The sequence below is a fragment of the Elgaria multicarinata genome, chromosome 19, assembly GCF_023053635.1.
Source record: "Elgaria multicarinata webbii isolate HBS135686 ecotype San Diego chromosome 19, rElgMul1.1.pri, whole genome shotgun sequence".
Taxonomy (NCBI): Eukaryota; Metazoa; Chordata; class Lepidosauria; order Squamata; family Anguidae; genus Elgaria; species Elgaria multicarinata.
The window spans coordinates 19,295,610-19,358,703 of NC_086189.1; the positions used below are offsets into that span (position 1 = coordinate 19,295,610).

The 63,094-nt window shown below is 50.6% G+C and overlaps 1 protein-coding gene across 4 annotated transcripts; it reads left to right on the forward strand.

Moving 5' to 3' along the window:
• Positions 1-2,354: 2,354 nt before the first annotated feature.
• Positions 2,355-60,001, forward strand: GPSM1 (G protein signaling modulator 1). 4 transcript variants are annotated; one of them, XM_063144665.1, is made up of 14 exons: positions 2,355-2,421; positions 15,044-15,265; positions 15,999-16,134; positions 17,417-17,559; positions 18,856-18,979; positions 19,911-20,026; positions 21,173-21,328; positions 23,369-23,477; positions 25,947-26,061; positions 38,453-38,523; positions 39,945-40,124; positions 57,145-57,304; positions 58,604-58,812; positions 59,396-60,001. In XM_063144665.1, the coding sequence occupies exons 2-14, from the start codon at positions 15,045-15,047 to the stop codon at positions 59,627-59,629; spliced, it is 1,974 nt and encodes a 657-aa protein (XP_063000735.1). In that variant the 5' UTR covers positions 2,355-2,421; position 15,044; the 3' UTR covers positions 59,630-60,001. The 4 variants fall into 4 exon arrangements, with proteins under 4 accessions (XP_063000735.1, XP_063000736.1, XP_063000737.1 ...); XM_063144666.1 differs by lacking the exons at positions 2,355-2,421; positions 15,044-15,265; positions 15,999-16,134; ... (4 more) ...; positions 23,369-23,477; positions 25,947-26,061 and adding an exon at positions 29,025-29,130; XM_063144667.1 differs by lacking the exons at positions 2,355-2,421; positions 15,044-15,265; positions 15,999-16,134; ... (6 more) ...; positions 38,453-38,523; positions 39,945-40,124 and adding an exon at positions 48,857-48,923.
• The last annotated feature ends 3,093 nt before the right edge of the window (positions 60,002-63,094 follow it).

The following is a 63,094-nucleotide window of genomic DNA, read 5'->3' on the forward strand; positions in this document are numbered from 1 at the left end:
CCATAAAAGCAAAGCTTGAAGATTAATCCTCCGTGGCCAAAGGTGGATTTGGTGTCTCAACGCAGGAATCCACGTTAAAGCATCCCTGACAGATGGTTGTCCAGCTGCTTCTTGAAGGCCTCTAGTGTGGGAGAGCCCACCACCTCCCTAGGTCACTGATTCCATTGTCATACTGCTCTAACAGTCAGGAAATTTTTCCTGATGTCCAGCCGGAATCTGACTTCCTGTAACTTCAGCCCATTATTCCGTGTCCTGCACTCTGGGAGAATCGAGAAGAGATCCTGGCCCTCCTCTGTGTAACAACCTTTCAACGACTGAGTGCTCTCATGTCTCCCCTCCATCTTCTCTTCCCCAGGCTAAACATGCCCAGTTCTTTCAGTCTCTCTTCACAGGGCTTTGTTTCCAGACCCCTGATCATCCTGGTTGCCCTCCTCTGAACACGCTCCAGCTTGTCTGCGTCCTTCTTGAATTGTGGAGCCCAGAAGTGGACACAATACTCTAGATGAGGCCTAACCAGGGCCAAATAAAGAGGAACAACTTCTTCTTCTTCTTCTTCTTCTTCTTCTTCTCTCTCTCTCTCTGCTTGCCTCTTTGCTTTTACCATTGGCTAATTAGGGAAGATGCCCAGAGCTTCATAAGGAACTGGCATCTCTTCTTCTTCTTCTGGCTCAAGTGAGGCAGCTGAACTGGCCGGCAGCCACACATGGTTCTCCGGCTACAGTTTGGAAACCCCGGCGCACATCATGTGTTGAATGGTTTCCCCAGTTTCAAGGGTCTCCCTCGGTTTAAGGCAGCTTCCTATGAACTACTTTAAGCAGTTAAAGCAGTTACTAGAACCATGAGGACTAGTAACTTCACTTTGTGGTTTTTTGGCGGAATGGCTATTGCTCAGTGGTAGAGTCCCTGTTTTGCAGGCAGGAGGTCCTGGGTTCAAACCCTGGCAGCATCTCCAGGTAGAGCTGGGAAAACTCCAGCCTGAAACCTTGGAGAGCTGTTGCTGCCAGCCTGTGTTGACAATACTGGGCTAGGTGGACTGAGGCTAACTCAGGAGATGACTCTTTCCAATATGCCTAAATCCCATCAGCCCCAGGAGTTCTGGGAGATGTAATTCAAAACATCTGGAAGGCCCCGTGTGTGTGTGTGTGTGTGTGTGTGTGTGTGTGTGTGTGCGCGCGCGCTACAGGGCTGGTCTTCTCTTCATCCATGGAAAACTCCCGAAAGGCTGGGCCCATCCCCCCCCCCAATATGCCGGGGTGGGGATAGGAAAAGTTTTCCCGGCTGAACTTTCTTTTCTCGTGTGTATCTGCTCTGCGGTTGGGGGTGATGCCTGCCATTCCAGCACACACACATCAACCTGGAGCCCTCCAGATGGGTTTGGGCTACAACTCCCTGGCACTCTAGGGGAGGCTGTCCTCTTCCACGGAAACAGAGAAGCAGGGGGATGAATCACTGCTCTGAGGTTAAAAGCAAACACACACACACAGGGCACCCCCTCCACATCCTGCCCCACCAGCCCGGATAAGGCTGGGATTTCTTCCTGGCAAAGGGGGCGGCCTTTCCACCCCACCCCACCCCACCCTGGTCTTCTTTTTCCTTTCCTTAAAGCCAAAGCTGGAAGATCTCTGGAGGGAGAAATCCATCTGTACCCACTTACCCGGGAGTAAATACCACTGGACTCCTCGAGATTTACTTCTGAGCAGACAACTTATAGGATCGCCCTCTGAAAAACCATAATTCTTTTTCTCTTCTACCCATTTTTTTTAAAAAAATTAAGATATGCTTCTAGTCCTCATGGGGGAAGTTTTTATTTATTTCTTTTTTGCAGGGAGGGGGGTGGAGGGGGAGGATGAAGCGGAGTCCAGGACCCAAAGGAGTCGCTTGATTACAGTTCTCTCTCTCTCTCTCTGTCTGTCTCTCTCTCTCTCTCTCTTCTTTCAGAGATCTTTCTGCTGACTTTTTAGATTGAAGGAAATGGGGGCGGTGAGCGGGGTGGCGGAGAGTGGAAAGAAATGAAGAAAGAAAACCTCCAGCCCGATCCTTTCTGCGCGCTTGCCTGCCTCGCGAGGAAACCCTCCTGCGCCCAAAGTGAGTGTGTGTGTGTGTGTGTCGGGCGGGGGGGGGGCGGGAGTCTGCAGCCATCCAGCCTGCCCGTCGCTCCTCGCGGGGGGGGGGGGTGAGCGGGAGGGGCCGCTGACGTCAGCGCCGAGGGCGGGGCCGGAGTCGGCTCCGCATCCCCGTCCTCGCAGATGCCGCCGCCCCCGGCTGGAGGAGGAGGAGGAGGAGGAGGAGGAGGAGAGACGATCCCCCCCCCCGCACTCCCAAGTCCCGGGCTGCAGGCAAGGAGGGGGCGGCGATGTCTTTCCTGGGCCCCCAGGACCCTTTCCACTTCCAGGACTCGTCCAGCAAGAGGCTGCATTCCAGGTGCCCGGGGGGGGGGGGACGCCGGCGCGTTGTGTGTGTGGGGGGGGAAGCACAGCCCAGAAAGGGCAAAGTTTCTCCCGGAGGGGGCGGCCAGCCGCGATTGCAAACACACCGGGAGTGGGGAGGTGGGCGGAGGCGGCCGGGAAACGCGGGGGCACATGCCCCCCCCCGCCACATGGCACTCCTGCAGGTGTCCCTCCCTCTCGCAGACCCTTCCCTGGCGCCCACGACATCCTAAGACTACAACGCCCATCGTCCCCAACCCAGCGCCATCCAGATGGGCTGGACAGGTCCCCAGGCTCCCTCGGCATTCCTTTACCCAACCTAGCACCCGTGGGACATATTGGACTACAACTCCCATCATTCATCAGCATGCCTTTCCCCAATATTGTGCCCTCCAATGGCTCGGACTAGAAGCCCCATCATCCCTTGGCATGCCTCCCCCAACCTGGCACCCCGATACATCTTGTGTTACAACTCCCATCATCCTTCAGCATGCTTTCCCCAGCCTGGTGCCCTCCCAGGTGGCTTGGACTACAACTCACATCATTCCCCAGGCAGCATGGGCTTCGCAGCCTACCCCCAGCCTGGCACTGTCCGGATGGGTTGGGCTGCAACTCCCATTACCCCCTGGGGATGATGGAAGTTGTTATGCTACACACCTGCCAAGTGGGGGGGAGGTGGTGTCTTGGGGGGGGGGGCGTTGTGAGCAAGGCATGCCTGCCCAGCATGGGAAGACCGAGGCAGCCCATTCATTTCCTCTGCCCTTTGCATTCTCTTCCTTTAACATGCCGCTCCTCCCCAGGGACAGTTTTTGCAAGGAAGCCGTTCCGGGGTCAAGCTAGCCGAAGGATCCGGCGGGCCTCTCTCTTCTCCTCCCGGCCTGGTGATTCTCCGGAGGCAGACAGGACGGGAGGGAAGGTGACAACAGCAGGGACAGTTTAGCTTGGGGGGGGGGGAGGTGGCTGAAGGGAGACAGGACAGAGGTGGATAGAATGATGCCTGGTGTGGAGAAAGTGGAGGGGGGGGTCCCTCCCTCTCCCATAACACTAGAACCCAAAGGGGTCACATCCCATGAAACTGGTTGGTGGGAGATTCAGGACAGATCAAAAGAAGGACCTTTTCACACAGGATATCGTAAAACGATGGAATTTGTGACCACAAGATGTGGTGATGGCCACCAATGTGGACGGCTTTAAAAGGGGGTTGGATAAAACCCTGGAGGAGGGGAAGGCCAGCCGTGGCTACTAGCCCTGATGGCTCTGGGCTTCCTCCAGTAGCAGAGGCAGTAAGCCTGTGTGCACCACTTGCTGAGGAACATGGGTGGGAGGGTGCCGTTGGCCACTGTGGGAGTCGAGTGCTGGTCTAGATGGACCCTTGGTCGGATCCAGCATCAGGGCTCTTCTTCAGTCCTTCTGTCCTTTGCTGAGTGCCTTTGCCCAGCCTCCTCATGCCTGGAGTGAACATTTCTCTCATGTGACAGACCCACAAATACACTGAGGCGCTGCCGACTCCAAAAGGGGGAATCTAGCTGTCTACCCCAGGAGTAGAGCATCTCTGGCGCTCCAGTCTACACCGGCTTGGTGCTCCCCAGGCCTTTTGGACTACAACATCCATCATTCCTGACCGTTCACTGGCTAGGGCTGTTGGAGGCTGAAGCCCCAAAATTGTGTTAAATTGTGTCTGGAGGTTGCAGAGACCTGGTCTACGCTTGTTGACTCTTTAGTTTGGGGATGCTGGGGATTGAATCTCTGAGCATGATGCGCTCTCTGAACATGATGCTCCCGACAGCAGCAAGCGGCCGGACAAATGTGACTTGTGGTGGCAGGACGGCATGAGTCCTTCAGGTTGGAGAACAATTCTGTGTTGTCCTCCCGTTCACATTCTTGCCGATCAAGAGTCTACCGCCACAAAATCGGAAACACGTGCGCGCGCGTGTCTTTGCAAAAATGCTCGGGCTCAGACTCTGGCATGTCTCCAGGGCCAGAGATTTCTTTTGCGATGGCCCCGGGGCAAGGAACGCACGTAGTTTGGGTCTGATGAATTCTTCACCAATTTAGTGTGCGGAATGCATCACGGTCCTTGGAAATGCTCAGTGGCTCAACTGGACGCCATGACCATCCCCTGGCCTATGGGTCTTATTGTCCATCTGGCTATTCCTGCTGTGTTGCTTCCGGCAATCTGTCGCCCCTTCCAGGGCCCAGAGACCACGCTTGCAGCTGTCAAAACAGACGCTGGGGCGGTCTGTCCGAGTCCCCGGTATTTTGGATCTTTGGAAAGAAAGAAAAAAGTAGCGTCGAAGCTAAAATTAATGACCGCTCGGGGGCATTGCGGGCTACTGACGGGGGCCACTGTTGTCTACCGCCGGGCAAAGGGAATGGGTGAGAGCATTCTTGAATTGCAACCCACTACTTAGAGAGCGCCAAATTATAGGGTTTTGTTCGAGGTTTTGCTGCAACTGGAGTGACCTTGTGCTGACGCAGTTCCCAGCTTTGTCCTCGCTTGGTTTCATGTGATATTTGCTGGGGGAAGGGTTGGTTGGTTACATATCGCTGGTGTCCCTGGATGGGGCTTACCTGATTCTGGGCTTTTTCTGCTCTTAATTCGCCCCCTGCTCCCTTTGCAACTCCCTTTTTTAACAGAAAAATCAGCCCTTAGGACTTAGTGTTTTGCACGTCCCTGCGTTGGATTCCAGGGGGTGCCTTTGACGCCGTCGATTTCCATCCATTTCCATCGATTCCCGTGTGAGGACGGAAATGACGATTGTGTACATTTTTGTATATCTGCAAGCATTGTGGATATTGCAGGCGGAGCGTGGCGAAATTCATTTAAAAAACACACAAACCGTCTTAACCTTTACAAGAGGAGATGCCGAAACTCTTTCAGACCAAGGACTGAATCCAATTTCGATTCCAAAAATGTTCCAATGAATACCAAACTATTCATTTTTGAAAAACGGTCGCTTCTCGATGTTTTTTAGAAAGGCCGTACTCTGATTTTGTGCAATTCCCACATCCAGCCTTCTCCGTGAACAGGGAGGGTCCTTTTCCCATGGCGCTCCGTCCCTTCTACATCGCCTGCATATATAGCAGTTTGGGGAAGGGAGCGTGCGTGAGGCGGTGCGCAAATCTTACACGACGTAAAAGGAGAAGAGCGGAAGGAGACGACAAAGGCCCCCCACATAAGCCAAGGACAGAGAGAGCATTATGGCAAAGGGGGGATACGTGCGTCCTGTGAGTGTGGGAGCGTTCCTGGAAGCAGGCGTGACGAGGACAGCAGGGCAAGAAAGATGGCGTTTGTCTACTGTGGAAAGCCGGAATTCTGGGGAATTCTGGCTTATTGTGAAATGGACACAGCCGGGTTGCACCCACTGGAATCCTCCGACTAGCAGGGGAACCTCAGGTCCGAGGGGCCAGATCCGGCGCACCTGAGTTTCTATCGTGACTCTATACGAGTTTCCAGGATAGCCACGCACCCTCTTTTCCGCACCGGTCAATCATTGGCTGGTTTCCTTCCCCTAAAGCTTCATGACTGGCCGTAAGAAGAGCCGTAAGCTAAAATCTGCAGGTATTTTTTTTGGCTTTTGCAGCCTTTTGCCTTTGACCCCTGGCAGCTTTGAAATGGAATTGGGCCCTTCCGCCTGAAAGGGGCAAAACAACACCCTGCACCAGAGCGACTAACTCAACGAACCAGGAATCGAAAGCTGACCGTGTCGTCCCCCAGATTCTTGGCTGCTCCCAAACAAGTCTGGATATCTAAGCCAGGAACAAACCCTGGTTTGTGATCCTGCCTTGCAAAGAGAGCCAGTTTCGGCTGAACACGGTAACCATCCAGTTTCTGTTTAGTTTCACTCATGGATGTAGAATCCCGAGCAGGTGGGCCACGTTTGGCCTGCAGAGGCTCCACCCCCTCAGTTCTACAAGCCCCGCCCCTCCACATGCCCCCCTACTGGAGTAGGGGAGGAAGTGCAGGGGAGGAACTCCCGCTGTTATCTCCGACCCTAGATTGTAAATAACAGCAGGGATTCTCCTACGCATTGCTGCCCTTTCCATCATCATACAGCCCACTGAGGGCTTTGTGTTGGGGGTGGGGGTGTCTGGCCTGCCACCCAGTCTTGGTTCTGTAGCCTTGGTGGAGCAGTTCATGCTAGCAGGAGAAGCCTGGCTTCTTGTTGCGTGTGAATGCAGCCATGGCATCTATCAGAAGTAAGGAAAAGTTACAAGCTCTCATAGGAATTGCTTGCCTGGATCAGAGAAAAGGCCTGTCTAGTTCTGCCTTTCCTCGCCTGGTGCCCACCAGCTGTGCTGGGCCACAACCCCCATAATTTCCAACAGCCAGGCAGGCTGAACAGGAGCCGCTGCCGCCCAACGCATCTGGAAGGCCCTGGATCAGGGAAAGCTGATTTTGCATCTGATTGCCATTACAGTCCCAAATCCAAGCCAAGCGCTTCATGAGGAACAGGAGAGGCTCCCTCTATAATTACGCTGTGCAAAGTCCGACCACACGATATGTGGATGGATGTGAGCAGCCCGGACGCTGAGTTCCCAGCTAGATGAAAGGAGCCATTTCCTGGCAACCGGTTCCTGGCGTGGCCTGCGAGCGAGTCGGGATTGATGAAGCACCCGCCGGCCGGCCAAATCAAGCGCCGTCTCTCGCCTCCCGGCTTTTCTCTGACTGACGTTGCTGCGAGCGAAACGTGTCGGGTAAATACAGTTGCTGATTCTCCTCCGCACAGAGAAAACCGTGAGCAGATGGGTGCTACTGGGAGTTGCTGCCGCAGCCAGGCTTCACACGCACGCACAAACATCGGCTCGCCAAGAAGAAATATCTGGTTTCAGCACGGCAGGAAGAACATCAAAAATTGTACTCCTGGATCAGACCAAGGAGCAGCCCCGGGTCTCCAACGCAAACAACAAAGAGTCATGTGGCACACCTCCGAGACGAGTTTATGTATCATGGCATGCGCTTCTGTGGTCTGCACGGCGCTTCCCCAGATGCGTGAAGTGTTGATATCCTCAACTGGCAGCCATAGTTGACCTGGAATGTCGAACTTCTTTCAGGCTGATGTCCGAATTCCAGTTTGGAGAAGCTCTTAGAAGCCACATTCCAGTGGGAATGGGGGAGGAGAGAACTGGCAGGAATACCAAAATATACCCGCTTATTTCAGCTTAAAACTCTTAGTGCTAGTAACTCTAGCCTGCTTGCATTGGCTGCCTGTATGTTTCCGAGCCCAATTCAAAGTGCTGGTTCTAAGCTAAAAAACTGTACTCAGCTTGGGACCACCATACCTGCTGGAACGCCTCTCCTGACCTGATCGTGCCCGTACACTACACTCTGGGTGCCTACTCCGAGGGAGGCTCAGAAGGCAACAGCAAGGGAGAGGGCCTTTTCAGTGGTGGCCCCCCAATTTTGAAATGATCTCCCCAATGAGGCCTGCCTGATGGCTGCACTGCTATCTTTTCAGCACCAGGTCAAGACTTTTCTCTTTTCCCAGGCATTTAGCGGCATGCGATGAGTTTGGAATTGACCCTGGATTTGTTTTTACCGTTCGGTTAATTGCTCCAAGTTGTTTTTAGATGTATGTTGCCTCTGCGTGTAACTGTCTGTTGTGTGTTTTTATGGTTTTAATTTTTGTATAATGTTTTTAATGTTTGGCAAACTGCTCAGAGAGCTCCAGCTATGGGGTGGTATAGAAATATAATAAATAACAACAGACAATTATGCCTTAGGAGAGGCATTTCAACCTTTTAAGGTATGGGGAAGACCTGTGCGGAAGCCCTGGGTTAATTTCCGAGGTGCTCCCAATGGCAGGTTTGCTGAAGGGGGCAGGGCGAACCAGGCTCTTTTAGATGAAAGGTCTTCCTACCAGAAACTAACCCTTTCAGTGTTTTGGAAAGAAGGCAAAAATGGCTTAAAAGCCAGAAACCACCGAATGATCAGCAAATGGGAGAAAGGGAGGGAGGTTCAACCCCCCTGAACTATGAGGGTATTGGAGTTTGTACTTTTCTAAATGTAGTCATCTTCCCAACACCACAAGACTCTTAGCCAGTTGCGGCAGCACCAACAGACTCGGCTCCCCCATAGTCTCCAAGCGCAGCCACGGAAATTCCTCCGAGATGCTCACAAGCAGGCTTTTGTGTGGGCCGGGGTGTGTGTGTAGGAGACCTTCCCCTCCCTCCTGCCCTCCAGTTATTTTGGACTTCAACACCCATCATCCCCTGCCAGCACGGCCGATACTCAGGATTGCTGGGCGTTGCCGTCCAAAGCGCCTCTGCTCCCTCACACTCCCTCAAGCGCCTTTGCCTGTTGGGTAGAGGAGACGGCTGCACTTTCCGAGAGCGGTTTGGTGCCTGCATTCCTTCCAGCGGCCCGGCTTCTCTCCCTCCTGCCGTGGGGTGAGAGGCCAGGCGCTCTCCTTCCGGTTTGGGAGCAGCTTGGCAGCGTTCCTGAGTGAGGAAAAGGCTCCTTGTGTTCCGGAGAGCTGCTTCTTTTGTTGTCCCGCACAGTTCCCAAGGGAGCTGTTCATCTCTTGGAGAGGGACATAAGTCAGCGAGAGGCCTCACCACGGATGCCTTCTGCATCGCTTCCAGCTTTTTCTTCAAGGGCCGTATTGTCTCCTGCGACCTCAGGCCATCTTGCAAAGCGAGCACGCGCTCTGGCTGTAGTCCGTTGGAGAGCTGCAAAAAGACCTTTCCGCTTTCTTCAAATCTCTATGAGAAATTCAGCTCCTGGCCAGAGGGTTTTTTGTGTGTGTGTGTGTTTTCTTCCCACAACCCCTCCCGTTCCGGATAGTTTTTGAACAAAGTTTATTCAGATCACACCTCCTGGATCTGAGCGTAGCCTCGGACGTAGTCTGCCGTCCTCCACCCCATATTGCAGTTTGCGGAACGAAATATATCGCATTCGGGAAATGCGTGTTTGAGAAATCGACGTGGGGAAAAATGTCTTTTTGAAAAAATGCACACAGTGAGTGGGAGAACAATGCATTGGAGAAATGAACACGAAAAGACAAAAGCACAAAGCAAGCTTGCATTTTGATATCTCAGTGCCCTGATGTGATGAGCAGGTGCCACCAAGGAACAGCGTTTGGAAGAGAAAAGCCCCAAATTGCAAATGTGGAGACCAAATGGAGGCAAACGCAGCATTGGGCAGCTCAGGGCCAGATCCAGATTCTTTCAAAAAGCCCATCACAGGTGTGATGAGTCATCATTTGGCTCTGAGCTTTGGCGCATTAATTTTACATGTGTGCATTTTGTCTCTCGAGCCATGCGATGGCTTTGCAAACGGGCTCATTTACTCCTGAACAGCAATTCTTTAACTCCCCAGAAATTAACTTGGAGGCTTTGTTGTGCTGGTTCTGAAAACGCTGATTTGGGGCTGTGGTTGGATGGAGAATGTCTGTGGCTGTTTTCTAAACTACCTGACGTATCAGCCTGCAACTTCCAACATCCCCATTGACCACTGGCTGGGAGGAATGGGATTCCCCATGGCCACCATGCTGGCTGGCTGGGAATAATGGGTGAAGAATCTTTCTACTGCCATCAAACAACGTTTGTTTAAGTCAAAGGTGGAGAACCTCATCCTGGATTCCAAATCCCAGCCATCTGCACAATCTCCAACAGCCTTCCTCAACCTGGGGCGCTCCAGATGTGTTGGACTGCATCTCCCAGAATGCCCCAGCCAGCTGGCTGGGGCATTCTGGGAGTTGTAGTCCAACACATCTGGAGCGCCCCAGGTTGAGGAAGGCTGCTTTAAGACGATTCATTGACACTCTCGATGGGTCAGTCGATATCCAGGATCCCGTGATTTTGCTCAATATGTAATAAAATACAAACGCTTGTTTCAAACGCTGCACCAAAGGTACTTACAGTAACACCTTGTAAGAGGTTGTCGCTGCAGTTCTGCGTTCTGTTTTATGCTGCTGTTGGCCGTTTTTCGGAAGGTTTGCTGCCGTTGCTGTTTTCGTTCGTTTTATTGTTTTTACTGTTTTTATTACTGCATTGGTTTGTTATTCTGTGAGTTTTACTGTCGGGAGGGTACTTGCCCTGAAAGGCGGCCAAGAAATATTTTTAAATAAATAAAATCTAATAAGATCGAAAGGCTAACTGTAGATAAGAGTATAACGTGAGAAATGCAGGAGGCGCAGAGAATTTGGAGAGCGTTATTTATGTATCTTTTGGTCTTGAGAAGAAACGTAAATCGAAAGGGCGAATTCATCCCCTCGCTGTGAAGGGCAGGGGAGGAGGGGTTGCAGGGTTTTAAAGCTCTTTGGTATAGAATGATGGGAGTGGTTGTCCAACAAATACGGAGGTCACCAGGGTAGGGTGATGTGCTCAAGTTTGCCTCCTGGGTCACATATATGCCAGATGGTGTTCAAAGCAACTGTTTCCTTTCCAGGCGACCTTGACAAACCTCCCTCCCCCCCAAAAAAAAACCACACCCCCACCCCGATCCCCACTGCCTTCCCTGTAGCGGTTGCGTAATTGATTAATTGCTTGTCATGCGCCTCTTTTGTTACTCGCCGGCAATTGTGTGCTTGCTCGAAGCGTCAGCTTGTTGAGGTTAATTGATTTGCAGGCGTGAACACGATACCCAGTGAACTGCAACCACTTTTCCCTGCCGTTGGTTTGAGTTGGATTCTTTACTTTTACTCAACGGAGTATCCTCCCCCCACCCCGCTGCTCAAACATGAGCTTTCGGGGCAGCCCGCGATAAAAAAAACAATGAAGCGATAACATTCCTTTGCGACTGAACGCTATAAAAAGTGGCGAAAACAGCAGCAATTTTTCAGCAAAAGCGCAGAAAAGACGAAAAGGCCACAGTGAATAAGAAGTGGTTGTTCCCAGTATGGGCAGGATAAAAGAGAGAGGGTTGGACACTTGAGGTGCCACTACAGAAAAGGCCCTTTTCCCTTCAGGATATTGGGGACAACACTCAGAAGAGGACCACAGAAGAAATGGTCTTAGAATTCGGGCAGGTACGTGCAGGAGTAGGGAGTGCGTCAGCTATCCATGACCCAGTGGTGGTCAGGGATGGAGGCAAATGGAGCAGGCGACAAAAAACATAGAATCATAAAGTTGGAAGGGGCCTCTAAGGCCATTTAGTCCAACTCCCTGCTCAATGCAGGAATCCACCCTAAAGCATCCCTGACAGATGGTTGTCCAGCTGCCTCTTGAAGGCCTCTAGGGTGGGAGAGCCCACAACCTCCCTAGGAAACAGCATAGTTTACCATACTGCCAGCAACTCAGCTTTAGGAATGGCGTTTTGATTTTTTAGAATGGGACAGGGGGAACAGCGCAATACCTGGGAAACAGCAAATGATCAACCATCAGTGCATTGCAGTAGACTTATCTGGAGGTGACCAGAATAGACGAGGTCAGTGAAGAGATAGATAATGAGCACGATTTGTGTGCAAAGGATTAAACTGGCAATAGAGGGTGTGCGTGAGGGTATAGATATGTATATACAGGAGCTTTTAAAGTAGTGATTTACTGTTTAACATCTTAACTCTGTAAATAATACATATTTCTGTGTTTTATAAACACAGCTCATGGCTACAAAGGGATAAACTAATAGAGGGAATAATATAGGTCAGAATAAAAGCCAGTGTGTCCTCACATCACATGAAGTAAAGGTGTTGGATGTAAGGTCAACTGCCCTGGGGGCAGTTACAGTGGGTGGTGGAAGGCGTTGTCTGCTATAGGAAAGGCTTTATTGAAAAAGTATACTCGCTGAGAATGCCTTGGACTGCAAGAAGATCAAACCAGTCCATACTCCAGGAAATAAAGCCAGACTGCTCACTTGAAGGAATGGTATTAAAGGCAAAACTGAAGTACTTTGGCCACATAATGAGAAGACAGGACACCCTGGAGAAGAGGCTGATGCTAGGGAAAGTGGGAGGCAAAAGGAAGAGGGGCCGACCAAGGGCAAGATGGAGGGAGGATATTCTGGAGGTGACGGACTCGACTTTGGGGGAGCTAGGGGTGGCGACGGCCGACAGAAAGCTCTGGCGTGGGCTGGTCCAGGAAGTCACGAAGAGTCGGAAGCGACTGAACGAATAAACAACAAAAACTCACTAGTAATTAGGCAGGAACACCACCGGGGGAAGCAGGACCCCTTCCAACATCGATGTAGATTTTTTTCTGCTATCATTATTTTTATATACATAAAAAGAAGAGCATGAATGCCCTCTTCAAGTAGCAAACGAGCACTGATGGTAATTTTGTGCATCGGAGATTCAGAGAAACAGATTTTTAATTAAAGACTGCACGCATCGAGGAAACTGTAGCGTTGTGCCAGGCTCAGTGGTAACCGTGGCAACGTCGGCCAAGCGCTCGCAACGACAGCGTGCAAACCTGCGTATGCGCGGATGTGAAGTTCGCTTCTTCGGTCAGCCTTGCCCATCGTGGAGGCCTCCAGATGTTTGGGGCTGCAAACTCTCGTTATTCTCAGCCGGTATGGCCAATGGCTCCTGGTCATGATGGCAATACATTACATCCGGTATCGGTAACCACTGTATACCAGTTGCCGGGGAACATGGGCAGGATAGTGCTGTTGTGCTGATGTTCCACTTGTAGCATTTCCAGAGGCCGTGATGTGACTGGAATGCTGGACTGGACGGGCCTTTGATCCACACAAGAACATCAGAAGAGCCATGCTGGCTCCGACCGAAGGTCCAACCAGCTGTCCCAAAGGAGAACCCACAAGCAGAACATGAGCACATCAGCACACTCTTGCTCCTTTTCCACAGCAGCTGGTGGACAAAGGCATCGTTCCTCTGATATGGGAGGCAGCCCATGGCCATCAGGACTAGCAGCCATTGATAGCCTCACCCTCCATGACTGTGTCAGCTTCATGGGATAATGGCCCCTTTGGGTTCCAGTATTATAGGAGAGGGAGAAAAATGTCTCTTTATCCACGTTCTCCACACCATGCATGGTGGTATCTGAACCAGTTAACAACTGATCCAGCCCGTCTCCTCTTATGTCAGGGTTGGGTAACTTGTGATGTCCAGATGTTTTGGCCTAGAACTCCCCAACACCCCACACCACTGGCTATGCCAGCTAGGGCTGACGGGTGTTGCAAGGGAAACATCTGGAAGGCTAGAAGTTGCCCAAGCACTGACTTAAGTTCTTAACCTTCTGTATTCTTTGGCACATATTCTTATGCCCCACATCTGTGTCTAGTGGCTGTGTTTTTTGTTCATTTTTACTGTAGAGTAGCTGCAGGGGCCCCAATCCAGCTCTTAAAAGTCCACCTACCCTCACTACTCCATCTGAATCACACACCCTGCTCCTCCTCTAGAGTAAAAATGGAGAGAAAAGATAAGGCTGCTAGACACAGATGGAATATAATTTCTGTTCAGGGCCTTATTCCTCATCTCTTCTGAGTTGCCTGTTATGGCATGATTGTGTTTTATTGAACTTTAATGCAATAATGGGGCAATCCTGTGCATGTTTAAATGGGGGGGGAAGTCCTGCAACTGACTCCCAACATTACCCAGCCAGCCAGTAAATTAGTGATTTAAATGTTACGATTTTAACAGCGTTTATAGTAATTTATTGCAATCAATTAGTAATTTTAGTGTTATGGTTTGAACGGGGTTCGTGCTGTATGACTTTTGCATGAGTTGTTGGCTGCCTTAAGGTCCCTTGAGAGGAAGGGCGGGATAGAAACAGAAATAAATAAATATTCTATTCAGTGTGTGTATGAGAGAGAGAGAGAGAGAGAGATGGGAGTAGACAGAGAGCTCAAGGCTCTCAAATATAAAGAATGCCCATGAGAGGAAAATGGGCGGCAGAAGCGTTGAAACTGCAAGTCCGCTTGGGAGCATGTTTGCAGGCCTCGCCTGGACGGTGTGGTTGCTCGGCAACCATGTTCGCCAGAGACGGCGGCCTGCGGCACTTGCTTGAATCCAAAGTGTCCGAGGCTCTCAATTTGTGCCAGATGGATGAATTTTCTCTGGCTGACCTTCAAGGATAACATTGGCTGCTTCTCTCATGGGCAAGATGGAGCAGTAGGCCTGAGAGATGGCAGGACTGATGGGTTCACCCCACCCCACCCCAGCAAGGAGTACTCCGGAGTTTATGCTCATGCAGTAATGTTTCATGCGCAGGAACTTTGGGGAACTCTATTTCAACATTCATTTGGTGGTCCCATGTGCAGGGCTGTGGTTCCTTTGGCCTGTAGACCAAATCCTGGCCTCCTGTGGTCTCACTCTGGCCCTCTAGGGTTCTTCAGACAGCCACGTTCCATCCTGGAGTTCTTTAGTGTGAAAGGAATCCTGGGTTGTTGTGGGAGAGACAACCTAGAGTTAGAACCTATGGTTTAGCCCAGTTTGCAGGAACGAGCACTCACGCTTGGTCCTGTTTCATTCATAACAACCCAAGTTTTTTATAGTAAAAGAACAACAATCCTGGTTTGTTGTGATGTGCGCACCTGGTCCATGGCTTAGCGTTACGTGCAAGCCAGGCCATTGAAACCTACTCCCATGCTAATTTTAGCATGCCCGAAGAGCTGTATGCATAAATGTTCCACCCCATCCCACTGATCTCACCTCTGCCATGGGATTTTTAGGTGACAAACAATAAAGAAGATCTTTTTTATCCATTTTCCCATGTAGGATGGAGGCATCTTGCTTGGAATTAGCCCTGGAAGGAGAGCGTTCGTGCAAAGCCGGAGACTTCACCGCTGGAGTTTCTTTCTTCGAAGCCGCCGTACAGGTGGGGACGGAAGATCTGAAGACGCTGAGTGCCATCTATAGCCAACTGGGCAATGCCTACTTCTACTTGAAAGAGTATTCCAAAGCTCTGGAATACCACAAGCATGATCTCACTTTAGCCAGGTGAGTTCCGTAGGTTCAGTGCTATGTTTCTCATAGGAGGGGTGAGTTTGCTATCTCGTCTTCTACAGCCTGATGCCAAGCCCTGGCTGTAGCAACTGTAGTCCACCTCCAGGTTTTGGAGGGGCCTTGGCCCCCTCCATGGGCCCCTCCCTCAGTGAGCCTACCTTCTTATCACCATTGTCACCACCAGTTGCAATTGCTCCTCTTCCTTGCAGTGGGGAAGAGGAGAAGCAACTCCTGAGGGCTCTTGTCAATTGGCCCTTGGGCCAACGACAGGTACCCAACCATGCCTACCTTTTACGCTGGCCCTGACCGGTTTCATTGTGCACCCTCAAGGGGCCCCTCCCTCAGTGACTCTACCTTTTCATTGCCATGGTCACCACCTGCAATTGCACCTCAACCTCGTTCCCATCCTTGCTTCCACTTGCTTGCTTGAGAGCCAGGGAGCATGGTGGCCATTGACATCTGCTCCTCCTCCTCCTTCTCACCAACCCCATTGCCTGGACAGAGCGAGAGGCAAGTGGACAAGCAGGCTTCAATGGGGAAGAGGAGGAGCAGATATGGGCCCCCGCGAAGTGCCAGTCCTTGACGTGGTCCCTGGACAAGGGGGATATTTGTCAAATGTGTTGCCTGGATGGCTGGTCATAACGATCAGTGTTGTTACATCGGTGAGGGGAACCTTGTGGCTGCGCTCCTGGGAGAAAACTGCTGTGTCATCCAATTCTCTCCACAGAACCATCGGGGACCGCATCGGAGAAGCCAAAGCCAGCGGTAATCTCGGCAACACGCTGAAAATCCTTGGCCAGTTTGACGAAGCCGTTGTCTGTTGCCAGAGGCACTTGGACATTTCACAGGAGCAAGGAGACAAGGTACAGGAAAGCCAGCCTCTTCTTTCGGAAATGCCCTGGTACCTAAGCGAGGAAAACGTGGTGGGGTACAGTGAACTGAAAACTTGCCCTTCTTGTAGAGAAGACTGGGTGGGCGCCTCAATATTGTGCTTGGAGCAGAGTATTTAGGCAAGGGAAGCTTCAGATGAATTGGTTGGTTGGATGGGATATATGTAGATATATTGTCTCTCATCTGACAGGATTGGTCTTAGTCCTAAGATCCCAATTGCATTCATTAAATCCACTCTTATTTTACTCCTGGCCACCAAAAGGTCAGCAGAACAAATTAGAATGGACTATTTAAAGTAGAAAACAGTTGCAGAACGTCTTTCAGCCCGAGGTCTTGGGGGTGGAGCTGAAGATAAAAGGGGTGTGTCTAAAGGCAAAATGGGTGGGGCTAAATTAAGAATGCCAGCCTATTTTAGCTTAAAGCTCTTACCGCCCATAACTAAACCTTAGGAGAGGCATCGCAAAAGTAAGAAGAGGTATAGCAAAAACGAACGAATTTGATGAAATTTGGAAACAGTTCCTAATATTTGTGTTCTCTAAGGGAAGTGGGAAACCACCAGCAGAAGAGGCATTAAGATTTTGGAAACAGGAATGATCCCGAATGGAAGGGGGAGCACTTGTTGGATTATGATGGATTATGTTGGATTATGTTATGGATAAAGTATTATATGTTAACATTTATATATTCAAGTAATCTGTTATGTATCTGATTTTTTTTTCTATGTATGGTATGTTAAACTGTTATATTTGTTTTTATTTAGTAGTCTAATAAAAAAAAATTAAAAAGGAGAGGCATCGCAACCTTTTGGAATGGGGGGAAATGCACAGAAGTCAGGAAAGTACCACGCGATCAGTGGATGGGGGAAAGCGGTCAGGGCCCGGGAAACGGGGGCGTAGCTGCCTGGGAAACGTGACCCTCCAAATAGGGAAAAGTTGGGGGAAAGTACTCCTGTATGGAAAGAAAGACTGAACGTTACACTCCTGGATGTATGAGGCCTCCCCAGATTGGTCTTCTTCTGCTTCCAGAAGGTGTGTAGGCTCAGGCTTTGGAGGGTCCCCATAGGAAGGAAATTCCACATTTAAGAAGCCGCCACGAGGAGCTATCTGCTTATGGGAGTTGTAGTCCAACAGAGCTGGAGTGCACCAGGTTGGGGAAGGCTGGGATCAATAGAAAGATAGGAATATGGTGTCTGGCCCTTACAACGAGTGCAGAAATGAAATGGAACTAAATGGAAAATCCCTTTTCCCCACCAAGGTAGGGGAGGCGAGGGCACTGTACAACATCGGCAATGTTTATCATGCAAAAGGCAAGCAGCTGTCTTGGAGTTTACCACAGGAGCGAGGGCAGCTGCCTCCGGAGGTTCGGGAGACATTGGAAAAAGCATCGGAATTTTATGAGTGAGTACCGATCCCTTTTCACGGATGTGAGCAACTGGAAATCCTATTGGGAATCCCTGTGAGCCGGCTCACTAGCCACGTGTCCGCGATCCATCTCAGGATGTCTGAAAATTTAGTTTTTGATCACAAAACATACAGACATGCCCCATTCGAAGCCCCGAATGCGAGCCGCAATTGCTTGCAAAATTATTTTATTTATTTTTTATTTGTGGGATTTAAATACGGGTGGGTATCGTAAAATCTCTCAGTGGTTCACAATATTAAATTGCCTGACGTGGGATCACTTTCGATCTGTGCAACTTTCCCAGTTCTTTTTGACGCAAATTTCTGAATTTTAGCAAATTTCTCCTGTAGACTGAATCAGCGCCACTTTAGTCTATGGAGATGGTGCAAGCTGGGGAATCTGGGCAAATTCCACATTCGATCGCTGCTCGGTTTGCGCAGTTTTCCCGTTCCCACAGAGCGAGCAGCGATCTGACGTTCAGAGGATCCTAGTGATTTCAAGCATTGCTTGTTTCCACTATGCAATCCTTTTAGGGATGGACTCTGGGGAATGTGTCCGGATGGCACATCTTCTACCGGTCTTGCCGCTCACTCAGTTTAAAAGTCGGCCAGAGGTACAGCACTTCCTGGGTAGGCAGGAAGTCCCCCGTTGGAGCTGGGAAAGAATCCAGCCTGCAATCCAGGAGAGCCGTTGCTGCCGGCCAGTGTCAACAACACTGGGCGAGATGGACCAAAGGTCCGACTCAGTAGAAGGCAGCTTCTATCGTCCACTTTAAAGCAGCGCCTTTATCAGAACCATGAGCCTTAGAATTTACCAGCAGAAGGTCGCAGGTTCGATCCCTGGCAGCAGCTCCAGGTAGGGCTGGAAAAACTCCTGCCTGGAATACTGCAGAGCGGCTGCTGCCTGTCAGTGTTGAAAATCCCGGGATCGATGGACCCAGGGTTGGACTCAGCCTAAGGCAGCTTGTGATGTTCCTGTGATTCAGTCCTCTTCTTCTAGCTCTCCGTGGGGAGTACGTGCACCTTGATTCTAGGCAAGCCACGTGTGCCCCCATTCCTGCGGTGTTATTTGTGGGGTGGGGGCAGATGTTTGCAGAGGTTGCTCACAGGGGCTCCCTGCGCAGTTCCCTGCTTCTGGCCTGGAGGCTATGTTGGGCTTTGGGTGGAGGCAGGAAAGGGAGAGGGATCCACATCTCACCTCCTATCTCATAGCCTCAGCTTAGGGAAGGTTCCGTTCCCTGGCCTAGAAGCCGCCAGTGCTGCAATCCTGCCTCCCTCTCTGGTGTCTTCCAGGAGAAATCTGTCCCTCGTCAAGGAGCTGGGAGACCGGGCTGCCCAGGGCCGGGCGTACGGGAACCTGGGCAACACCCACTATTTGCTGGGCAACTTCAGCAAAGCCATCGTCTTCCATAAGCAGGTGAGGCGTGTCAGTGTTTCTAGCCCGCCTCCTAATCTCGGCCTCCTAATCTCCCCTGGTTTCAAACTGTATGGACTGCAAAGCTGTGCCCTGCTTAGGGAAGCCTGCCAGCTAGTGGCTAAAGAGGTTACTGCACGTTTCAACTGCACGGGCACATTTAATTAATCAAAATTAATTAATGCGATTTAAAAACAAAATAACCCAGAGGTACATGCCCCTAGGGTCCCCTTAGTATGCACCCCACGTTTCGGGTGTCTAGCTTTCACGGACGTGGCTGATGGACGGACACCTTCTCTTTTATTACTTCTGGATTCGCTGCATTTATACGTTACCCTTCTGCCAAGGCATTCCAGGCAGTTTGTAATTGGAAATGCTTCAGAGAGCAAGAGACAAAACGTCAAAATACTCCCAGGACGATGTTGGACTCTCTGGAAGTCTTTGGCTTGGGTGTCCGTAATTTGCCACAAGGTGGGCTACTGCTGTGCCATTTCAGGGGAAAGCACCGTATTGTCTGTAGAGTTAATATTATGGAGAGAACTTCTTTCTTTCTTTTCTGTCCATTATGACTACTGTGAAGGTGATGGGCTTGAAAATATATTATTTATTTATTTAAAGCGATTATATCTCATTCCTCAGCCAAAAGAACTCTGCAAATGACTTACATGCTATCAGTAAGACAGTCCCTGGCTGTAAGCTTACAATCTAAAAAAGACACAAGGAAAAAGCGAAGGGGAGGGAAGAGGAAAATAACACCCTAACTAGTCTTTTAGCAAGCCTGCTGGGATGGCCTCGCTTCCCTCTCTCATCTCTGGATTTGCTCTCTGAGTTGCTATGTGTGTGTCGGGACCGCCGGCGGTGGAGCACGTGTGCCGTTGCCGAATGATGATGTTGTCCAAGCAGCTAAAGAGCTCTCTGCCTGCCTCCATTTCAGCGACTCGCCATTGCCAAGGAGTTTGGGGACAAGTCCGCCGAGAGGAGAGCGCACAGCAATTTAGGCAACGCCCACATCTTCCTCGGGAGGTTCGACATCTCCGCGGAGTACTACAAGTAAGCAGATTGCTGGGTTTGGGAGACGTACGCGTCCTGCTAATATTGTCAGTTGCTAACAGGGAAGTGCCTGTGTGCTCTCAGCCCTCCACGTGAATTTTTTTTTTTGTCTACGCAGCAGGTGGGCAAAAATAGCTCACGATCTTCCGGGGGGATTTGCAGTAGCTCAGCCAGGGTTTCTGCATCCCAGTTGTTTACAACGGCAGCCACAGACCCATCCATCCTAACTAGCCTGTCCAAGGGCCAAGTGTACATCTCTGAGCCTCAGTGCTCCCCAGCTGTAAAACGGGATGACATATTATTTATTTATTTTATTTATTTACAATATTTATATACCACTCCCCATTCAAAATTTCGGAGCGGTGTACAAGATAAAATAAAATAAAAACAGAATAAACATGTTAAAATAGATTTTAAAAGAAGCCAAATGTACAGTGAACTGTGGCTGTTTATTAAGGAAAGGCTTCCTGGAACAATGCCGTTTTCAGGAGGCGACGGAAGGAATACAAAGTTGGCACCTGGCTGACCTCCAGAGGCAGGGAGTTCCATAGGAGGGGAGCCACCACGTTGAAGGCTCTTCCCCTGGTGGACTCCAATTGAAGGATGGGCCTATGTGGAACCACCAGGAGCAGGCCCTCGGATGACCCCAGTGACCGGGCAGGTTGGTAGGGGAGAAGGCGCTCTCTCTCTCAGGTCTCCTGGTCCCAAGTTGCTTAGGGCTTTGTACACAAGTACAAGAACCTTCATCCTGGCCCAGTAGTGAATAGGCAGCCAGTGCAGTTCCCTCAGCAGAGGAGTTGCATGCTGGAACGGGGCAGCTCTGCACTGTTCTGCACTGGCTCCGGCTTCCGGAGCAGCTTCAAGGGCAGCCCCACATAGAGCGCGTTGCAGTAATCCAATCCTGAGGTTACCAATGCCTGTACCACCGTGGCCAAGCTATCCCTGTCCAGGGGAGGCCATAGTTGGTGAACCAGTCGAAGCTGGTAAAAGGCACTCTGAGTCACCGTGGCCACTTGAGCCTCCAGCGACAGAGATGGGTCTAAGAGTACCCCCAAACTACGAAATACAGCAGTATGAGTGCTGACAGAGCTTACTGTTCACTCAAACTCATTTAGCTCATGAGCTCGTCCATCTGTTTCAATACAGGAAAACGCTACATCTCTCCAGGCAGCTGAAAGACCAAGCCGTAGAAGCCCAGTCCTGCTACAGCCTCGGAAACACGTACACCCTCCTCCAGGACTATGAGAAAGCCATTGAGTACCACCTCAAGCACCTAGCCATCGCCCAGGAGCTGGGCGATAGGTAAGCAGAGGCCTGGGATTGCGTTCGGAAACTCCGGTTTTGTTCTTCGGTCTAGCCGGTGGAGGCTGGTGGCTTCGACATCAGTGGGGCAGTGAATCCGCACGGGGTGTCAGTCAGAACTCTAAAGGAGCTTCAGTCCAGGAGCACTATGGCCATCAGTTGAAAGGGGGAAGGCGCCCTGTCCTCCCGTGGTGGGAGTGGGTGACGCTTGAAGGAGCGCCTACCACGTTCTCTACCATGAGTGGTCTCCAGCCACGGGGAGTGTAGTGACGATGCTGGCGTTGGCCATGGCGACCATGGGAAAGACGCACTGCCTGACCAAAAGAGCTCCCTAGAATAGGGGAAGATCTCCTGGCATTGCTAGAGGTGCAGCCCAGAGGAGTTACGAACTAGGAGGCCTCCCCTCCAGGAATCGTGACCTGGATTTCTTCCAGAGACAGTCAATGCCTTTCCCCACTGGGAAGTCCCTGCATTGGACACAACCTCATCCAAGAAGGAGGCCAGCCTTGCATTCACAGGAGCACAGGCAGCGGCACTGAAGGCAGAAGAATTTGGGGCCTAGTTCAGGGTGAGGCTTGAAGGAGCTGCCCCACACGCCATACCGTGAGTGGTCTCCAGCCATGGGGCTGGAGTGACACTGATGGCTTTTGCTGTGGGTAGACCTGGCCTCCAAAGGAGTGAAACATGCCTAATTGAGAGGGAAAGAGCTCCTTCAGCATTGGGGGAAGGGGGGGGTCAAACATTTTAAAATTAAAACATTGACAAGCAGAAGGAAACGTTTTAACTTGGCACCGAAATGAAAACAAAGTTGGTGCCCATCATACCTCTTTTGGGGGGGCAGAAGGTTGCTGATGCATCCATGTCCTGCTTGAGGGTCGGCCACTGTGTGAACAGAACGCTGGACTAGGTGGACCCTTGGTCTGATCCAGCATCAGGGCTCTTCTGATGTTCTTATGTTGTGTTTTTATTCCAAATCTTGGGGGACCACCACAGAGAAGGCAATGCATAATGTATTTCTCCCATTGAGTCTCTCTCTCTCTCTCTTTGAGCTTTTTTCTTTTTATATACATACATTTCTCCCACTAATGGTATTCAAAGAAGGACCTCCTTTGGAGACCTTTGTGGATTCCTCCAAGTATTTGGGATTCCTCCAGGTATTTGGGTCCCAAGCCATTTTGGGCTTTGAAGGCGAATGGCCACTTTTAAAGGCGAATGGCCGTCTTAAGCCCAGGAACTTAGCACGCAACTTTGACCAGGCTTCCCACAACATCTTGTGCTTCTCTCTATGAAAGCTGTTGAGAAAGGAAAAGCGATTCTAAATCTGTTCAGTCAGTTGGAGCCACTAGGAGGCGACAAAGATTTCGTCTTGAATATGGAGATAAACATATTCAAGACTTCATCTTTGTGTGAGATGACTTCATGGAACCGTTTTTTTTTTTTTCTAATAGATGAGCCAAAAGTTGAAGCTTCGTAAATCTCGCTGGGAATCTGGAATTGCATCTCGTTCTGTACATTGAGATGAGGTGTTGGAACACTTTGGATTTGTGTTGTTTGAATATCACAAACCGACATAGCATGACAAAAAAAACCCGAGGGGTTTCAAAAGCTGCAGGAACCCTACCTTCTTTTGTGTAGAGTGACTAGTTACAAAAGAGGGCAGGGCTCCTGCAGCTTTAACTGTTGTGATGAAGAGGGAATTTCACCAGGTGCTGCATGCATACAAATCACACCTGCTGAAATTCCCTTTTCTATACAACTGTTAAAAGAGATGGGAGCCCCGTCCCCCTTTTCAAATGGCCACCCTACCGTATAACCTTGAGGACTAGAAAATCTTTTTTAAAAAAAGAAATGAAAGGAATTATCAGACAGTGCTATGTGGGAGCGACAGAACTATTAGAACATGTGCACTGGTGAAGGTACACAGATCTCCTGAACCAGTGTGTGCCTTTCTGCTGCACCAGAAAATACGGACTTTGATTTCTGTGGTCGGATGTGGCTACATCTCATGGGGTATGTAATGATTCTTCCCTGGTTTTGCAGAGTGGGAGAAGGAAGAGCCAGCTGGAGTTTGGAGAACGCCTACATCTCCCTCGGGAACCATGAACAAGCCCTGCACTTTGCGGAGAAACACCTTGAAATCTCCCAAGAGGTAGCAAAAAAATAATAATACATTGTTGTGTTCTTTATTCTTTCATTTCATTATTATATTGCACAACACTTTGGGAGAAGCTGACAGTTGCCAGTTGGACGAGCCAGAAAGACTTTGAGCTCCAGGTGCAGTCATTACCAGTGGGAACAAAGTCTACGGACCCCCAAATGGCCCCTATCAGGATTAAGGCCAAGCTCTACCCGGGCTGATACTGGTAGAGTCCTTTTCTCTGTTGCTTCTTCCCAAGTCAGTGTATTGGGAGCATCAGGAGCGAACTCCCTTTTATTCTTGTGCAGACATGGTGGTGCTATATGGCTTATGTGAGTGTAAAAGGCAAAACCACACAGGATTTAAGGGAGTTTAAAATGCAAAGCTGCTCTTCTTTCTTTCTTTCTTTCCTTCCTCATACGTGTCAGGAATATTGCAGAGGGGATTGGAAAAATTCCTGAAGGAGAAGGCCATCAATGCCTACTAGCCCTGATGGCTTCATGCTACCTCCAGAAGCAGAGGCAGTAAGCCTGTGTGCCCCAGTTGCTGGGGAACATGGGCGGGAGGGGGCTGTTGCACCTTGTCCTGCTTTGCGGGTCCCTGGTTGATAGCCGGTTGGCCACTGTGTGAACAGAGTGCTGGACTAGATGGACCCTCAGTTTGATCCAGCCTCAGGGCTCTTCTGATGTTCTTATGCCTCATCCCTGATTCCCAGTTTGATCTGTGCAAATTTCGTAATTTGTGCAAATTTCATAATTTGTGCAAATTTCGTAATTTGCACGAATTTCCTTGATAGACTGAATCGCCCCCACTTTAGTCTATGGAGGAAAGTTGAGCAAATTAGGCATTTTCGGGAAAGTTGTGCAGGTACGCTGTTTGATCACTGCTCGATTTCCGTGGGTTTCCCTTTCCCAGATTGCGAGCGGCGGTCGCAAACGTCAAGTGGGCATGAAACGATGTCCGGAGGATCCTGGTGATTTGGAACGTCGCTCGTTCACCCGCCTCTAATTTAGACCACCCCCCTTTTACTCTATGGAAATGAAGGGAAATCAAGGAGTGACCGAGGCCACAGCAGGGGAGCAACTGAGCCCCTGAAGTCTGAGGACCAGACTTGGTAGATCTATTACTCACACACAGAGAGCCATGTTATTAAGTTGTCAGCTGTTCCCCGATAAAGACTGTTTGCTGGCCTTTTCACAGCACCACGTCCTTGGGTGTGCGTTTTTGGTTTGCAGCCCTCTGCGGAGGGTCTGATTACTCAGTGCCAGATGGGGAGAGAACAATGGGACATTTCCCGGAGGCGGGTAGCTGGGGAAGGCATTTGAGCCTCGCGAGGTGGGAGGACAGAGCCCTTGATTACAAGGCAGGGCTGGCTTGCGGTGGGCTACTGTGACAGCTCCTCTTCCGCGTTCCTTTTGGGGAGAAGAGCTCAGAGCTGGCACCCACTCTGAGGAGGGGGCAGAGTTCCTCCTCGCACCTTAAGATAGCACAGTTGCTCATCTCTTAAGGGAAGCAGAGTAGTGCAATGGTTAGAGCAGACTTCTCCAACCTGGGCCTCTCAAGGTGTTTTAGACTTACTATTTATTTATTTCATTATCTATTCAGTTTATATCCCACCTATTTACAGAATACCCTAGGTGGCATACAAAGTTAAAACCAATAATAAAACCATGCAGCGTAAAAACTATATACATTGGCCAGCAATAGGATTCCCAAAAGGAAAGGCCTGTTGGAATAAGAGCGTCTGTAACGCCTCCTTAGAGGCATTCGGAGAGGTCTGCAGGCGCATTTCAACCCTTGGGGTCATTCAGCAGCTGAGGGGCAGCAAAGGAAAAGATCCTGTGGCGTGTGGCTGCCAATCTCAGACTTCAACTCCAATCAGCCCCAGTTAGCATGGGCAGTAGTCTGGGATGCTGGGAGTTGTAGTCCAAAACATCTGGAAGGTACCAGGTTTTGGGCAGCCTGGGTTAGGCTGTTGGACTGGGACTCGGGAGACCTGAGTTCGAGTCCTCACTCAGCCATTCAGCTCACTGGGTGACTTTGGGCCAGTTGCTGACTCTCAGCCTTGCCTACCTCACAGGGGTGTGGTGAGGATGAAATGGAGAGGAGGAGAAGCATGTAAGACGCCTGGGGCTCGGCTCTACCAGAATGCTTCAAGAGCTAAGTGAGTCAAAGACAGACCCAACTATCCAGGAAAAACCCAGCCAACCAGACCGTAAACGGGCAAATCGTGTGTTTTCTTTTTAAGGAGCCTCGTTTCAGAACTGGAGAGTTGAACCTTTGACAAAACGCCACATCTCCTCCATTACCGTGCCTGCACTTTGCACCAACTTTGATATATAATCCTCATCTAAACGAAACTGGACACTTAGGAGAGAGTGAAGCCTGTGTATATGCTCATTTCCAGGTGGTCGTTTGATTTCCATCCCTTTGGCAGATGCGTTTATAGAACAGTAATCCTCGATTATCATGATTTTCCAGATTGGAGACCACGGTGGGGAGATCACGGCACGTACGAACATCTCACAGCTGAGGGCGGTCTTGGGTCTGAAGCAGAGGTGCGATGACTTGGATGCCTCTGGCTATGAAGTCCAGGGTGAGTTTCCTCCTTCGGAGACCTTTCGAAGCCTCCTTCCACTGGTTCCTTGAACCATGGGTGCTTCCGTTCCTTTTTTGCATTGTCTTGCATATGCCTTCTGAGCTGGCGGTGACCGTACAAGAAGGAGACCTCGGGTTGTGGTGGATGGCGCGATGAAAATGACAACCCAGTGTGTTGCCGCTGTAAAGGAGGCAAACTTCATGTCGGGCTTTATTAGAAAAGGAATTGAGAATCAAACTGCCAGGATCATACTGCCCTTATACAAAACTATGGTGCGACCACACTTAGAATACCGTGTACAGTTTTGGTCACCACACCTAAAAAGGGATATTACGGAGCTGGGAAAAACGCAGAAGAGGGCCACTAAAATGACCCAGGGGCTGGAGCATCTCCCGTAAGAGGGAAGGTTACAATAGCTGGGATTGTTTGCCTTGGAAAAAAGGAGGCTGAGGGGAGACACGATAGAGGCGGACAAAATCATGCATAGTGTGGAGAACGTGGAGAGAGAGACATTTTTCTCCCTCTCCCGTAATACTAGAACCCAGTGGGACGTCCCATGAAACTGATTGGTGGGAGATTCAGGACAAAGCAAAGGAAGGACTTCTTCACACAGCACAGAGTTAAATTATGGGATTCACTACCACTGGATGTAGTGATGGCCACCAATTTGGATGGCTTTAAAAGGGGGTGGATAAATTCCTGAAGGAGAAGGCGATCAATGGCTACTAGTCCCGATGGCTATGTGCTCCTTCCAGCATCAAGGGCAGTAAGAGTTTTGGACTGGGACTCTGGAGACCCGGGTTCAAGTCCCCACTTGGCCACGAAGCTCACTGGGTGAACCTGGGCCAGTCACTGACTCTCACCTCACCTACCTCACAAGGTTGTTGTGAGGATAAAATGGAGAGGAGGAAGACCATGTAGGACATCTTGGGCTCCTTGCAAGAGGGGAAAAGATGGGGTGTAAATGTAATAATAAATAAAAATAAAATGAGAATGAGATCGTTCCTTTCCTCTTTGAAGGATGGGGAAGTTGGGAGAGGATCATAGGCGCAGTATCCGTCTCTTCCAAACTTCCGGTGAATATGGGTGCAATTTATCCTCTCTTGATAGGGGCACGTTAATGAGTGCGCCTGATGAACTTGCAGGCGTAATTACGGGCGAAGGAAGTGGGAGGCTCTTTGCATTGTGAGCGGCGTTAATCAGGCATTGCTCTTTCTCCGAAGCTTTTATGGGACTATAATGATCTCATTCATCAGGGCCTTCATTGATCCAGTTCCCAAGGTCAGGCATGTTCCAATCAGGAGTACAAAATGTACTCAAAAGGAGGAGAAGGGTGGGGGGACCCCCCAACAACCCCAAAAGCGAAAACAAAAACGGAGGAACCAGGGAGATGTAGGGGAGCGAATTGACCCTGCTCAGCATCGCAATTTGCTGGATTTGGTTGTGAAAAGGAGAAACGGAGGAGAATATCTTATCGGTCAGGCCGTGATGTTGCAAAACCTGGCTTCGTGTTGCAGGATGAGATAGAATTTGCAGTTTATCTGTCTGAGATCTCTCTTTGTTTTTGTTTTGTTGTTTTAAAAGGAGCAGATCCACCCGCTTCGCGGCTGTGTTTTGGTCAGGAAAGGCGCGGTCGCTTGCGTCTCTGGCCTTCTTCGCCCCAGAGTTTGGGCATGGGGTGGAGAAAGTGGAGAGGGAGTGGTTGTTTTCTCCACATCCATAATACTAGGACCCACCGGGGTCATCTCATTCAGCTAAACTTTGAGAGATTCAGGACTGAGAAGAGGACGTTCTCCTCCACATAGCGAAACGATGGAATTGACTACGCTGGACGTAGTGATGGCCACCCATTTGGATGGCTTGAAAAGGGGGCGAGAGAAATTCATGATGGAGGAGGAGGAGGAGGAGGAGGAGGAGGAGTCTATCAGTGGCTACTAGTCTTGATGGCTCTGTGCTGCCATAGGTGGTGGTGTGCCTGTGTACACCAGTTGCTGGGGAACATGGGCGGGAGGGTAGCTAGTCGGCCATGGTTTGAACAGAATACTGGATGGCATAGACCTTTGGTCTGATTCAGCTTGGTGCCCCTTCACATTCTTAACAGTGGTGGATGGGTCTTCCCATGTGCAAAGCACTTCCCTGTCTGCAGCACCTTCATTTGCACCGTCCTGGACATACGTTCCCTTTTCTGCCAAACACATTTCCTAAAGCACCGTTTTTAGGAAAGTCTCAACCAGCCTTCACCAACCTGGCTCCCTCCAGACACGTCTGACTACAACTCCCACCCCCCATGCTGTTTGGGGATGATGGGATTTGTGGTCCAACAGCTCTGGAGGGCACCAGGTGGGCAAAGGGCATTCTAGGAGTGATTTCAGGTGCGATTACATCGAACGTGGGAGTTGAATTCCGTTTTGGAGGAGCTCTTGGGGTGGGAGGGGCTGAAGGTGAAAGAGGAGGGGCTAAAACCAGCCTATTAGCTTCAAGCCCTTCCTGGCGGTAACTAAGCCTCAGGAGAGGCATTCTAAAGTCCTGGAATGGGTGGGGAACCGCGCAAGAGTTGGGAAAATACCAACAATCGGGGGAAGTGGGCATTCGGCCCAGGGCCCTGCAGTTTTGCGCCTGTGACTCCGAAGGTGGGCGCCATGCCGCTGAGTGAACCCGCTCTGAAAGCAGAGGCCCCCGTCCAAGGAGGACGCTGATGCCAGGCAACCGTGTTGTTGCCCAGAAGCACCTCCGAACGGGCTCAGCCGTCCACAGGAGGCCGGCCGCATCCTGTTGCATTTGAGCAAACTGACGCCCTCCAAAGCGCCTTGCCACAAGGACGCCTTTCTCTGGCTTGTTTGCGCACCGCCAAGGAGACCGGGGTCAGCAAACTCCACCCTGTAGGCAAAGGTACTCTGTGCTACGAGTCCGGTCTGCCAACTGCCTTGGGAAAACAAGCCTCCATTGTCCCACGACGGCAAACAGCTCTGAATCGCGGCTCTCTTCCGGCGACAAGTTTGCCTTTGGCTAGAGACATTCTCCTTCCCGTTGCTATTCAGTCCTCCGAGGGAGAAGGCGAAGCTTGATGTAAGTAGCTTTCGTACTTTTTCCTCTCTTGCGAATTCCTTCACAGACGTTGCATCTTGCTCTCCAATTCCTCGCCTTTTGGTCGAAGGATCAGCAAGGGTGGAAAAACACCGGCGAGACCTCGCCACCGTGTGGTTCCGGAGTAGGGAATCTGCGTCTGGCCAGCTGTTGTTGTACTCCAACTCCCATTGGCCCTCCTGTCTGGGAACGATGGGACTTGGAGTCATCCCCTTCCTCAAAAAAAGGTTATTATACACTTGGGAAAGGTGCAGAAGAGGACAACTAAAATATCCAAAGGGCTGGAGCAACTCTACTGCGAGGAAACGTTGCAATGTCTGGGACTGATTCACTTCGGAAAGAGGCGAGTGCGGGATGACGTGCTAGAGGTGTACAAAATTTTGCACGGTGTGGAGAAAGCGGAGAGGGAGATGTCATCAGACGTGATATTTCTTCCTTTGTCATACGTAATACTAGGATTCAAAGGGGTTATCCCATGATGCTAAGATTCAGGACTGAGGCAGCACAGAGTTAGACTATGGAATTGGCTACCACCAGATGGGGTGATGGCCACCAATTCGGATGGCTTTAAAAGGTGGGTGGATAAATTCCTGGAGGAGGCGGCTACAGGCTACCTCCAGTACTAGAGGCAGTGTAAACCAGTTGCTGGGGAACATGGGCAGGGGGGTACTGCTGCTGCACTCATGTCTCGCTTGTGGGCTCCCCATGGACAGCTGGTTGGTCCACTGTGTGAACACAGTGCTGGACACGATGGACCTTGCTCTGGTGCAGCGTAGCTCATCTAACGTTCTTATGAATCCAGCAACATCTGGAAGGAAGCGCTTCCACATCCCTGAGTTTTCTGGGGCTCTTGTGGGAGGTACCACCTCCTCAAGCTCTTAACTCTGCCTCCTTAGCAGTGTACTCTTCGTTTCTGAACGTGTCCCTTTGTTTTAAAATTGGACAGGCTTGTCCAATATACTCCCTTCCTGTATTTCTTAGAAATTTGTTAAGAAAGACAGAAAAGGTCGTAGACATACATTTTCCATCTTTCCCAGCCAGCATGCTGGGAATTGTAGTCCGAAACATCTGGAAGGAAGCAAGTTGGGGGAAGACTGACTTTACATCATCATAAAGGAAATGCACCTGGAGGCCCCCGAGAAAGATGTGTGTGGACGTTGTCATTGTCGTTGCTGTGGACTCAAGACAGCTTTCAACAAAATTAAAACATATGCAGTTCAAAACAGATAAAAGCAATTATTCACTGAAGTAACCTCTCTGCCCGCCCCCACGCCCAGAAGCGCTATCAATGTTTTAGAATGAATCATGTCTTTATTTGCAGCATTTTTACCCCACTCATCAGTCAAAAAAAGGTTCCCAGAACAGCTTATAAAGCTGAATACTGGGACAATCTCTGCCCTGCGGTTTACAATCTAAAAGACACGACACAAAAGGAAAGAAAGATGGGGAGGGAGGAGGAAAACAGCACGCCGCTGGTAGCGGTTCTTAGTTTCAAAGTTCTTAGAAGTGCTCTTTCTGGCAGGAAAGGGCAGAAGAAGCTCCCTGCAGCTGTTCTTTCTCTGGCCAAAACATGGGAGGCCGGGTTGGTCATCTCCTTGCCATGGGGCATATCCTGGGAGGAAGAGTTGTAACCCACCAATGCCTCTCAGTTCTCATCTGATGGATGAGACCCTTGCTTGAACCCTTTCTTGTTTTTCCAGTTTTACAGTCTGATCTAGTACCCGATCCAAAGCCATCCTCTTCCCCCGGCTGCCTGACCTCCAACAGAGGCAGATGAGTGGGGTGTGGCCGGCCGGAGCTTTTCCGGCTTTCTTCTCTCAGCAAGGCTGTTCGTGGTGGGTTTTCCTTTGACAGACAGCCTGATCCCCTTGTTTTTCTCAGCCCGGCTGAAGGACTCGGTTCAGCCGCTTTAATTACAGTTGTTTGGCTGATTCAAGATGCTGTCCGAGTTAATTACTGCTTAGCGGCGGAACTGGCTGGGGTTTCTGTGTGTTTAATCTTTCACTTATTCCGAGAAGCGTCTCATGGTTGCAAGGCGCTCAGAGGACTCTGCAAAGAGGCCAGGGGGTGGGGTGGAATCGGGGGGCAAAGTCCTGAGCCATTGGTGAAGCTACTTCGATGGCCTTCATTTAATCTGACAAGGTCCTGCATGGAGGCAGAGCTGTACGACGGTGCAGGACACTCACAGAGCTGTACCATGGCGCTGCTGTCAAAGGTCGGCCTGGTTGGGCATCTTCCAAGCCCCCCCCCCCATCAGGGGCCCACTGACCAGAGCCCCCTGGGCTTACTTCTTTTCCTCCTCTGCCTTCTCCCCCATTGCAACCTGCTTGTTCACCTGCTTCTCGCTCCAGCCTGGACAACAGAGGTGTTGAGAAGGAGGAGGAGCAGACACCGCGGCCTCCTGGCTCCCAGGTTTTTTGCCTCCGCAGCAAGCAAATGGGAGCCATGATGAGGAAGAGGAGGAGGAGGAGGAGGAGGAGCCAGAGCAGCTGGGGACCATGGTGGTGAGAAGGTGAACTCCCCGAGGGAGGGGGGCCATTGAGCGTGTCTTCCCCAAGCGTCCTCCAAAACCTGGAGCTGGCGAGAGAACACATGGCCACCCTAGCACATGTACAGAGTACCCTTGCCGTGCTACCCTACAAAAAGTCCAGGATTAATATTTTACTTATTTATTTATATTTATTACATTTATATACCGCCCCACAGCCGATGCTCTCTGGGCGGTTTACAACAGTTAAAAATGGTAAACATTAAAAAAAAGTATACAAAATTTAAAAACCATCAAAAACATAAAAACAACAGTATAAAAACAACAGTATCCGTTTAAAAACAACAATTCTGGGGTCCATTAAAAACAAACTTAACATTGTTAAATGCTGTTAAAAAGCCTGGGAGAAGAGAAAAGTCTTGACCTGGCACCGAAAAGATAACAACGTTGGCGCCAGGCGAGCCTCATCGGGAAGATCATTCCACAGTCGGGGGGCCACCACTGAAAAGGCCCTCTCCCTTGTTGCCATCCTCCGAGCTTCCCTCGGAGTAGGCACTCGGAGGAGGACCTTTGATGTTGAGCGCAGTGTACGGGTAGGTTCATGTCGGGAGAGGCGTTCCGTCAGGTGTTGCGGTGCCAAGCCATGTAAGGCTTTACAGGTTAAACCAGCACCTTGAATTGGGCTCGGAAACGTATAGGCAGCCAATGCAAGCAGGCCAGAATCGGTGTTATATGCTCAAACCTCCCTGTTCCGGCTAAGGAGACATGAGAGTTTCCAGGTCTGGAAGTGCGATTTTCAGGTCTCCTCGTCGTCCCTGCTCTGTTTTTCTGTTCGAAATGGACCTGCCAAAGTCAACCAACTGGAGGCCACTTCCCTGACAAGGGACTATAAAAATGAGACTTTAAAGAAGCAGTGTGTTGCTATAGTGGAGAAAGGAAAACAGAACTAAGAAAGATCCCACAACCCACAACTCCTGTGTGCGTGACTCGATGACGTTTGTGCGCTGTCTGGGGTTTTCGCAGCTGCAGGCTGGCTCTCCCAGCCAATGAACCCAGTGCTTTGGCGCTACTGCTGAGCAAATCCCCAGGACAGCTGCCGCACCGCACTTCTCGCCTTGTACCTTCAGTTCCCGGCTGCATTGCTTCCTCTCATGCTCCCGGGAAGCCATGTAAATCCACACTGTCGAACTCAGGGAAGCGTCTTCCTGCCGACTCTGACATTCTCTGTGGACAGAGATTTAGAGGCCTCCAAAAACTCGGTTCAAATGCTTCCGTCCCTTCGATTCACACTTAAAATGTAAGCAGGACAGTTTTTCACCCTTGTGGCTGCAGAGATGACATTCCAGGAAGCAGAAAATAACAAATCAAGATGCTTTGTGATGCTGTTTTTAAATGCTTGTGTTGTTTGTGTGTGTGCTTGGTGTAGACATACTGGAGGTTCTGAGCTATGAGAAGAACTTTGTAGGCCGGAGGTCTGAGCTATGAGAAGAACTTTGTGTTGCTAAGCTACAGTTTATATAAACACACCAGGGAGCGGGGGGAGTGGCTGGGAGGGGGGAGCCCAGACGGGAGGCTGGCAGGTTGCTGGCATGCAAAGAGGCATCAGGTAAGTCCCACGGGTTGGTGGGCAGGTGAGCAGGAGCAGGGAGTCCAATAGACCCCTGGTTGGCCTCATGCCCAGCTTTTCTGGGCACCCGTGGAAGAGCTGGGAAAGTATGCTGGGGAACATGGGTGGGAGGGTGCTGTTGCACCATGTCCTGCTTGTTCATCCCTGGCTGATGGCTGTTTGGCCACTGTGTGAACAGAGTGCTGGACTAGATGGACCTTTGGTCTGATCCAGCATCAGGGCTCTTCTGATGTTTTTATGATACTGAGCAAGAAAGTACTAGCACACAGACGGTCTGCCCGCGTCAAGCTAGTATAATTATTATTTAAAGTATTTTTACCCCAAAAGATCTTCCCTGCAGATCTCACGTGGGGTTCCCATTCCCAACAGAGTACTTTTCTAATGACAGACTCCAGATGCACCTCCCTGTTGGAGCGGGCCCCGAGTTGCGTTTTGTCGGGCGCTTCACGCGCTTCGATTTCTCGTGCTTTCAGGAGACTCGTCGTGCGCATGTTCAAGAACCCCACGTGGGGCTGGGGGGAGGCGCTGGTGATACTGGGGGGCTGCGGAGCTCTTACAGCACGAAGCTTGCATTCCATTTTGGAGATGCTCTCGGAGGTGGTGGGTGGAGCCAAGCAAAGGAGGTGGGGCCAAAGTCCCAGAGTATAACCAGCCTATCTTAGCTTAGAGCTCGTACCGCCAGTAACTCAGCATTTCAGAGAGAAGCGCTTCAGTTGTGGGGTGGTATAGAAATGTAATAAATAAATAAATGAAATAAATTCCAAGCATTTATAATTGGGGGGGGGGGGCAGGCACATAATAGATGGGAAACCAGCGAACAACAGAGAGATCAGGTTTATAACCCAAGTTTCGTTCTGGGGTTACGAGTCTGGGTTGTTCCTCGCTCGCTCCCGCTTTTAGAAAACCCGGGTTTTTGCCTCAGGTGAAAAGTCTCTTTCTGTGATCGTCGTTACGTGCCTGGAACTTGGACTGCAGAGATTGCTTAAAGAGCGCTGCCCTGGCATCCGTCAGCACTCCCAATCCTTTCCTTCTTCTTTTTGTGTTCTTCCGAGGTGCACAATGAGCATCAAAGCGGGGCTTGGAACCGCTGACGACCGGTTGCACTTACCAAGCCAGAAAGGGCTGCGTGGCTCCCGGCCAGCTTCGCTTTACCAGCAGCCCTCTCTAAGTGCCCCATAAACGTTTCCCTCCGTGCGGGAGTTTAAACGAAGGAGGCACGCTCCGGACGAGACCGGCAGTTCCCCCCCAGGAGAGACGCTCCGCTCCTTCTCTTCCTCGGCTTTTGGATGGGACTTCTGTCGGAGCGTTTAAAGAACCGCCAAGTTTGGAAGGGACCTTCTTGTCTCAGTTTGCTTGGGCAAAGCCCCAGTTTTGAGTTCTGGACATGAGATCCTTCATGCGCAGAGCTGGATTAACGCCAAATGTGCCCACAAGTCACCCCCCTGGGCACAGGCCAGGCTCCCTGTTGCTCCTAATTTTTATTTTGTTTCTTAGGCTTTTTAAAAAAAACCACAACCCCCAAACCTGGGAGGTTCCCCTGTTGCAAAGTGCAGGGCCATCCCCCAGCGCCATCTCTGTTTGGGTTCGAAAGTGTAGTTTTGTGCTTTGGACCTCAGGCACCGTCACCACGGTCTCGGCTTCTTGGGCAAATTAATTTTCTTTCCGTCCGTCCTCCCATTTGCCTTCAGGAGGGGGGAAATGAGTGCTTTGTGACCAGCTGCGACCATCATTGCAGGCATTTTATGAAGGGGTTGGACCCACCCCATTTTATGAAGGGGGTGGAGCACCCACAGCGCTCTCTCAAAATCCCAAAGGTGCCCAATGAGCCCAAAAAGTTGGGGGACGCCTGAGTTTGTGCTTCCATGCAACTATTGCAGGATTCCCCCACCGCCCATTTGAAAAGTTGAAATGCCTTTGGTAAGACTTAGTTATTTTCAGCAAAAACTTTGGTGGTAAATATGGTAAAATATGGTGGTATTTGTGTGTGGAGGTGTGTGGATATTTGGGTCCTGCCCCCTTTTGTCTTTGACCTTCCATCACCACCACTGGTATGTGGCCCCTGAACACTTCTCCAAAATGTAGCTATTTAGTTTATTTTTATGTATTACATTCCTGTACCGCCCAATAGCTGAAGCTCTCTGGGCGGTTCATAACAATTAAACCCCCGAAATGCAGCATGAAATACTGGCGATTTCTGCTGTCGGGTTGAAAGGAGGTTTAACAGTCCTATGACTTTCCCTGATGACAAGGGGCACGTTCTCCTAATGCCCCCACAGAACGCCTACTCGTGTTTAAATTATGAAAAGGCTTTATTTATCGAGCGCCATCCATGTGCATAAGCATCTTGAAAGGATTTCCTAAGCAAAACCAACAAATGGAACCAAAAGGTTTCTGCCCCAAGAACTCACGACCTGAACTCCAGAGTGAGAAAACGGAGCCAGTGTGGCATAGTGGTTAGAGCATTGGACTGGGAGTCAGGAGATCTGGGTTCTAGTCCCCACTTGGCCATGGAAGCTCACCGGTGACTTTGGGACGGTTCACAGACTCTCAGCCCAGCCTACCTCGCAGGGTTGTTGTTGTGAGGATAAAACGGGGAGGAGGAAGATTAGGTACGCCGCCTTGGGTTCCTTGGAGGGAAAAAGGCAGAACATAAAAGAAAGAAAGAAAAGAAAGAAAAGAATCAGGAAAGGGGAAGAAAAAGAGACAAGAGAGAGGTGAAGATAACCAGGGATGAGGAATATATATTTTAAAGAATGCACGTAATGATTTGAAAACTTTACAGACACACCCAAACCGCCCTCTGCTTTTCTAAAAATAGGCATGAATTGTACCAGTCAACCAGGTGGTGGAGTCGGGCTGATGTTCTCCTCCAGAAAGTTTTCAACTCACTAGATTAGAGACCTCGAGCAACCTTCAAGACAGAGCGAGCATTTAGAAATGCCCCTGAGGTTTTCTGCTTGCCTGCAGTGAGTTTTGGTAAACATGCCAAGAGCTACGTGGGAGAGTGGAGAAATGCATCCAGAGCAATGTGTTGGGAGGGGGGGGAAACGTTTCCCCAGATGCTGAATCTTCGTGTGTCAAAGGCTGTTCATACGGGGGAAAGAAACAGAGAAAGAGACACAGAGAGAGAGAGACGGGCAAACTTTATTTTTATTTCTTTACTGAATATTGAGACCTCTAGTATTGAGACCTCAAGGCCGGGCATGGGGTGGTTGGAGGGATAACCTGAAGTTCGTGACAGCAAAGAACCGTTAGAAAGGAACCCAAAGCTGCTTTTGAGAACTGCTGTAAAGAGGTCCAATCCCGAAGAGATGCGCGAGCCGTTTTGATTCTCAGGTGTGTTGGCCGCCTGAGTCCGGAGCGTCAGAGAAAACATCAAGTCTGTCTACACATTCCTTGCTTTTGCCATAAGCGCAAATAAAAAGGGCGACTCTTTGGGGCAGAACGTGCTCTTCCCCTCCAGATATTTTGTGCTATTGCTCCTAGGAAGTTTGACCATTGGCCATGCTGGCTGAGGCGGATGGGATGTGAAGTCGAAAACATTTGGTGAGTGCTGGGATAGCTCTATTATTGTTGCTGTTATTTCTTTTCTCGCTCGTGGTGGTTTTTCTAGACGGGCATGATGGGCTTTTGCAGATTCAGGAATTTCCTCACTATTGAACATGTTTTAATTATGACTGCTTTCTGGATGTTGGTATGGATGCATTTTGGTAGTTTCTGAAGGTTTTCTATGTAGTTTTTTGATGCGATGCCAGTGACTGATGTGACTAAAGGGATAATTGTGGCCTTTTCCTGTTGCCATAGTTCATTAAGGTTCATGGCCAGTGGTGTATATTTTTTCCTCTTCTTACTTTTCTACGTTTTTGTCATTCGGTATTGCTATGTCAATGAGGTAGGATTTCCCCCTTTTTTCTAGAGGAGGATGATGATGATGATGATGATGATGATGATGATGATTGCCTAGGAGTCACCAGCCTCCACTGGGCTTGATTGTATTTTGTGATATATTTGTAATATCACCGTTACATTTTAACAGTGTTTATGTCTTGCGTTTTTCTATGGGTTGTCAGCCGGCTTGGGCTCCTTTTGATATCCGTATATCGTCAGAATAAGATTTTGGCAGCGAGTCCTATTAGGTTAACTTACCCCAGTTTCTAAGGGGGCGTTCTCCATCCCCTGTACAACCTGACTGCATCAGGATGGAGGTATTTCACAGCTAGTATGTGGATTGATGAAAGAGCAGGCAGAGACTTTCGGATCAAAGATACATGGTTTTGCTCTGACAGTTTTACAAAATACCCTTCAGCCCCTGTATCATTAACAAGAGTTTGGACAAGACGGAACAATCTGCATTTCTTTAATCAGACCCATTTCTCTTGAGCTCTTGGAAGCCAACGCAAGACAGAAGCTCTGGTCTTGGAACGCTTTGCCTCTCGGTGTTCAAGACAACAGAAAGAGCTTGTTGATGTCATCATTTCTGAAGCTTTAGTTCTGCAGCGTAGTTGGAGGGAAGAGAGTTCTGAGCATCTAAGGCACCTCCGCAGATGAGGTCTTGCCCCTGCTGATCAAACAGTCCCAGGTCTTCGTCTCTAAAAAGTGCTGAGGGAGCTGCACTGGCAGCTTATTCACTGCTGGGCCAGGTTTGAGGTACTAGGGCACAAAGCCCTAAACAACTTGGGACCAGGAGACCTAAGAGAACGCCTTCTCCTCTATTGACCTGCCCGGTCACTGAAGACATCCGAGGGCCTGCTCCTGGTGGTTCCACATAGATCCATCCTCCGATTGGAGTCCACCAGGAGAAGAGCCTTCAGTGTGGTGGCCCCCCTCCTATGGGACTCCCTCCCTCTGGAGGTCAGGAAGGCGCCAACTTTGTATTCCTTCCTGCGCCTCCTGAAAGCATCATTGTTCCAGGAAGGCTTCCCTTAACCACCAGCTGCGGTTTATTTTGCACTTTCGTTTCTTTTAAAAATGTCCTTTTGATGTGTTTTTATTCTGTTTTTACTCTACTTTATTTCGTCCACCGCTCCGAAACTCTGAATGGGGAGCGGTATATAAATATTGCAAACACAGAAATAAATAAAAAGGCGTCGTCTGTGGCATGCATTGAATTTCTCATCGGTTTGCCCTCCTTGGCAGCCAGGTTTTAAGGGAGGGCCCTTCCTCTGAGCCAACCGCTGTGTCTTTTCCAGGGGCCCGGCCGAAACGGATCCAGAGGAACAGCATGAACAACCTTGATCTCCTGAGGTTCCCTTCTGAAAAGGTAAAGGGAGCGGTCGGTCGGTCAGGAGCTGAGGGAGGCAGAGGGGTTGTGGGACGGCTTGAGGATGCTGGTCTTGCTTGCCCTACAAGCTTAAGAGTCTGCAGAAGGCGAGCGGCTTCTCGGACGACGGCGCTAGCTGGAAAATCTGCCGTTAGCAGATAGGGCGGGAATCAAGGGGATTATCCAACCCAGAGCTTGGGAGGGCAAAGGGCAGCGTGTTTATTCCTCCTTTGCCAGATACCCTTTGTACAGACGACGAGAGCTGATCTCCCCCAACACCCGCCCTACATATTTCCCGGCGACTTTGTACCCTGTCATGATTTTAGGACCCTGCGATGTTCAGTGTGTTCCGAGAGCAAAAAGTTCAGCTCGCCCTTGATGCTCTCTGAGCGGTTCCCCGGGAGAAATGCCGGCAAACAGAAAACGAATTTCTGCGATTATCTGCTGCTCTCGAGTCCACACACTAAGACCTTTCTGCAGATGTTTGCATGCTATTGTACACAGCCAGGGCCGGCGCCAAGGGTCGGCATGCTGGGGGGCCCACACCCCCTTGGGGCCCACCTACAGGCGCCCCCTGGCGTTGCTCCTCCTCCTCCCCATTGCAGCCTGCTTGTCCACCGGCCTCTCCCTCCCGCTGAGACAACAGGTGGGGAGAACTAGGAGCAGCAAATGCCGCGGACTCCTGGCTCCTTGGATCTCTGTCTGCCAAGCAAGCAAGTGGTGCCCATGGTGAGGAGGAGGAGGAGGAGGAGGAAGAGCAAGAGCAACTGGGGACCATGGCAGGGAGAAGGTGAACTCCCTGAGGGAGCGGGCCCATTGGGGGTGCCTTGCCGGCACTCAGCTCTTCCTTCCAGGATTATCGGCTCTCTCTCCAGGCACTTTGCTTTATCAGCCTTCAGTCAAGACGTAGAAGCACCACCACCACCACGGGGACTTTCTCGATGCCTGGTGGCCCCTTCTTGCCTGTCTGATCTCACTCCGACGTGTGTCGGGCCCTGATGGAGGTGGCTCTGGCCTCCACGTCCCTCGGGTGCCTCTTCTGCTTCAGCAGGGGTGTTGAAATTCCAGCCCACCTGAGGCCATAGCAGGCCTTCTCAGGCTCCCCAGGGGGCCACACCTCCTTCCTTCAGCCCTGCCTCCTTTCCCTAACCATTGATCATTTGCTGGTTTCCCCAGGTGCATTTCCCCCCATTCCAAAAAAGTGGAAATGCCTCTCCTTAGGCCTAGTGACTGGCAGTAAGAGCTTTAAGCAACAATATGCTAGTATTTTTAATATTTTTGTCCCCTTTCGTCTTCGGCCCCACCTCCTTTTCCGCTGGCCCCGCCCACCACTGGACCGTGGCCCCCGAGAGCTGCTCTGAAATTGAATCCGGCCCTCGGGCTGCCAGAACTTCCCCACCATTGTGTCTTCTTGTTATCAGGACCAGAATGGAGCGAACCTTCACACGGGAGACCTCAAGATCACCGGGAGAGATTTCTTGTCGCTGCCTGTGAGGTCCCATAAATACAGGGAAAACCAATCCGTTTTGGAAGGGAAAGCTCCAGAGACCAGCGAATCCCCGCTAGAAACCAGCGACGTCCGCCTCCAGGTGTCTCAGCTGGTAAGATCCACTTTCGTGGCAGGAGCGGCCATCTTGTATGGTTTAGTGCTGCCGGCTGACATGATCCCAGTTTTGGTTCTTATTGCTTCTTTTACCTCAGTTGTTGTGAAGGTGACCTTGAGTGCCTTAGGACTGAAAAGAAAGGAATGGATAAGGTTTATAAATAAACACTACGCACAAATAGAAACCCTTAAAAAAAACTTACATCATGTAAGGCAGTTTCTCATGTTCCCATTTACATCAGCCTTTTTTCCCCAGAACCATGAGGACTAGAATTTTGCTTTATTTTAGGAGGAAGGGCCTCTAGAGGAGGTTGCCTTGCCATCTTCAGTCACTGAGGAATCTCACATGCCACAGAGACACCCACGTCATCACAGCCTGAGGCTGCTAAAACAGGCCAGGGCCCTTCAATACCTTAACCAGTGTGGAGCCAATCTAAATTCAGCAAAACTCCTATTTAAACCCCACTTTAATTCTGATCCTTGCTGGAGCAACCGACAGACAGCCCTGTCTGGCTTGCACTGCTTGGAGCTTTCCGTGGTGCTGATCAATCCTTTTACGCCTTGCTCCCTGAGAAACCCAACCTGATCCTCCCTGAAGATCTGAATCCTGCAACCCAAAACAACATCGCAGAGTATAATCGGAACTCTTGGCCTGAAATGGCACTTGTCCGCACGGATGGATATGATGTAATTGTGGGCAAGGAAAGTACAATTCTTAGCACATTATATTAAATCATAATAAAATAACATCTTTAATTTGCAGCTGAAGAGCTTTCCAAAAGATGGGCTAAAAAGAGTGTGTTAGTGTTAATTAAAATATCAGCTTGAGGGGGGTGGGAAGTAATGCGATGCTCAAATGGCACCGACCGGGGAGGGGGGGAAGCAAAACCAATAAAAGTCTCAGCTGCCAGGGCTGAACAGCATCCAGCAGGTTTTAGTTGGTTATCGTACAGATGCTAGGTTATTGGAGAGAAGGAGAAGGTGTTTCTAAAATGGTTTTTCAGCCGTTCACAGCCTTCGTTGGCCAAGAAATGAAAGGAGTGTGTATGTGGAAGAAAAACCATTATTCAGTAGCACCACCTGATGAAGTTCAACGTAATTGGAGATTACCAGATATCTCTCACTGCTTTGCTTTCTTTGTCAATGTGTTACTCCTTCAAAAATATAGATTTATCCATTCAGGATATTATTATTCTCTCTCTTTTCTCACTTGTAGCGGTTTTTCTGAATGGACATGACGGGCTTTGCCAAGTTATGCTGTCCTTTACTGAGTCAGAAACTTCCTGGCTATTTGAACATGTTTTGAGTATGACCGCTTTTTGGATGTTGGTGTGGATGCAGTTTCTGAAGGTTTTCTGCATCGTTTTTTGATGTCATTCCAGCGAATGATGTGACTAACGGAATAATTGAGACCTTTTCCTGTTGCCATAGTTCTTTAACTTCCATAGCCAGTAGTGTATATTTTTCTCTTTTCCTCTTCCTTTTCTACAACATTTAAGTCATACGGTATTGCTATGTAAATGAGGTATGTGTGTTTTTCTTTTTTGTCTATAGCTGTTACGTCTGATCAGTTGCAAGGTATTGTCTTGCCCGTATGAATTGTTTTGTCCCAGTATATTTTATGATCTGCCTTTTCCAAGATTGTTTCGGGTGAGTATGTGTAGTACGGTGTAGGTTGATTGATAAGGTTGAATTTGATGGCCAGTTGTTGGTGAATTATTTTTGCAGCTATTTTGGGTCTGTCTGTATAGTCCATTCCTGCCAGAATTTTACATCCTCCTGTTACGTGGTCTATTGTTTCTTGGAACTGATGACATTTCCTACATGAATACGCTGTTACACTGTTATCTTTTATGATGTATTTTTTGGTAATTCTTGGTTGCTATGACTTGATCCCGTATGCTGCTGCTGCTGATTTACATTTCTATACTGGAGCTCTCTGAGCAGTTTACAGAGATTACGAAGATTTAGAACTCAGTGCCAATATGTTTATTATTGGTCTTGGTACCCATAGACCCCTCTCTCGGTACCCACCGGGCTCCCTGCCCATCTTGATTTTTTGTTTTGTTTCATAAGGTTTTAATTTTTAAATTAAACCCTTTTTTAACTGGGAGGCTGGCATGCTGCAAATTGAAGTGGTTCCTCTAGCTTAATTTAGGTTTAGAAAAGCGGTTCTGTTTTAGAGTTCAGAACCCACCTCTGCCTCGTCCTTAGATTCTTGGGCACGTTACTCCTTCTCTTAGCCTCACCAGTTTGCCTTCTGGGAAATGGGTGTTCGGTAGCCAGCCATGCTTACCATGGCAGCCATTTTGTGAGAGTGCTCATGACACTCCCTCAGAATTCCACTGATTTAGGCAGTGTCTGTTTGGATCTTATTTCATGTAGGATATATATGTGGTGTAGTGGTTAGAGTGTTGGACTTGGAGCCAGGAGATCTGGGTTCTAGTCCCTGCTCAGCCATGGAAGCTCACTGGGTGACTTTGGGCCAGTCACAGCCCAGCCTACCTCACAGGGTTGTTGTAAGGATAAGATGGAGAGGAGGAGGAGGATTATGTACACAGCCTTGGGTTCCTTGGAGGAAAAAAGGTGGGATATAAATACAATAAAAATAATAATAATAAATAAATATGTATTTATTTATTTTATTTATTTATTTATTACATTTTTATACCGCCCAATAGCCGAAGCTCTCTGTGTATGCCAAAGCATACATGTGTGTGCGTGTGTGTGTAATAAAATTTATTTAAGACTTTTGTATTCATATTAGGGTTCGTTGGTTTAATTCTAGCAGTTTTGGTTGTCTTCAGCATTTGTTGGTTATTTTTCACCAACTGCGGAAAAAGGTGTGTGTGTGTGTGTGTGTGTGTGTGTGTGTGTCTTTAAACCATCGTTTAATATTTGCACTAGGCAGGAAAGCATTTTAAGTTTAGCACAAGATAAAGGGTCTCAGGAACCAGCGAGGGCTTGGCAAAAGAGTTTTGCCATGCTCAGAGGCAATCCCCCTCACCCCATGAACAAACTATTTGATATAAGAGAAATTAGGCCAAGGTGCTCCGTTCAGCTTTCCTTAGTGCAGGGAATTTGGTTGCCATCTTGCTGAACTTTAAACTGTTTCGCTCCAAGTCCATACAGCCTTTGCTTCTGTGGCGAAGGCCCTGCCCAAAGGAAGATGACAAATTGCCATCCACCTTCTCTCAAGCAAGGCCATTTATAGTCAATAGAAAGAGAGGACCCGTTTCTATCATCAATGACAATTTGCAGGCGTGGATCTTTTGATACATTCCAGATGTCCTACGGGAGGGGTAGAACCGGAGCCTCCCCTCTCTGAGAATCCATGGAAGACGCTAGACCACTCTTGTCTCCTGTAGACCCTCTACAGAAGAGGTTTGGGAACCCTAAGCAACAGACCAGATCTGGCTAACCGGAGGTACCAATCAGGCTCTGGATTGCGACGCCCTCTTTCCACCGCCCGCTGATTGTGGCTCCCAACTTTTGTGCAAGGCCTGCCCCATTTAACATTGCAGCTAAGATGGGCTTGCTGCAAGACGATAAAAGGATTGCGTTGCCTTTGCTAGTTCTCCGAAGCTTGTCACATCGAGGGAGAGGAATTGCAGGAATAAAAGGGAATATATCCAAGGCAGTCCTCGGTCCATAAAACTCCAAATATTTGATTTCGCTGGGCGTCTGGAACTCTTCACTTGTCCATTTCGCTATTCCTGCGGCATTCCTGCACCGCCTGTTTGCTGTTTCTAAAATCTAGCACCATTCCCCAATAAAATATATTGATTAAATTCATCTCTCTCTCCCTCTCTCTCTCTCTTCTAATGGTATTTTTTAAAAAGAAATTAAAAATAGCCTACATCCTTCTCCTGTTAATTTTCAGAACAGCTCCATTGCAACAGGGCAATAGTTATTGAGAATGATTTTTTTTTTAGAAATCTTTTAAAAATTGTTCGCCCGCTGTCTCCAAGGTTAGGAAATCAAAAAATCTGCTTAGAAAAAGAGTAAGTTAGGCAGCAGCACCTGGGCACCCCGTACCTTTCCTTAGATGAAGTTGCACCTGCTTCCAGCCTCACGAGAGCCTGGGAAATAGGAGGAAATAGGTAAACTTTGTGGCGTCAGAGTTGAACCACTGCTTCTTGCAAAATAGTTAGTAACAAAACTGGGATGAACTTTGCAAACGGATTAGAATTTGCCAGCCGTAGCTACAGCGCTAATAGCTTTCATGGCGTGGCAGGAAGAAGGTTCAAAAAGTTTCCACTTGCGATGAGGTGCCTTTAGGAGTACGATCTGAATTCATCCAAACTTTATGTGTTGTTTTATTTAACAAGATTTATGAATCACTTAAGTTAGAGAAATGTCTCAGATAGGTACAAGAAAAACACCCCCAAATCTTCCTAGGGAGGACAAGATAGCCTTCCTATGGATGCTTGTTTCCAGTAGGTGCAGAAAACCTAGAAGATTTGGCACCTGCCTAATTCGTAGTGGTCAGGAGTTCCAGAGAGTGGGGCTCTGGCACTAAAGGCCCTGTTCTGAGCCCTGATGGACGAGACTTCTGAAATCTTGGGTAATAGCAGGAGGATACCTCTTGATGCACGCAGCATCTGAGCAGGCTGGTAGGGAACCAGGTGACCTCTTGAGTATCCTTCTCCTGAGTTGTTTAGGGTTTGGTAAACAGGTCCCAAAAACTTAAACCTGGCCTTGCAGCATATAGCGACCCAGTGCACTTTCCCCAGCATAGCTGTGGCGTTAGTTGCTGAAAGCACAATCTTATGCATGTTTAGACAGATAAAAAGTCGCAGTCTGGGAATCGTAGGACACGTTGTTTTTCCTGTTAAAACATGCATAGGATCGCACCTTGGCTGACTTCAGTCAGCTTAATTTTCGCCATGGGTCGGGATTTCCAAGTCAAGGGTGGATCCTAAATCTTCAACACTGGGATTTTAAGTACCACCGGGTACCTGGGGAAATCTCCATGGTTGATGTATTTTGCTCCTACCTCTCTGTGTGTATGTTTTGTTACATCCTACCACGAATCCTTGCAAGCGGAAGATGTCCTTGGAAACGTTTTTTTCAGACCTCTCTGCAGGGAATTCTGAGAAATTTAGCCCCGGAAGAGGGGCCAAATAGATAATAAAGGGACAGAAGACATTGGACTATTTCAAGAAATAAAACCTTTTCCCCCCCGTCAACATCCTGAGACTTTAGCCTCTTTCTTTCTCGGGTCCATTTGGAGCTTCTCTAGTTTTCTTTGACCTTGGCCAACACATCTGGAGATCTACTTTCTGCCCACCGCTGCCATTGAAAGCGGTGTACATGCTGTGCCGTCGGAAGAGCGAGAGTCTTGTGGGTAGGGAAACGTCTTTTGGAGGGCCCCGGTATTCCCGTGGAAATCTCTGCCAGCGTAGATGTCCCACTGGTGACGTTCTTCCAACGTGAAGTTTTGGGGTGTTCTTCCCAGCTGCAAGATACTGTCAGCTGTTAAGGGTTTAAACAGGCCATCACCCTCCCTTATCTTTCTCTTTTCAATTTAGAAATTAATATTTCCTGCCTATCTGGGGAGTCTCTGACTTTTGCGGCCCCATTTCACTTCCGGATTGCTACAGCCCTGGATCGTAAACGATGATCGGCTAAATTTAGACCTCCTCTCGTTCTGCTGAGGCTTTCTGCCCCTCTAGGCCCGCCGCTGCTTCTGCAAGGTTACCCTTTTCCTCGACGGATTTGTGCGGCTCGCAGACACAGCCGCTAACAGCACGTGAGGCCTTTTCTCTGGCTGCACGTTGCTTCCTCTGGGCCTGTCTCCTGCAATGAGAGCCCACGGTAGAGCTGGGTGCTCGTCTTGACATGGGAAGAAAGGCGCTTCCTTGGGGCCAGAGGGTGATATATGGGGGTTGGCGTTTTGAGGTTTCCTTCGAGGCACCGGCCCGATCGTGAGCCGTTCCGTAGCGACGGTTCCTTCTCGGCCGTCGGATCTTGCAGAAATGAAAGCCTGTTAGTGAGCCCTGGATGCTGGCATCACGCTTTCAAACAGGGCTGCGGAGCTGTTGTGCTCTGGGCTGCCAGAGAAAAGTGGATGTTTCGGGGTCCCCCAACCTTTTGGGGGCACATTTGGAATTTCTCGCCATCGTTCCCACTTCCTTGTCAGCAAGCAGAGAGCCAGGGAGCCAGGAGGCCGCGGCGTCTCCTGCTCCTCCTCCTCCTCAGCACCTCCATTGCCTGGGCCAGAGCGGGAGGCAGGTGAATGAGCAGATTGCGAGGGGGAGCAGCTCCAGGGGGCGCTTGACAGTGGGCCCCTGCTGGGGTGTGGGTCCTCAGCAGCTGCCCAACCATGCCGACGCTTGGTGCCGGTCCTGTCCCTGGTGCTCCTGTTGGACTGCTGTCCGTACAGCCAGGCAAGAGACACACTAAGCAAGACCACACCAAACATTAAAGATGGCTTTTAGGAAATAGTAGAGAGAGAGAGAGAGAGAATATCTGGAGCTCTTGGGTGCTCACGGCCTTCCCTCCCACCCCAATTCACACTCTCGCTGGCTGCTATTTTTAATTCTCCCCAAAGTAATCAACTCCAGCTAATCTACAAAAACGATTGCTTCTCTCCCTCGCTGAGGGTGCTCGGCCTCTTGGGTGCTGCAGGCAGACGCTCAGGCAGCCCCTTGCAAGGAGGTTTGTGGCGTGCGTCAGCGCCACCTTCTTCTTCCAGCCCTGGCCGCCTCCATTCCCTGCTCCCATTTCATTTAGTTAGGACCTGACAAATCCTCCCAAGATCACGGAACTGTCTTCTGTGTGGGGTTTTTTCCACCCTGGTGATGCCCGGCTGTAATAAAGCCTTCCCCAACCCCGGTGCCCTCCAACATGGTGCAACAATTGATTCAATTTAAAAGCACATTAGGTGTTTTTAAATTGAATCAATTGTTGCATTTTTGTTTGACTTGCCGGTTGAAGAGTTGTTTTGGGGGTTTTTTTGTTGTGATTTTTTAGTGTGCAATTGTATGGTTTTTATATTGGATGTGTTTGTTTGTTTTTTAATGTTGGGTACGCCGCCCTGGGTTCCTGCAGATGATGATCAAGGTCAAAAATAAGTAAATAATAAGTACTATGACAAACAGCACAGAGTTAAACAATGGAATTCACTGCTGCAAGAAGTCGCTTTAAAAAGCGACTGGACAAATTGGGGGAGAAGGCAACCAACGGCTACTAGCCCTGATGGCTACAGGCTACCTCCAGGATCATTGACAGTGTGCCTGTGTTAACCAGTTGCTGGGGAACATGGGTGAGAGGATGCTGTTGCACTCCAGTCCTGCTTGGGGTTTCCCCGTGGGTGAGTGGTTGGTCATTGTGGGAACCGAATGCAAGGCGAGACGGAGATGTTCTTAAATTGGTCCAGCTTCAAGACTTCCGTTTGCCCTTGAACATTGGCAGGGAGCAAGCAGCCACCCTCTGAGCCAAATGGCCTCGCCTCTCCACGCTTCTGTCTTAGTGCAGCTTTGGCCATTAACAGAGTTTCATCTTCTGACGAGGCTACTGGCTCACAGCCCACGGCAGCCCAGCTCCTCTCCTCCGCCTGGCTCTGGCTCAATCTCTGTGTTTCTGGTGAAGTTAAAACAAGCAAACACTTGCAGGATGCCGGTGCGTTTTTGCCGGACCTCTTTCGTTTCGAACCACTGCCGCACGAGATTCGAACCTAAGACCCTGCAAGCAGTGGGTCATTTTAGACCTTGCAGTGAGTCGTCTCCAGATGGCCACCTGTCCGACTTCGGTTGTGCCGCCACCTCTTCCGTTTCTCTTTCTCGCCCCTCTAACGGTAGGATTAGAGGTTTTGCCAACCTTGATGAAACCGGCTCTGTGAGCGTGAGCGGTTTTGCATTTCAGTTCACTTAAATCAAAGCAACCTTCGTGACTGCAGGAATCAAATGCAGCCTGCCGCTCTCTGGGTGGTAATTTGCCCTGGACGTTGGCTCCAAAGCCTGGCTGTGGTTGACCACTGATCAGAAGTCAAGTTGTCCGTCCATGATAGAGGGCAAAAACAGATATCTATGTATCTAGCTTGATCGATCGATCACAACCCTTGAGAGCAGGGGACGGATGGTGCCGTGGTTAGAGTTTTGGTCCAAGTTTACAGAGATCCGGGTTCTTTGCTGCTCTTGGTCACGAAACTCACCCGGTGACTTTGGGCCAGTCCCTGACTCTTAGCCTAATTTATCTCACATTCTTCATCCATTCCTCTCAGCCTCTTCCAACCTGAAGTCCTCCGGATGTGTGGGACGACCAAACCCATCATCCCCTAGCCTGGGGGATGATGGGCATGGCAGTCCCACGCGTCCAGAAGACTTCAGGTTGAAAGAGGCTGATTTCTGCCCTCCAATTTTTTTTAGAACAGGGCTGGCTGGGGGATGACTGGAGGTGTAGTCCCAGACGTATTACTCTTAATAAGGGCTGGTGCCAGTGGCTGAATAAGAAGCGAGGGGCAGAAAAACGAACCCCCCCCAAACTGGAAGGTCTTGGGAAGGGGACGAGCAAATAAGTCCTGTCCGAGGGGCAGCTGCTACCGTTGCCGCTGCGCTGGGTCGCGTCCCCACGCGCAACAGACACGTGTCGCCGCTGCTGCGGCTCAAAGGTGCGCGTCCTCTGCGGAGCCGGAGCAAGGAGGGGGCGGCGTGCACGCCTTTCCCCCGCCCAGGGCTCAGCAAGCGCCGCCTCCTCCTGCGCTCCGGCAGCGGCAGCAGGAGCAGCGGCAGAGAGCGCCGTCTGGAGTCGCCGCCGCCGCCGCGCCCGGGATGCGAGAGCCCCGGAGAGGTCTGTAAGTAGCAGCGCTGCGCCTCTCCGGGGTCCTTCCTCTCTCGGAGGGATATTCTAGGGGGGGGGGAGCGGAGCGGGGGGCTCCCCTTGCAGGTGCTTCGGGAGTCAGGGTTGGAACTGTGTATGGGGGGGAGGGGTTGCAGGGTCGCCCCCACCGACCCAAACCAAAAACCTTTCCATCCAGGCTGGGCTCTTCTACTCTTGGATCCTGACTTCAGGATAGGAGCCGTGGCCCCCTCCCCAAGATGCAAGCCTCTGACCACGTGCAGAGCGACTTGCTGAAGCTGCCCTCCAACCCAGCGTTGTCCACACTGACCGGCAGCAGTTGCTCACCGGGGTTCCAGGCAGGAATATTTCCATCCCTGCCTGCCTGCACAGCAGGGACTCTGCCACTAAGCCGTTGCCCCTTCCCCTAAAAACAAAGCGGCGTTTCTAGTCCTTATGATCCTGAATAAAACAGGAACGCAGGAAGCTGCTTTCCGTGATGTAAAACCGTTGTTCCTTCTAGTCTAGTATTGTCGACACGGACTGGCAGCTGTGCCTCGCCTGGGTTTCACGCAGGATTCCTTCCAAGCCCTACCTGAAGATGGGAGGGGTCGTACCTGGGGCCTTTTGTCTGCAAAGCAGGGGCCCTGCCCCGGAGCGACAGCCCTTCCCTTCCTTTCTTCCCCAAAGGGCGAGAACAGCCCAGGCATCTTGCCCCAGAAGGGCAGGTGGTGACGGCGAGGAGGGCAATTGGGCTTGGCTTTGAGGCCGAAACCCAGGGAAGATTTCCCCTGCCGGTGAACCAGACTGCGCAGCGTTGCCCTGGAGAAGGGGAACTGCCCCCCCTCCCCTGCCCCTGTTAAGAGGCCAACAAATCCCATCAGCCCAGCGGGGGCAATTGGCGGAGATTCCCAAGACGTCCTGCTTTCCCGTCTGTGACCCTGTGGCGGGAGCATTTCGGGTGGTGTGTTTCCCCACCCCCCACCCCCCATAACAAGTCAGGCAGAAAGCAAAGTTCAGCTGGTGAAACTCAGTGCGCCACAAATTACTCCGTGGCCTGACGGAGCGGGGCGGTCCAAATCTCTGGGCTTCTTTCGTGTTGAGTCTCGCCTTTCCCCAACTCGACGGCCTCCGGAGGGGGTGGACTTCAACTCCCATCACACTGGAGGATGGGATCTATAGTCCAACCCCCCATCTGGAGGCTGCTGGGTCAAAGGTTGCTTTAGTGCATTGACAGAGCAAACTCTTGGTGCAGCGGACAATCCACGCGGTCTCCTTATTTTGGCGGATTCCTGGGGGCCCCTGGGGGACATCTGGTTGGGGGGGCAGTTTAGCCCCCCCCCCCTTAACCACCTTCATGTCTTGGGCCACCACAGCCTTTGGCTTCTTCCCAGGCAGCGCGCAGCGGCTACTCATCACAACCAGGAAAGTACACCACCAATGTGAAGTGGAGTGGAGTGGGAGGGCAGAACATATCCTTCATCCCAAATGCCAAGTGGTGCTGGTCCTCATGGACCGGAGGTGCTGCTGTGTGCTCCGTGCAAACACACAAGTCCTTATAATTCAGTGTGGTGTAGTGGTTAGAAGGTTGGACTGGATTTTAGAGAATCTTAGGAGAGTTGGACTGGATAATCCTACACTATGGGATTATAAAGCTATTTAGAAGGAAAGACTGGTGTCTCCTCCTCCTCCTCCTCCTCCTCCTCCTCCTCCTCCTCCTCCCTGTTCAGGACAGGCAAAGCCACATACCCCCAAGCTTTCTGTCCAACTCCTTTTGCTTCATTTTCTTCTATCTTCCGGCAACATAAGGCAGAGAGCTAACTTTAAAATGTTGTGGGGGCAGCAGGAGGCTACGTGTTTGTGTGTGTGCCTGTGGGGAGGGACCATTTCTGCCAGGAAAGGGTATTTATAACCAGCAGGTGATGTCTCTGAAGGAGGGAAGCTGTATATTCAAGAAGGCTCTTTAACTATCTCTGGCATGCGGTTTTATCAGAACTAGCCAGGGAGAAAAAGCCCAGTGGAAAAAGTGTGCTTATTTTCATGACATGCTTAAAGATTTTTCTTTTCTTTTTTTAAACGGAGCTTTCGAAAGACAACCATCTGTTAAGGGATGCTTTAAGGTGAATTCCTGCATTGAGCAGGGGGTTGGACTCGATGGCCTTGTAGGCCCCTTCCCACTCTGCTATTCTATGATTCTATGAAAGCCAGTTTCTACTTTCACTAAGGGGCGTTGTTAGACCTGGGTCCACGGGGTGTGTGCCCTGGATCTATTTTCCCAGGGCCCTGGATTTCTTCTCAAGAGCCATTGAGAGTCCATCGGTGCGAACAGGGGTGCTTTTCGAGTGAGCACTGCAGCCGCAGAGGGACAGGTTAACCCTCCCCACTTGCTACAAGAACAACCCCAAAAAACAGTGAACAGCGCAAACTGAACATGCCAAAAGAGCCGGCATGTCTGAGCAGCAACAGGAAGTGCAGCCCATGTCCTGAGTTTCGACCTTGTGAAGCCTGGGGAAGGAGCGCCTGGACCCGCTGTACAGCCACGAGGGCACCCTGAGACGATTCTAGAGTTGACAAAAGGCAGGGCGATGGGCCCGGGTCACTCTAGGCCTGGGCCCCCCGTTTTTGGGTCGGTGGGTATTTTTGGAATTTTGAGAGAGTATCATGGGCACACTCACAACATGTCTGCCCTGGGGGTGGGGCTTGCACATTCACAAAATGGCTGCCATGAGGCAGGGGGCATGGCCAGTCAGAGAACACTCATCTCCCAGGAGGCAAGCCGGCAAGGCTAGAAGAAAAATCACTTGCCAAGAATCTAGGTCGGGGGCTGAGACGGGCAGTCTGAGATCCAAAACACAAAAGCATTTTTCAGGACCCAAATTTGGATGGTGCTGGACGGCAGAAACTCACTTTGTGGCATGGCAGCCTCCCAGTGAAACGAAAATAGTCCTGAAAATCTTTTTTAAAAAAAGACCCGGAAAGGCTGGCAAGGGCCAAGAGAGCCGGCCTTAGCACCCACAGGTGCCACGGCCCCCTAAAGCACTCGTAGGATATGCTCCTGGCAGCTCACCCCCATCAAGAGGCAGGTGTGGAATCTAAACAGTCTTCAAGGGCAACTTGCATGTGGGCGAAGGTCATGGCTCCATCAGCACCTTTGAGACCCAGTCCTTCGCCTCCGTGGAGGAAAGCAGAGCACGGGACGTGGAGGTCGCAGCACCCTCAGCTGCCATGGGGATGTGTTTTCGGGATTCTGCCGCCCAAGAGGCTCCAGTCAGACGATGACAGAAGAAACGTTTGCAGAAGCCGGAAAGCTGGGAAGGTGACAGTGACGTCGCTGACGGACGCGTCTGGCTGGCACGGTTTTGGTGGAGATGCCCAAGAGTGACTTTTCGCTGTGCGGTGTTCTCACTGGCAGAGCTGGGCACAGGGCCGGCATGGAGGGTTGGCCTGGCCAGGCCCCTGCCAGGGCCCCCTGCCCCAACAGGGTCCCTTCTGGCTCAGCGCTATGCATGCATCATTTCCAGTTCTTGGGGTCGCAGAGGAGCGGGTGTAAGCACACAGAGAGCTTAAAACACATGTTTTAAATGGCTGCCCAGAACCTCCCAGCCTGGCCACATAAAAGGCGTTTGTTCAATTAATGATGGAAATAACTAATAATATTAGAGGAAGTTGCCTTAGGCAACACGGGAAGGTTCCCTTTATCACAGAGAGCCCATTTTCTTACATGACCTTTTCATTGTTTGCATACAAAATCTGCGGAGGTAACGGCACCCACAAAACAGGTTCTGCTCCTTACAATAGTAGCGTAACCTCCAGGTCGTGTGCGATAATAGCCAAATAAATTTGAATGAGCTGTCAAAACAGAGCCTTGGCTCTCCTTTCTGAAGCCACAGACATTTACAACTGCAGCAGCAGCCCGTCTGTTCCTTAAAATTTACCAAGGTCTCTCAGCTTTTTCAAAGTACAAAGATCATTGGGTAGGAAGGAGCTATCAGATTTTTTTTTAAAAAAAAAAAGACAAGAAAAAGACAAGAAAGACTCCCTATATGTAGAAAATGAGTGCTTCAGGGAGATGCCTCCATTATACCTTCTTCCCTGATGAGCTAGCTTGCTACATGAAAGGAACATCTTGCATTGGCGAGTATTTAAATTTAAGAATAATTGTATTTCGATCCTACCTTTCTTAAACCAACTAAGACAGTTTAAGATTGGAAAATAAAAACCGTAATCAAAGAAAAACAGACTAAAACCTGAAAAACAACCTTAGAAACCGTAACAACCAATGCAAAAAGCCGAATTGGAAGGATGTTTCTTTACCCGCCTTCCGCGACAACCAAGAGCATCTTCCACAGGGCCTTTCCTAATGTTCTCAGTAGCTGAGCAGGTCCATTCCAAGATAGCCGGTCCCTCGAATAGCTGGGCCCCGAGCCATTTAGAACTTGAAAGGTTAACGCCAACGCCGTGCTTGAGTCTGGAAAGCAATTGGCAACCCATAGAGATCTTCCTGTATTGGTGTGATATGATCATGATACTGTTCACTGAACAGCAGCTGAGCTGCTGCATTTTGCACCAATTCAAGCTTCTGGAGCCTCTTCAAGGGCAGCCCCACATAGAGAGCATTGTAGTAATCTATCCGCGATGTACCCAAGGCGTGGCTAACTGTTGCCGAATCAGACTGACTCAGGAGCAGGGTCAGACAAAGTCAGGAATGGGGTTATATACCCTCAGCTACAGTCCAAATTCTGCCACATGATGCATAACGTGCAGTTTTGCTCTTTATTCCAGAAGTCATGAAGGGTTCGGCGGGGTGTGGGGTGTGACAATCCCCTCCTTGCTTGAGAATTTCCATATCATTCCCACATTCAATTTGCATGCCTGAGCCAAAAATGAAAGTGTCTGGTTTTACAACCCTAATTTATGACAGCCCAATTGTGTGCGTGTGTGTTGAAGCAGTTGCTTAGAGAGACCTGCTTCAATCCTCCTCGCTGGGTACAAATTTGGCTCCCGCAACCTGATGCGGCAGAACCCGTAAGCGTCGCTTTCCGTTTCGGCTCCCACGACGCGCTTCTCGCTGCCGCCGCCGCCGCCGCGTGTGCTTTTGTGGGATTGGGGGAATCGTCTGGATTAGCAGATGGCCACTCGGTGGGTGAGAAGGAGAAAGTTCTGTTTTCTCTTTGAATTCCACTCCCCATCAGCTCCGAGGCTGCTCAGGGCCGGATTGCGCCACCCGGATCGTTGCTAATTTTGATGCTGCCCTAAATAGAAGCCGAGCGTGTGCGTCGCTCGTCAACTTTGCTAAGGAGATGAATTATTTTTCCCTCGTTTACCAAACCGTGGCATTAACTCTGTGGAGGCCGGCAAAGAGTTCTTCTCCGACTGCTGTGCAAAGTCCCTCGTTTAGCTCCATGAGAGTCCTGATTGGTGCCGACTGAAACCCGGAGCAGGTTCACTGCCCCACAGACATTGGAGGCGCTCAGCCCCCGCTGTTCCCTCTCCGGTAGCAGCAGGCGGAATCGTCCCCACCTCTCCGGAACGGCGAGTCCTTTGTGCAGGCAGGCCTGGATAAAAATAATACTGGCGTCTGAGGAAAAGGGCTCATTTACCGTAGCTCTCCCTTTCTGGGACGGTTTTGCCTCCAAAGAGCTATAATTTCGTGGCATTGCGCGGTGACTGTATTCGCCTGTTTTTAGCAGTGAGCTCAGGATGGAACAAGGGAACCTACAGCCCAAGCCATACGGATATCGCCAAGGTAGTCATGGGGAAAAGGTGAGCTGCTTAGAAAGAGATGCTTTGATTCCCCAAATACAGCCCTGGAAAGGGGGGGGGGGTGAAGGCTCCTTTTAAGACTCAGAAGCCTTTGCAGGTGTTTGAGATGCCCCCGTCCCTCAAAGGACTTTCCCCTTCCTTCTGGGGCTTGGTTGTTTCTTCCATTATTTTATTTATTTATTACCTTTTTATACTGCCCAATAGCCAAGGCTTTCTGGGCAGTTCCCAATTAAAACTATAAAGTACAGCAAGTCAGAACATCATAATAAGCTCTTAAAAGTTAACCCAAAATACCATTTACAACCAAAATAAACCCAGCAGTGGTTACAGCACAGGGAAAGCCCATGTGAAAAGATGTGTCTCCAGGGGGCATTTAAAGAGTAACATTTTTCGCCTCCCGAACCGCATGAGGGAGAGTTTTCCAGAGGGTGGGTGCCGCTACAGAGAAGGCCCCGCCGAGGTTCTTTATGGCGACATTCCGTTCATTTCAGAATGGCCGGCAAGACCTCCTCTGTGGATCGTAGCTGTCGTCCGGGTGTATATAAGGGAAGGCGGTCTGCTAGGTATCCTGGTCCCAAGTTGTTTAGGGCTTTATATGAACATCACCTTGTACCTGGCTCAGTTGTTAACAGGCAGCCAGCCAGTGAGTTTGTGAGCTTCAGGACAGAAAAAGGACTTCTTTCCACAGCTCAGAGTTAAACTATGGAATTCACTTCCACAAGATGGAGTGATGGCCACCAATTTGGAGAGCTTTAAAAAAGGGATTGGACCAATTCCTGGAGGAGAAGGCTATCAATAACTACTAGTCCTGATGGCTATGTGCTGCCTCCAGTAGCACAGGCAGTGTGCCTATGTGCACTAGTTCCTGGGGAACATGGGTAGGAGGGTGCTTTCGTGCTCATGTCCTGCTTTTGGGCTGCTGCGTGAACAGAACGCCGGACGAGATGAACCCTTCGTCTGACCCAGCAGGGCTCTTCTTTTGTTTGAACCTCGTAACCTCCAGAAGTGTTAGACGTGCTGGACGGAAGGAAGTGATTTGTAGTCCATTAAATCTGGAAGGTTCCAGGTTCAGGAAGTTTGACCAACCTACAAGAACTCAAACGGCTAAAAAGTGTGAGCTGGGAAGTCTCCCATTCAAACCTCGCTCATGGGAGGCCTTCGGCAAAGCTGTGTCTCTGCCCCAAGGTGGGGATAACATTACTGACCTACCTTACAGGGTCATTATGAGGATTACTGGGGGCAGCCGACACGTGCCTGGTTCTGATTTTGCACAGCATCTTCGTCCACTTTGAAATATGGGCCATGTCGGAAGCACTTTTAAGCGCTTCAAGAAGTGTTACGAAAACGAGTGTCATTGATGAGACTTTGGGCGTTCCTTGAAATTCTTCATGGGTTGGATCCAGGATTGCGCCAGATCAACTGCGCGGACAGAAGTGGGCCCTCTCCAACCCAACTCCTTCCCACAGCAACCCATTCATCCCTGAAAACATCACAGCCTGCTGAATAGGGGAGATCTGTGGTGTGTGTGGGGGATCTCCAAAAATTAGCCGGAGGGATTGTCTGTGAGTTCTTGCTGAGGGCAGATCCTGGATCCAACCCCAGAATTTTGGCCTGATGGGCAGGAGTCTCTTGATGCACCACAAATGTCTTTTTAAGCAAAAATCTTGGTTGTAGCTCCCTGCTTCCTCTGGAAAGGGGTGGGGCATGGGTTGGGGGCGTGGCCATGGGGAACTGGTGGGCGGGGCCTTGGCAATATCAGCACAGCCCTCATGTTGAAATAAGCAAGTGGAGATTAAAACCTCCCAGAGCAGAACAGAGCTTCAGCCATCGCTGTTCAACTGCACCAGGGCACGGTGCCCAGGTGATTTCATGCCCCGCCCCCTCAAAGAGACCAGGACTTCAGGACTTCCCACTTTTCGCAGATTCCAGGAGCATGGACTGTCCCTCAGCTCTTTTCACTCTGGATTGCTTCTTTTATGAAATATTTCCTAAGTAGCAACATTGCTATGCCTTAAGTACCTTTTTTTAAAATAATAATCATTAAAGCTTCAATTAAAAAAAACAGGGTTGCAACCGTCAGGTTGATGTAAAAGTTCTTGAAGTGGGATGTAGCCCGTCTCCCAATTAAAACCCGCCAGTAAAACTTCTTCCAATTTGCTAAGAGTTACAGTCTCAGGTTTCCGTGGGCCGCTTCTACTGATGCAAAAGACCTTTGAAAGGGTTTTTATTGTAGGCAATTATTTAAGTAATTAGTCAAACTGGTCCCAAGAGCAGCTGTTTTATACATTCGAAATTAGGACTCGATAGCAGGCATTTCATGGTTTTTTTAAAAAAGATCAGAGCCATGGGATGGATGGGGGAAGGGAGATGTAACAGTCCGGTTCTGATCTTGTCTATTATATTTAATTATATGCTCTTAATAGAATAGAAAATCAAGAATAGAAAACTCTAATTATTAACATTATCATTTGCAGAAAATCAAGCGAGCCCCTTCAGACGAAGAGTGTTTTTTTGACCTACTGAGCAAATTCCAGAGCAACCGAATGGACGACCAGCGCTGTACTTTGGAGGAGACCCAAAAGGAGTCCGAGGATGCTGCTGCCACGCCTGTGCCTGCCTTGGAGGAGAGACTCTGTAAGTTTGCCGGGCTGTTTTCGGGCGCTACAATGACCAGGTTCCCACATAACGTGACAAATTGTGGGTTAATTAACGGTGTGTGCTGGGTGCATTTCATGGCCAGTTTGAATATTGAACCCCCGATTTGGTGTTGCTACATGATAGCCAACCCAGGCACTGTAGGTTAATTAAACAACCCACAGTTAACCTAAAATGGGCCAATGGAGCAGTTCTTTCAATGCCGGGGTGTTGCGATCACGATACCGTCCACGGTTTCATTTTGCACCGATTGACGCCTCCGGACGCTCTTAAAGCGAGCGCATTGCAGTAGTCTAACCATGGTTTAACTAAGGCATAGATGCTGTTGGAAGTCATAACGTCATTTTGAAAGAGTCTTCTTCGTGTCGTGACTTTTAAATTGGAAACCTGAGGGCAGGGCTTGTCTCATTATTCATTTTCCTAAGCCTCTTCGGAAACGTTTTTAATCGATCAATTAAAATAAAGGGTTTGATAACTGGCACACGGACGCGACAAACTGGAAGCATCCACCTGCCGGAAGAGGAATACGTGGATTTTCCTCCCAGTAAATGTGAATACCCACCTTTTCCTTAAAACAAAATCTGTGCGCGCCTGCCTGGTGGGGGATAAAGGGACACAACGGGGAGAGCTTTCTGGCACGGCGACAAAAGCCCTGACGCAAGAGATGGAGGGGAACCGCCAAGGGAACAGCGCGCCTGCGAAGCGGGCATGAGGAGACGTTGAAAAGGTCAGGCTGTGTTATGACAAGGAGGGCGGATGGGCCTCCGAGGCAGCAGGGGCCTTTTCTCTCCTAAAAATAGCACGAGGGACCGGTCTCGCTTCTTTCCAGAGACGAAGTCTGCTCCTGATGAAGGAGCATCTGTGGATGGTCTCCACTTGCTTCCAGCTGATCGGTTAGATTAGGCAGAGGACAGGGGCCCAGAACTACAAAGTCCCCCCCCCCATCCCACCCCATGAAAAAAGCAGCTTGAGAGCAGCATGAGGCTGGGCTCCTGCAAAGTGTGACGGAGCGCCCCAGAATCCCTTTCAACACAAACAAGGTCGCCAACCTTTTGGGGTGGGTGGGCACATTTGGATTTGTGAGGGGGGATTTGGGGTTGTGGGCACTCTCACAAGATGGCTGCCGTGGTGGTCACGGCTGGTCACAGAACACTCATTTCCCAGGAGGCCAAGTGGTGAATGGGCGTCAAAGGGCAGCGCTCCGCCAGGTGGAGGAGGGGAGGGAGCTCCAAAGCCCGGCCCTGGCTGGGCCCTCACTGCCTCTCTCTTCTCCCCCAGCTCAGTCCTCGTCCATGGCCTCCCCCCAGACCGAAGAGCTCTTCGACCTCATTGCCAGTTCTCAGAGCCGGCGGCTGGACGACCAGCGGGCCAGTGTGGGCAACCTGCCCGGCCTCCGCATCACCCACAACAACTTGGGCCACCTGCGCATGGAGGGCGACGCTCAGGAGCCGGGCGACGAGTTCTTCAACATGCTCATGAAATGCCAGGTATCGCCTCGGCCGCCGGCCGGTCGCTTGCCACATTTCCCCATCCCACGGTGAAACTCTCGGGATCCCTGGAGCTCAAATTCCAGGGGAAGTGCAGAGACGCCAAGAGCATCCAGGGCTCGGCATTTGGGGCACTGCCTCTGCCTTAGACTCGGTCTTTCAGGCAGGTGACGTGTCCGTTGCCACGCTTTCCATGGCAGCCATTTTGTGGGGGTGCCCATGACATGTTCTCAAATCACCGGAATGCTTCCAGGGCCCCAAAAGCTTGCCTACGTTTAGCTTAGATTCTTGGACAAGTCGTTTGCTTTTAGCTTCACCTGTTTGCCTTCTGGGAATCGGGGCAGCTCTGCATGTTACCGGCCATGGCAGCCATTTTGTGAGAGCACCCACGACGTTCTCTCAACATTCCAAATGTGCCGTCTGGCCCAAAATGTTTGGAGACCTCTGCACTAGCAACCTTTCCAGGAATCAATCTGAATGCCATCTCTCTCTCTCTCTCTGCTCCCTTTCACTCATTTTAGTGACCTCCCCCTCCTCCCCAGAATGTTTACTCTCCTCTTTTTCCCCTTGTGCTCCTCTGCAGTCATCCCGAATCGATGACCAGCGTTGCGCTCCGCCCAACTCCGTCCCCCGGGGCCCCACCGTGCCAGACGAGGACTTCTTCAGCCTCATCCAGCGTGTCCAAGCCAAGCGCATGGATGAGCAGAGGGTGGACCTGGCCTCAGCACAGGAGGAGGGGGAAGAGGAGGAGGAGGAAGAGGAAGAGCACGTTGAGGAACAGCCGCCGGATCAGCAACAGAGACCTAGCTCCAGCTAAGACATCAGCGCAGGGGACGGGGCGGGGCTCAGAGCGTCACCCAACCAAGAACCGAACCGCGATGCTCTAAGCGTTCCCAGGAGCGCCTCCTCCCTTCTGCGCCCCTTCACCTTGGAGAAAACTGGGGAGGGGGAGCAGCCTGCGCCCTGCCTCTTGTCCCTCCTTTGGCCGTAGCTTGGAGGTGCCTCCGTGACAACAGGGCTGAGACGCGGGCCTTCACGAGCAGACTGGCGTTCTCATCCCCACGTACGAACTGCCAAGATCAAACAAAAGGAAGACGTTGGAAGAGATGCCCGTTGCCGGGACGGCCACTAGGCATTCTGGGAAGCGGTTGCGGGCGTCTGTCGGCCCACGGCGGCGGATCCTGCGTGAGGCGGCCCGGCCTGCCGAGAATGGTACCTCCCCAGTCGAGGGAAGTCTACCTCTGCGCAAACAGGTCTTGGGAACAGACAGAGCCCGGAGGTGTGTGCACCAACGAGGCAGGGTGACTCTCATGCCGGGGCGGAGTAAGGAAAAGCCTGCCGAAGCGAACTCGTGGGCAGGCGGTGCAGGGGTCGTCCCAAGCCGCTGCCTTCCGTTGGGACGGTTTTGTGCCTCTATCCCTTTAAATCCATTCTGTGCCAAGCAAAATCCAATCTTGCGTCTGACGGTAATCGGTCAATGTATATGTAAATCCTGTTTTGCATAAATATCCTCAGCCGGCGCGCTTTCTTCTCAGGTGCAGTCTGGAGGCCGTGGGGGGGGGGGGCGTGCTTGTCAGAGGGGGCAAGGTGGGAGGTCCGGAGGCAAAAGGCCCATCCGGCCGGCCGGCCGGCGGACTTCCTAAGGACTAGAGGCTTGCGTCGCTCCCCTCGGTAGCAGGGCCCACGTGGAAGTTCTGTCTTTAATTGCTAACGAAGGGGATTTTGATTTAAGACTTCACGTAAGCAGCCCAGGATCCCTTCAGCTCTGGCTCTAGCATGCTTTTAATCGCGGGTGGGTTTTCCGAGCAAGGGAGAGAGAGGGGTGTGTGTGTTTCCTTTTATGACCTTGGCCTACCGCAGGGATGGGGGACCTCGGCCCATGCGGCCCGCGGAGCCTCAGAGAAGGGAGAGAGGTCAGGAGAGGGACGGCTCGGTCAGTCAGGGAAAGCGCAGGAAGAGCGCAGTTCGCTTGAGGCTCAGATGGCGCGTGGAAGAAGCCCTCCGCCACGTGCCGGCCCAGGTGCTTCACCTGCTGCCCGGATCGGGATGGTGGAACTAACTCCTCCAGGTGCCAGGTGAGTTACTTCCCCCATTTAGAGGGAGGCATGTCTGCACACCTCTTTCAGCACGGAGAAAGAGAAAATGGGGATGGATAACATCAGGTGGGTGGGTGTGCTTCGGGGTAGGGTCTCTCCCCTGATGTTATCTGGCCCTCTGGATTTGACCCAGGAGGCAACCCAGCCCCTGGGATCAGTCCACTGCCCGACGTGCTCCTGGCTTACTAAATTTCGTTTGCATTCCTCAACTCCTGGCCAGGAGCTATTCAAGGATCCTGCTGTATTGCAAGCTGCCGCACTCTTGGGGACTGGGGGGGGGGGGGGACGGGTAAACAAACCCATCAGGCAAGGATTTCCACTTCCCCCATGTTTCCAGGACACCGGTAAAATTCCTGCCTGCTTCCGAGTTCTGGGATGGATGCAAACCCCTGTCTCGGATGGAAACTGGCTGTCCGGGTTGTGGCCAAAATCCTCTTGCAACTTCTCAAGTTCCCATGCCTTAATGCGAGGGGTGGGGAGGTGAGCCTCTGGCCCTCCTGGGGTCCCAATCCAGCTTTCTCTCACGTTCTTCAGTTGGACACCCCCTTTTCCCAACCACCGGTCATTTGCTGACTTCCCGGCTTTTGTATGTTTTCCCCCGTTATGAAAGGTTGAAATGTCTCCCCTGAGGTTTAGCTGCCGGCGGGGAGAACTTTGAAGCTAACGAAGGCTGATCTTCCTGGCCTCCCCCCGTTTGCCTTTGGCCCCACCCACCCCTGGGACACGCGGCCCTTGAGAGCATCTGACCACGTTGATAAGGTGCCCTTTTGTGCCAATCACGGCCTCTTAGAGGCAGGCAGGAGCATCACAGGTTGTATCCCGACAGCAAGCACAGCAGCAGCGCAAGCAGGGGTTGGATCCAGGTTTACACCGGGTTGACTCCTTCCAACTCCCTGGAAATGCGACACGGAGAGTCCGGATACCCTGCTGAATTGGGTGCGTGTAGAGCAGTTTGCCCCCCAAATCGGGCGGAGGAGCCCAGCGCTTCCTCTCGGGGACGGTCCCTTTGCTTTTGTAGAAGGCAGATCCTGGGATCCAACTCCTCAATGGGAGACCCCACCAGGAGGAGGCGATGGGCTCGTCTGTCTTGCTGCTGCCGTCCCAGTCCTTGGGCAAAGGGACGTGTGTCCTTGGTGCTAAACGAGGACGGGAGGTGGAGGGAGGGGCACGTGGATCACTCCCACAGCTGTCGAGGAGCCCTGCTGCGTCGCTTCGCGCTCCTGTCAAGCTAACTGCACAGGCAAAAGCCCTGCTGCACTTTCTGCCTCCCCATTCATCCATCCAATGGAAGGGCCGGCCCAGGGGGATTGCTTGTGGCCTGGCCCTGCCAGTTGAAGTGCAGGCTGAAGCCAAGTGACAGCAAAGGGACGGGGGAGGAAGTTCCTTTGCAAATGAGCTTGAGGCCAAGAGCGCATCGGCAAAACGTCTTCTGTCGTCTTCTCAACGCACTGCCAAAGCGAAAGGTCCTGTGGCGGAGTCCCTGCGAGAAGTAAGCGGGCGCCTGAGCACCAGCCCGGCCTCCTTGGAAGCTCCAAGCCCTGATTTCTGCCTCACAGCCAGGAAGGCGCCCTCTTCTGCTCCCCCAGAAGCAACCCCAAAATACCTGTTTTGGTGTGTGTGTGTGTGTAAGACTTGACCCCTTTGCAAACCTGCAGCAAAGGTCTCTGCACCAGGCCATGGTTCTCAGATGGGAATCCGCTCTTGCTTGCACCTGGCTGGCTCACCTATCTTAAGCAGGTGGGTACAGTGACACAGGTGTGTGTGCGTGTGTGCACCAAAAGCCCAATAAATTCGCCTTTCCAAATTAGACGGTCCAAAATCAGTCCTATTTCATCAGAGAGCAAAACCAGCTTGGATGGGTGACTTAAGAAAATAGGAGCGACTCCGGCGCGGCTTTTTCCACCCCCTCCGACTCTCCTAGCCGGCAGCGAACTGAACGAACTGGAATCGGACCGCTGCTTGGCTGAAGATGGTTTGCCCGTATACTTGAATGTACTCGCTAATTTATTGATTTCTGAAGCGTGTTTGACGTCATGTTCGGTGGGGACGGGACAGACAGATCTTGATCCGCAAGGTACATTTCTCTCCCCTCGCCCCTAAAAAAGAAAATGCTGCCAAATGAATTCATATATATATAGTTATAGATATGGGGTGAGGGTGGGGGCGTTTAATAAAACATTTTGTGA

What these genes read in the sequence shown, in the direction of transcription:
- GPSM1 (XM_063144665.1), top strand. Translation starts at nt 15,045, where the DNA reads ATGGAGGCATCTTGCTTGGAATTAGCCCTGGAAGGAGAGCGTTCGTGC. An exon ending in CATGATCTCACTTTAGCCAG is followed by an intron (nt 15,266 to 15,998) that starts GTGAGTTCCGTA and finishes TTCTCTCCACAG; the next exon opens with AACCATCGGGGACCGCATCG. An exon ending in ATCTCCGCGGAGTACTACAA is followed by an intron (nt 20,027 to 21,172) that starts GTAAGCAGATTG and finishes GTTTCAATACAG; the next exon opens with GAAAACGCTACATCTCTCCA.